This window comes from Meriones unguiculatus, chromosome 17, assembly GCF_030254825.1.
Source record: "Meriones unguiculatus strain TT.TT164.6M chromosome 17, Bangor_MerUng_6.1, whole genome shotgun sequence".
Lineage (NCBI taxonomy): Eukaryota > Metazoa > Chordata > Mammalia > Rodentia > Muridae > Meriones > Meriones unguiculatus.
The window spans coordinates 90521443-90593531 of NC_083364.1; the positions used below are offsets into that span (position 1 = coordinate 90521443).

Genomic DNA, 72089 nt, shown 5'->3' on the forward strand with positions numbered 1-72089 from the left:
AGTCAAATACTGGTGCCTAGGACCTGTCCAGCTAGCATCTGGAATTCCTCTGCATACAAATGAAGCATTTACAGCACCTCAGCCCCAGCCATTGAAGTACACTCACTTGAATACCCTACCTACTTCCCCAAGGTTTATGTAGCCCTTAATCCACCAATGAAGAGGGCTGTATCATTGGAAGAGAGGTAATGGAGGTGGCAACCTCCCTTCCAGCACTCACTGCCAAATCAAGATCCTGCCAACCCAGCTGACTGGCATCGGTAACTGGATGCTCAGAGGGGAAGAATTGAACCCGGATCCTGGAACGACAAAGTATTTTATGGAAAATTGTGTTGAAGTTTTGATGTGAATTGTACTGAATCTGTAGATTGCTTTTGGTAAGCTGTCATTTTTACTGTGTTAATGCTACTGAGCCTTGAGCATGAGACAGCTTTCCATCTTTTGATATCTTCTTCAATTCCTTTCTTCAAAGACTTGGAAGTCTTATCATACGGGCCTTTCACTTGCTTGGTTAGAGTTACACCAAGGTATTTTATATTATTGTGAAAGATGTTGTTTCCCTAATTTCTTTCTGGGCCCATTTACCATTTGTATAAAGGAGGGCTATTGATTTTTTTGTTTTGTTTTGTTTTAGTTAGTTTTGTATCCAGCCACTTTGATTTTATCAGGGTAAACTCTTTTACACTTTTATAAGAGTGAACCAAGCTGGGCCACGGGGGCTCACAGAGACTGAACCACCAACCAGAGAGCACGGGCTGGACCTAGGCCCCCACACACATGTACCAGATGTGCAACTTGCTTTTCTTTTTTTTTTTTTAAATAAAATAAATAAGCTTCCAAGAAAAGTAATTACATAATATATAAAGTAGTTTTCAAGAATCAAAAAATCTTATATGACACTGTAGAAAACATGGGAGATTCTTTTTTTTTTTTCTTTTTTTTATCATTATGTCATTTTATTTTTTTTCTTTTTTATTTTATTTATTTTTTTTTTCAATGCAGTTTATTCAGAAACCTTGAACAATCCTCGGACCCCGGGGAAAGCCAGCCCACAGCTTAAATAGCCTCTGGGTAGCCAACCCAGGCGTGCCACGGGGGCAATGCAGATAGGTCCACCTACATGGAAGCAAGCCAGATCCTCAGCCTTAGCCAAATGTGGAATTGTTCGTGACAGAGAGCACTCACCATCGGGAAGGTGGAAGGCGGAAACCAGCTCCATCTTTAAGGCATAGCATTCCGCAGCTCACTACAGTTCCCCCTTTTTGTTTTAGACGCATCAGGCAAGAGTAGAGGTCTGATCTCTGATATTAGAAATAAATTGGGACTTTGTACCGATGTTCATTTAGGTGTCATCCACCCAAAGAGCATCAGACCCGTCCAATACCTTTTTCTCAGAGGCGGGACCTGGGGTATCAACCCACATGCAATCAGACATGCTCTTCTCTGGGTCCAAAGCGGCTGACCCTGAGTGCAGTGCTTAGCCTCGCATCCTGAGCGTATCATTTTAGCTTTTTATGGTATCCAACCATGCTTGGGGAGAATGTCCTGCTTCAATGGCTGTAAAGGCCTGAATGATCATGGCTGCATCACACTGTTGTGAGACTCTAATCTTGCATATATACCACAGGCAAACCAAGGAGACCAACACCAGAAGGCCTGCTAACACTCCCATGCCCGCCCATTCCTTCAGATGATTCATGGCTGCAGCAATCCATGTTGATAATCCTGTGGCTAGTCCTGCGTCCACTCCGGTAGAATTTACTGTGACAATGGCCACTCTCAGCTGCTCCATCGTAGTATCGAATTCTCCAGTCCAATTACCTAAAATATAGCTCCACAATTGTTTAGACAGATTTGCAGCGCAGGAAAAATTCTCATGTTGTATGCTAGTGACACAAAGTCCAGCATACTTTCATTGACAGCCAGGTTGAGCGATTTGCCATAGGGTATCAATTTGCTCCTGCACGAGGTCAATCCTCTGATTGAACACCATCAAGCTTCCTTTTAGTTGAGCATTAATTCTTTTATGTACAACTAAGGCATGAGCTACATTGGCTAAATGATTATTCAGGGTCTGAGCAGTCTGCCCAGTATGACTCATGGCTAATGCCCTGGTGGTAGCTCCAACAGCTGTCAATGAGATGGTAGTAACAATGGTGGCTGTAGTTCCAAGATCCCTTTTCTGTCTGAAGAGAGTCATAGCGTGAGGGGCAACTTGGTTTTCATGTGGGTTCTGTAATAACTGGAGCAAGGGCTGTCTCTGACACTATTGTCTGTCCATGGATCTCTTTCTCCTAGCTGAGCTGCCTGGTCCGGCCCCAGTGGGAGAGGGTGTGCTTATTCCTGCTGTGACTTGATGTGCCCTGGCAGATTGGTACTGATGGGAGAGCTCCCTTCTTTAAGAAGAAGGAACTTATCTCCTTTCCTCATACTCATCTGTGCCCCTCCTTGGCTGACTGTCCATGAAAGTAGTTCCCTCTATTGCCTTCAGGTCACATGAATTCTAGTCTTCTTCCTTCTGCTTCAAAGACCCACAAATCACACACACACTCACACACACATTGTGTATGCAACTTTAAATCTAGGTTACATTTTTGATAGAAAGCATACAGCTTTTGTCTGAGAATAATTTTGTCTAACACATTCACCTCCAGTTCCATCTATTTTCCTACTACTAATAAACTTTTTTCTTTATGGCTGAATAAAACTCCACCGTGTGTGTATCACATTTCCATTATAATTTCTTTGTCGATGGACACATAGGTTGGCTTCAATTCTGCCATGAGTGGTGCAGTAACAAACAAGAGTGTGCAAGAATCTCTGTTGTGTATGAACTTAAGAGTCCTTTGGGTGCACACCGAAGACCGCTATGGCTGGGTCATATGGTATAAGCCCATTTCTAGTTTGTGAGGAGCCTCCACTCTAATTTCTGGAGTGGTTGCACAGTTTCATACCCATGACAATAGCTTATCAGCCCCTCCTTCCTTCCATTCTCTGCAGCATTTTGTTGTCACTGTTTGCTGTTGACAGCTCTTCTGACCGGGTTAAGATGGACTCCTAAAGAAGCTTTCCTTTGTGATATCTTCAGCCAAGTAGGGGCACAGATGAGTATGAGGAAAGGAGATAAGTCAGAACAAAGTGTAACAACACATATGCTTGAAAACACCGCAATGAATCCCATTCTCTCTCTTCTATCTCTCTGTCTATCTATTTTTTTTTTGAGACAGGGTTTCTCTGTGTAGCCTTGGTTGTTCCAGACTAGCTTTGTAGACCAGGTTGGCCTTGAACTCACATAGATCTGTCTGCCTCTGCCTCCTTGAGTGCTTAGAATTACAGGCATGTGCCACCATGCCTGGCTGAGATTCATTATTTTTGTGTTAAGTGAAAAAAAAGTAATGAAAAGTAGAAGAACTACCTTTGTAAGAGTAGCCAGTCAAAACACAATGCTAAACAAACCCACAAATCTTTGAAGACTTGTGGTAAGCACTTTTAAGAATTGGAATCTGGGGGGGGGGGGGGGGGCGGAGACAAGATGGCGACTAGCACACACAGTTTCTGAGCGGTGGGATACCTGATATTCTGAGTTGGAGAATGGAAGGACCCCCAACCCAGGAAAACCACAGCGAGGCTTTCTGAACACCAGAGAACATCGCAGGAGGTGAAAACTTTGGCCTCTGGTCACCCGGAGACTTGCTTGGGGAAGGAGAGAAACAATCCTTTGTTCTTGCAGCACTCCCTTCCCCCAGACCTCCTTCCTCCTCTGCACAGCGGCACAGCGGACTCATCTTTCTCAGCGCAGACCTAACTGCCTGGGGTATACAGCCGCTGAGACCGAGCCCCAAGCACTTTAGCGGCAGACAAAAGCCAGCAGTACGTGCCCCGGAGTCCCAGATTCGCGCAGCGGCTGCACCATCCTCCCAGGGCGCGAATCTGCTAGACACCATACTAGCTCCGCAGGATAACCATCACTGACGGTACGGCCCACCCAATCCCACAGTGACAGAGAATACGCTATATACTCACCAAAACCAGGCAGAAACGTCATACAACCTGGACACACCAGGCGCTGGGCCTCCCAAGCTTGGAGAGCACAACGAAGAGATCCCAGGACTTCCCAGAAAGCATTGGGACTAGCAACCCAATCTCCAGTTACAGCGGGACCTGGCAGCAGAGCAGCACTGAACTGGCAGGGCAACACAGCCCTCCAGTTTAAGACTAACCAGGGCCAAACCAGAGAACAGAGAACCTGGTTACCCCATCCCTGCTGAAGTGACCACCCTGAAATCTCCAGCTGCAGCAAGACCTCAGAACCTGGCAATGACAGCAGCACAGAACTAGCAGAACACATCAAAGAAGCAGGGCCAAACCAGAGACCAGAGAGCCCCAGATACCAAGATCTCTGCCAAGAGACCTGCCTGTAAGTGAGTGCACCCTTGAGAATCTGCAGTTCCCCAGATCCTGGGTCCTTCTAAATCAGAAGCCAGGCATCGAACCCCCCTCCCACCCACATACCCACTTTGGGAAACAGAGGGGCACTAGGGACATTGAAGTTCCTGCCCTGTGGGCCTGATTGAGGAGCTAAGACAGTTAATGCCAGAAATTGCGCTGCGATCATCATTAGCGCCTGAGACATATACAGTGCAGAGCTCCTCCCACACACTCAAGGGTTCAACATTAGCCATCACTCTGTCCCTCGAGAAACTCATCCACGCACACTTACACACACAGACACACACACGTGCGCACGCACACACGCTTGCATTTGCCCCGTTTGTGCCTGCGTACTTTCCTCCCACAGGTACAGCTAGTCCTCAGCACACGCTGAGAGTGCTCAGCTTCCTGAAGAACTCTCCAGACACCAGAGAGAGACAGCACCAGTCTGATCTGCAGAATCCAAAAACAAACAGGGAGGGTTTCAGATAAGCCAATGGCCAGAGGTAGGCGAAAGAACACTTCCAATATAAATCAGGACATCATGACTTCACCAGCAAACCCCAAAATCGATGGATACACCAATTCAGCAGAAGCACAGGAAAATGATTTTAAAGCCATGCTTGCCCAATTATTTGAGGCTCATAAGGAGGAAATGAACAAGTCTTTCAAAGAGATGGCCAGTCAATTGGAGGCAAAGAAAGAAGAAATAGACAATATCCTTAAAGAAACACAGGCAAACATAGCCAAACAAATAGATATACAAGTAGAGGAAAAATTAGTGGCATATAAGAAGGAAATGAAAAAAGAAATAGAGGCCATCGTAGAGAGACAGGAATCCAAATTCAAACACATGAAAGAAATGGTGCAAGGCATGAAAACAGAATTAGAATCAATAAAGAAAACACAAAATGAGAAAACCCTTGAGCTGGAGAACTTGGAGAAAAGATCAGGAACCACAAAAGTAAGCATCACCAACAGAATACAAGAGATGGAAGAGAGAATCTCTGGAGCTGAAGACACACTTGCAGAAATGGATACTTCTCTCAAAGAAAAAGTAAAATCAGAAAAGTTCCAATCACAAAATATCCAAGAAATCAAGGATGCTATGAAAAGACAAAATCTAAGAATAATAGGAATTCACAAAAAAGAAGACTCCAGACTCCAAGGTCCAGAAAATATTTTCAAGAAAATCATAGAAGAAAATTTTCCCAACTTAAAGAAAGAGATGTCCATAAATATACAAGAGGCCTACAGAACTCCAAATAGACTAGACCAGAAAAGAAACACATCACGTCACATCATAGTCAAAACACTGAATCTACAGAACAAAGAAAAGATATTAAAAGCAGCAAGGGAAAAAGGCCAAGTAACATATGAAGGTAGACCTAACAGAATCACACCGGACTTCTCATCAGAAACTATGAAAGCCAGAAGGGCCTGGGCAAGTATCATGGAGACTCTAAGAGATCACAAATGTCAACCCAGACTACTATACCCTGCAAAGCTTTCAATCAACATAGATGGAGAAAACAAAATATTCCATGACAAAACTAAATTTACACAATATCTACACAGCAAACCATCCCTACAGAAGATACTAGAAGGAAAACTCCAATCCAATGAAAACAAATTCATCCAAGAAAACAGGGCATACAGATAATGTCCCAACAAAAATGAAAAGAAAACAAGCAATGAAACAGGGTTAGATCATCGACTCCATTACAAAAGGAACTAAAATGCATTGGTCACTATTATCTATCAATATCAATGGACTCAACTCACCAATAAAAAGACACAGGCTAACAGAATGGTTAAGGAAACAGGATCCAACATTCTGTTGCATCCAAGAAACACACCTATGCAACAAAGACAAACACTACCTCAGAGTAAAGGGCTGGAAAACTGTTTTTCAAGCAAATGGTTCCAGAAAACAAGCTGGAGTAGCCATCCTAATATCTAATAAAATAGACTTTCAGCCCAAGTTAATCAAAAAAGATAAGGAGGGCCACTATATTCTCATCAAAGGAAAAATCCACCAAGAGGACATCACAATCTTGAATATCTATGCCCCAAATACAAGAGCACTGACATTCGTAAATGAAACATTATTAAAGATTAAATCATACATTGATCCTAATACCTTAATAGTGGGAGACTTCAACACTCCACTCTCACCAAGGGACAGATCAACTAGACAGACACCAAATAGGGAAATAAAAGCACTCACAGAATCCCTAAATCAAATGGACCTAATAGACGTCTACAGATCATTTCACCCAAACTCAAAAGAGTACACCTTCTTTTCAGCACCGCATGGAACCTTTTCCAAAATAGACCATATAGTGGGCCATAAAGCAAGCCTCAACAGATACAAAAGGATTGAAATAATCCCTTGTATACTATCTGACCACCATGGACTAAAGCTAGACATCAACAACAACAGAAACAACAAAAAGCCGACACGCACATGGAAACTGAACAACTTACTACTCAATGACAGCTGAGTTAAGGAAGAAATAAAGAAAGAAATTAAAGACTTCCTAGAATTCAATGAAAAGGAAGGCACAACATACCCAAATTTATGGGACACATTGAAAGCAGTACTCAGAGGAAAACTTATAGCACTAAGTGCCTGCAAGAAGAAATTCGTAACATCACATACAAACAACTTAATGGCCCAACTGAAAACCCTAGAAAAAAAAAAAGCAGATACACCCAAGAGGAGCAGACGGCTGGAAATAATCAAACTAAGGGCTGAAATCAATCAACTAGAAACAAATAAAACTATCCAAAGAATCAATGAAACAAAAAGCTGGTTCTTTGAGAAAATCAACAAGATAGACAAACCCTTAGCCAAACTAACTAAAAAGCAGAGAGAAACTATCCAGATCAGCAAAATCAGAAATGAAAATGGGGACATAACCACAGACATTGAGGAAATCCAAACAATTATTAAGTCATACTACAAAAGCCTATATACCACAAAACTTGAGAATCTAAATGAAATGGATGATTTTCGTGAAAGATTCCATCTACCAAAACTAAGTCAAGACCAGGTAGAAAGACTGAATAGCCCTATATCTCCCAAGGAAATCGAAGCAGTCATTAACAGTCTCCCCTCGAAAAAAAGCCCTGGACCAGATGGCTTCAGCGCAGAATTCTAGAAGACCTTCAAAGAAGTGCTAACTCCAATTCTCCTCAAGCTATTCCACAAAATAGAAACAGAAGGAACACTACCAAACTCATTCTATGAAGCCACAGTCACCTTAATACCTAAACCACACAAAGACCCAACAAAAAAAGAGAACTTCAGGCCTATCTCTCTTATGAACATTGACGCAAAAATACTCAATAAAATACTTGCAAACCGAATCCAAGAACACATCAAAGATATCATCCACCATGACCAAGTAGGCTTCATCCCAGGCATGCAAGGGTGGTTCAACATACGGAAATCCATCAATGTAATTCACTACATAAAAAAACTGAAGGAGAAAAACCACATGATCATCTCCTTAGATGCCGAAAAAGCATTTGACAAAGTCCAACACCCATTCATGTTTAAAGTCTTGGAGAGATCAGGGATACAAGGCACATACCTAAACATAGTAAAGGCAATATATAGCAAGCCTATAGCTAACATCAAACTCAATGGAGAGAAACTTAAATCAATCCCACTGAAATCAGGGACAAGACAAGGCTGTCCATTGTCCCCATATCTCTTCAACATAGTACTTGAAGTCCTAGCCAGAGCAATAAGACAACTAAAGGAGATCAAGGGGATACAAATCGGAAAGGAAGAGGTCAAAGTGTCACTATTTGCAGATGATATGATAGTATACATGAGCGACCCCAAAAATTCAACCAGAGAACTCCTTCAGCTGATAAACACCTTCAGCAAAGTGGCAGGATACAAAATCAACTCAAAAAAATCAGAAGCCCTCCTATATACCAAAGACAAAAAGGCTGAGAAAGAAATTAGGGAAACAACACCCTTCACAATAGCCACTAATAACATAAAGTACCTTGGTGTGACTCTAACCAAGCAAGTGAAAGACCTGTTTGAGAAAAACTTCAAGTCTCTGAAGAAAGAAATCGAAGAAGATATCAGAAGATGGAAAGATCTCCCGTGCTCATGGATTGGTAGGATTAACATTGTGAAAATGGCCATACTGCCAAAAGCAATCTACAGATTCAATGCAATTCCCATCAAAATACCAACTCAATTCTTTACAGACCTTGAAAAAAAGATTCTCAGCTTCATATGGAGAAACAAAAAACCCAGAATCTCCAAAACGATCCTGTATGACAACAGATCATCTGGAGGTATCTCCATTCCTGATCTCAAGCTGTACTACAGGGCAACAGTAATAAAAACTGCATAGTATTGGCATAGAAACAGAAAGGAGGATCAATGGAACCGCATAGAAGACCCATAAATAAATCCACACACCTATGAATACTCGATATTCGACAAAGAAGCCAATTCCATTCAATGGAAAAAAGACAGCATCTTCAACAAATGGTGCTGGACCAACTGGATGTCTACATGCAGAAAAATGAAAATAGATCCATATTTATCACCCTGCACAAAACTAAAGTCAAAGTGGATCAAGGACCTCAACATAAAACCAGATACCCTAAATCAATTGGAAAAAAAAGTGGGGAACAGCCTAGAACTCATTGGCACAGGAGACAACTTCCTGAACAGAACACCAACAGCACAGGCTCTAAGAGCAACAATCAATAAATGGGACCTCATGAAACTGAAAAGTTTCTGTAAAGCAAAGGATACTGTCATCAAAACAAAACGACTGCCTACAGATTGGGAAAGAATCTTCACTAACCCTTTCTCTGACAGAGGACTAATATCCAGTATATACAAAGAACTAAAGAAGCTGAAAAGCAGCAATCCAAGTAATCCAATTAAAAAAATGGGGAACAGAGCTAAACAGAGAATTCTCGACTGAGGAATATCGAATGGCAGAAAAACACTTAAAGAAATGCTCATCCTCATTAACCATCAGGGAAATGCAAATCAAAACAACCCTGAGATATCACCTTACACCCATCAGAATGGCTAAGATGAAAAACTCAAGCGATAACACATGCTGGAGAGGTTGTGGAGAAAGGGGAACCCTTCTCCACTGCTGGTGGGAATGTAAACTGGTACAACCACTCTGGAAAGCTATCTGGTGCTTCCTAAGACAAATAGGAATAGTGCTTCTTCCAGACCCAGCTATACCACTGCTAGGTATATACCCAAAGTTTGTTCAAGTACACAAAAAGGACATTTGCTCAACCATGTTTATAGAGAAGAGGGAGGGCCTGTGATCAGGCTGTAAAGTAAACAATAAAATAATTAATAAGAAAAAAAGAGAGTACTTACCTGGCATGCAGGAAACCCTGGATTCAATCCCCAGAAATGAGCTCAGAAGGTAGAAATCAGAAATTCAAGATCGTCCTCAGTTAAAAACCGATCCTATCTAAAACAAAACAACAACAACAGCAACAAAGATTAACAAAAGGTATGGCTGAATGAATATAACTGCCCTGATTAGAGATTAAAAAAAAAAAGTTCAGCTAGGAAATACTCAGGTAGTATCACTTTAGTTCATTATTTTAAATATTTATTTTCATATCAAATGAAATGTGCAAAGGTGCAAGCATTACTTGCATGTCAAATCTACTCAACAATATTAACAATCTTGAATAAAAATGGAGCCATGTGAACAGAAGGATCAGAAGCATATATTTCTTTCTCTCTCTGCAGTGCTGGAGATCAACCCTAGGGCCTCCTGCCAGGTTAGGTGGGGGCTCCTCTGCTTGCCAGCACTTCTAGCTCTGGAAGACCTAATTACTACACTGTGTCTTTTCCTTGGTGAATTTATATCCCACTGAAAAATCCGCGGTCCTTCAACTCACGGTGTTCCATACAGGGGCTTTTGTTGAGCAGTGCCAAATCAGTATACTTTTGGTTATATTCTTAAAAAGCAGTCGCTTGCTTCAGTCTTCATTCAGTTGGCTCACTACCTTACCTGATGATACAGATTGTGGTAAGCAGGTAGGACAGATTTCTACTTTTCTAATTTGTTGAGATCATTTCCCACTGAATTAAGCGATGGACTTGTCTGTGTCTATGTCATTTTTTGGTGTACATACATAAGTAATGTGTTTTGTTTTTATTACCTTTGATAACCCTGAGTGACATTAATCCTTGATTTCTTCCAAGAAAACGAGGGGGCTGTAACTTCTCCATCTATCTCAAATATTTCTGTTTCCCAACCAATTTACTGTGTCATCTCTAAATAACATAAACATGATCATCGGAAAACTTCTTCACTACAGACATCTCTCATGTGGTTTTCTTAGTGCCATTTACATGTAACGATCAATGCACAAATTTTATTTTCCCTGCTCTTTTATAAAATGCTTAAGGGCAGAAATTAGGGTCTTTTATACTATTTTGTATCTCATAAACTTGAAGAGTGCCTGCCACAGGGTAATCTGTGCACTGAATGAAAAACTGAACTGATAAACTTCTTGCTGTCTAAAACCCAAGTGGTTCAGGCAGATGCTGGCCTGTCCTTCAGTGTGAATGAGCCACTGCAGCCTGTCTCCTGGAGGGACACTTTAGGGAAAAAGCTTTTCTCTTTAGCATGCTGTAAGGAGCATAGTCTCTTCTGTCTCGCAGACATGCTGTCCTGCCAAAAAGAAATATTTTCCCCTTTGGGCTTAAGGACCAGTGAAGAGGCATGCTTAATTGTGAGAAAGAGTTGACTGCTCTGAAGTCCTCTTGACCCTCCGGCCTCTGCTTTTCTCTGTAGAAGATCTTGAGAGATTCAAAGAGAAGTGAAATCAAATGCAAGAAGTCTGAGAACTTTGAGGTCTGTCTTTTTATCTGCTAAGCAGTTATTATTATTAATTTTTTTTGTACTGAGAAAAATAATTTGCTGGCAAGGGTTTGTTTACTCAATCATAAAATTATAATTGTTCTTAATATGTAAGTATTATTATCATTAGGCCCATTCATTCATACACAATGTCCCCCTGTGTTGCTACATAAACATTGGTTCTGTTTGTTGAAGGTGCAAGCATTTCCCCAAGCGAGGAAAGTAGCTGGTTTCTAAGGTTCTCCTCTGCAAGCCTTGGTTCATACTATCTGTGATAAGTACAAAGGATAAATCTACGATATAACAGCTGTCAAACTTAGTAACTTCATTCTTTTCCTGTGTTTCTTATTTTCATTGTTCTTAATTCTAAAGCATGTCGTTTTGTAACAATGACATCTTTGTCTTTTATTGTACATATTCTCATTTAATATATTCTTTTTATAATTATTTTACATCCACAGGAGTTTTGCCTATACCACATAAGTGCAGTGCCCACACAGACTGGAAAAGGACTGTAGATCTCCTGGCACTGAAGTTCCAGATTGTTGCGAAGTGCTGTGGGAGTATAGGAAATCAAAACTGGGTTTTCTGGAAAAGACAGCAAATGCTTTTAACTACTGAGCCATGTTTCCAACTCCATATATTTCAAAGAATTTTTTTAAAGAAAACCAAATCACATTTCTATATAGTCAAATAGAACATTTCAGACTATTTCCTTTTCTTAAATTTTATTTATCTATTACAATTTATTCACTTTGTATCCCCACTGCAAGGCCTTCCTCTTCTCCCCCTATCCCCTTTCCCTAGTCCTCTGATAGGAGAGGATCTCTTCCCTTCTATCTGACCCTAGCCTATCAGATTGCATTAAGGCTGGCTACATCTTTTCAACAAACTTCATGCTTTCAATGAAGTTTGCTTTCAATGCTTTCATGCTTATTTCAATTCCAACTATTAATAAAATCTGAGTAACTGTTTTTCACACAGTTTATTGTTACATGCTAATAATTCTTAACGGCGAGGGGTGTAGTTCAGTGGTATAGCACTTGTCTAAACCCTGGGTTTGATCCCTGACATTAAAAAAAAAGTTGATCATGTTTTATCCATTACTTTATGAGTCTAAAGTTCTCAATATGACTATAATTCATTTTTTTACAGAATCACATACATGTATTGAACCATCATTTGCTCTCTGTTGGGATCATACAGAGGTAGAATATTAAAAACATTTTGCTAATAGTTTTGGCAGTTTTTTAATGATAGCATACCTGTGATTTGTGTGGGAAAGCTTATTATCATGTATAATTCTGATTCCCAAAGCAAGGGATTCTGATAGGTCTAGGGTAGAGTTTAGAAACACATGTCCTTAATTACCATTTTGGGTCATTTCGATGAATAGTATAAAAAAAGAGAAAGATTTTATTCTGAAAAGTCTGATATTTAAATGAATTTTAATTACAGTAATTTTCAATGTTGCCTTTAATTCACATATAAAGCTTTAGAAATCTGGGCTAATGGTAGAAGGAGGTGAATTTATTCATGGAATCTATGACAAACATTATAAAGCATTTCTAGTATTTCTGGCCTTCCTGTAATTATAAACAAAATCCCCTTATGAGACTTAGCAGAGTAAAGGACTCCGTGTAGATATATTGGTGAAAATACATCATTTACAATATTAGCAGTAAATACAGATGAGAATAAGACAAGGCAGAAAAATAAGGTGATGGGTTGAAATTTTAGGTTGCATGCTTGAGAGGCAATTTTCTGCAAAAGTGACCTAATGTCAGCTTTGGAAACAAAATGAGTTTAACATGAAAACAGCAAAGATGGTCAAAACATTTAGTAAAATGTTATGTTTGGAAAAACCCTCATCTTTGGTTAATCAGAGTGAAACTGCCTCTGTTCTCAATTTTCACCATCTTCCTGACAACCTCATCATTCTTCTAGAGTGGAACTCTTCATCCCGTCCATTTTGTTTATTTGTTTGTTTTGTTTTGGTCATAAAGGAAAGGTCCAGATGAAGTCATCTTCAGGTCATTCTCAGCATTAATTGGGAAACTATCTCTCCAGCATATTCATCAGAAACAAACCTAGAACTGGCCAAGTAGGGATGATCTTGTCACTACCTTGACTCCCACAGAAACCCAATTGTGGTTGTCAGAATGTATGAAATGCATCTGGGTCCCTAAAGTCTACAGAAAGTTAATATTAACTGTTTAAGTCTCTCGTTAATTTTTTTTGGCTCTACATGAGGCACAACAAAAAGTACTAGGCAGAATGAATAACTTAACTTCTGTAGAGATGGATCAAAACTGTGCTGAGGTGACACCCTCTCAGAGCGGGGTGCCTCCCAGCTCATCAGACTCCATGCCAACACCCAGTGTAATTTCAGCAAATCACCCCCTTCTTTTTTCTTTCTCTCAGTATGTGTTATAAAAATGTTTTGCTGACAGACTGGAGAAGTCTCATGATGTATCCATGAAATGACTCCATTGAGAATGAATCCCATTGAGAGAGAACCTGTCTTTATGTGAGAAATAAATTTCCTTCTCTCTGACCTTAAGCTGTTAAGCTGTTTCTCTTGATTAAGGAGCATCAGTTGGCTGCCTGCCAAATCATATGATGCATGCCTAATGAAAAGATGCCTTTGAAAAGGGGGAAATTTGGTATTCGTTGACTATTTTAAATAAAATATAAGGGAAATTAGGAATTTTCAAACCATGCACCTTATACTTTTTGTTGATTAGGATATTGTGCTGTGTTTTGTTTAATTGTGTTTCTTGCTTTGCATTCATATTCTGTTCTTAACTACCTCTTCTCTCTCCGCACCCCACTTTGTGTAAAGCCTGCCCTGGATGTCACTAGAGCTTTTGAAATGGGGACATTTGCAGTAGTTGTTGAGAGCATTTTGATAACATTCTTGCTAAAGAATAAGACCTATGCATGGACATTTTCAATTTGAAAACAACAGCTGTTCCTAAAATTTGTATTTCACATGCTGCTTCCAGATTTGGTCTGCTTTCATGGTCCTCTGGATTGTCCATTTGAGAAATGTTCTTCAGTGTAGATCCATCATATGATTATTCCATGTTTGCTTTGTTGGTGCTTTTCTACAAGCCCTTTTATTATTGTTTTATTTAAATGTGGAAAAGATGAATCAAGATACAAATTGCCTTTTTTGAGAGTCATATTAGTGTTTTAAGGGTTAAGAATATTTTATTTATGATTTATTCATGATATTAGATATAAATGTAGTTATGGTTTGATGTGCATATATTTTAACATCATATGCTGCTGCTAGTAACTAATGAAGAGATCTCTTTATTCATACAAATGACTGAGTAGAAATATCTTTAAAAGATGCATGTTGAGTTGACTGATTTTTCCTTCTGCCTCAACAAAGAATTCTCCTCCTCGAAACTGGTGCTTATAACAGGAAATGACTCTTGTGGCAAAATTTGGAGCACTTCTGCATTGACTTTAAGATTCTAAAGAAATTTTTTTCTGGACTTTTTTGTTCTCTTTCTTTTTCTAGGATCTAGAATCTGGGAGAATCTAGGTATTAATGTAAGCACTGAGACAATAAAATTCCCTTCCAATGAATAATTAGAGGTCAGGTGTCCATTCTTTCCTCTGAACATAGTGGGTCATAGTGTCTAAGTTTAAGTTTTCACATTAAAAAAAATCCTAAGATAAGTCTTCTCTTCACTGGAGTTTAAGAACTATTTTCCATTAGTTCTTATTTTGGTATATCTGACAACGCCTAGCCTTCAAACTCAGATGCTTTCTTTCTTTTATGTCTGAGGCATACCCTGAGAGTAACCTTGAATACAAGTGTGTTCATCAGCCCTGCATTATTACCACCAAATCACCATGACAATCAACTTATAAAGAGTAAGGCTTTAATTTGCATCACAGTTTAGAAGATGTTTTTCCATAATTGATTGGTTTCATTGCTTTGAGCATGCAGCAGCTCATAGCATGAGTAACCTAGGAGAGTAAAATCACTCATCTCACAGCCAGAGCCAGAAAGGCAAAAGAGAGGAAAAACAGGGCTCCTTGATCAGCTTCAAGAACAGTACCCCACAGCCCCATTTCTCAAAGGCTTCACTTTCTCATCAACCTATCATGCTAGGGACCAAGCATCCCTCCTACACCCATGATCTTTGTTTTTGGATCTGAAGTATTTGGGATTGAACTTACGGCCTCATGCACCCTAGGCAAGCACTTTATCACTGAGCTACAGGCTGCACAACACCTAAACTACATGAACCCATAACATTGTATAGTTTACAACTGAACAATAATTTTTTTCTGGTATATCCTTCTCTTCCCCTTGTCTCAATGAGGTGTCCATTATATTTTATATCCTGCCTACTAACCTTTCCTCTGGAGGGCTGAGCCAGAACCAATCAATTCTTAACACCTTTCTCTACCTGGGCGCTTAGCTCCTGTATGTCTTTCATTTCTTATTATATTTTCAGCTGTACTTAAGTTCAAGTTAACTTTGTTGTAATAAGGTCCATGAAGATTTAGACAGAATGCTGTATATCACAGAAAGCACCCTTCAGTTTCTTAGGTTGTGCAAGTTGTTCCTGGCCTGAGGAACTAGCTGTTCCATTAAATTCGTCTTCACACACTCCAGCACATTTTCAGGGTGTTTATAATAGATGCCCTCATTGGGCTATGGGTGACTCGGAATCAAGACACCCATATGAATTGAATTACAGTTTAGGATCATAGTAATAATCAAGCACAATATAAATACTTATAGTAATTGGAATTGAGAAAACCATAGCTTCCATCAAGAAAATGGATTTGATACCACATCCACCTGTGTGATCCCTTTCCTCTTAACTCTCTGCTGTTGGATAATAATATATTAGGAATAGAGAAGCCCCAAGAACATTTTGTTCTCTGACTAGACAAAATTTACTTTAATGTTTCAAAGGGCTTTTATTTTCTTTTGACATAATGAAAGTCTATGATTTAAAATAAACTAATTATTGTTGAAGTTCAATTTTCAGTTTTAGCAAAATTAAATGTGTTTTAAAAAATTGTAGTCTTGTCTCTTGGCTAACAATGGAACTCATTTTCTTTTCATTCACCAAATTGCAGAACAATGAAATATTTTGTCCCAGAAATTCATTATTCTAAAATTCTGTATTTGACTTTACCGTAGAAATCATAGAGTCTTAAGAATTGATTGGATCTGGCAGTGGAGTGTGTGAAGACTAATTTAATGGAACATTATATATATATATATATATACAGATATATATATATATCTGTATATATATGACAATTCACAGTTTAATACTGCACTTAACATCTGTGTATACCTGTACATCCTCAAAACAAGATCCTGTAAGAGAGTATAAGCTAACATAACAAAAAGCATATAATTGCAAAAATACATTGAAACTAAATATATTTTAATAGTATATTTGAATCATAGCTGCCTTAAGGAAAGTTCAAAAGGCAATAAATAAATTAAAAAAAAGAAAAGCTTATTGTCTTCTTCTGCTTTCATATCATATTTCAGCCTGAGAAGATATCAAAACACAACTCACTGCTCTTGCAGAAGACCTGGGTTCTGTTCCCAGCACCCATGCTAGGCATCTCACAAGTGACTGCAATACCAGCTCCAGAGAATTGGATGACCTGTTCCAATCTCCTTAGGAACAGACTCTCTTAAACACACACCACCCTCAGGTTCACATATTTACATAATTAAAAAATAAGAAAACTTAAAAATTAATTAAAAAAAAATTAACGGATAGCCTATGATCTAGGTACAGTTTTATGACTAAAACTAATAAATATCTAAATTAACATTTCTTAGTTGACTTTTTATATAGTTATCTTCAAAGGGAAACTGGTGTGGCTTTGGTAGAAAACTTGATAAAATAAATGAAAAAAACTAATTTTTCATATTGGTATAGTTTATTATCTAAAGTTTCATCCTGAAAAGTACTCAAAGACAGGAAAGATATTTGATAAGCACACTGCTTTGAGATTTAATGGTTGAGCAAGATTTTCACTTGATGTAGGGATTGTGAATCTTACTAGAATTTAAAAATATATTTTCTAGGTTGATAAAAAATCGCTATGATTCTCCAAAGTTGACCTTGATAAGTGGTTCTCCTCCCCATTAAGGAAACTTCTCTTCGGAACAAATGGAGATCATTACAAAGAATTATGAACTCTCTTAAACACACACTACATTGCTGAGAAGCCCAGGCCAGCTGACAGGTCTGCACCACAGCTCTGCTCCCAGTCTCAGGGATCACTGGGGAAGAGGAGCAGAAACGTTGTAAGAGCCAGTGGAACAGGGGGTTTGCTGCAAGAGTGTGTTTCCTACTACACCCATGAAGTTGCACCAGTATGGCAGTCTGAAAACAGCCTGGACAAGGATGAGGACAGACACACTATCATGAAAGGGGGAAATCTCAGGAGGCATCAATCCTAAGCAAAAGACAATAGAAGACAAAACAAAACAATAAACTATAAGTGACTGAGGAATGCTGGGAAGGGGATAATGCTGCTTATCCAATATCAAATGATTAGCCCTGAAAACATTTGCATAAACTAATATGTACGCATGGAGGAATTTGTATTCGTGTATGTAGGAATACATACCACACCACAGAGACACAAGCTCATGCACATACACAAATACCTAAAGATATGTAACAAAATTTAAAGAAAAAGAGGCCATAAATTTGAAAGAGAGCAGGGTCGGGGTGAACATGGGAGGGCTGCTAAGGAGGTAAGGGAAATGCTTAAAAACTTTGCAATTAACATTTATTTCTTTGGTTTAATAAAAAGTACGTAATAAAACCTTTAAACTTTATTTGAAAACATAATGAATTAACAGTTTTAAAGACAGTTCACAGAGTTTTTAAGCATGGGTATTCTAAGAACTAAATGTCTATTAATTACCTTGTTAAGTGACAGATCTGGACTGAGTGATTAATCATTTAGACTTAGTAAATCCAGGGACATCATGGAGCAAATCAAAAAAGCTTCCTGATGGACATCAGAAGAAGAAGAAAACAGGAAACAACCTAGGAACCTACCACAGAGGGCCTCTGAAAGCCTCTGCCCTTCAGACTATCAAAGCAGATGCTGAGCCGGATGGGCAACTGTTGGGCAGGTGAACGGAATGTTAGGTAAGAACTGGGAAATAGTAAGAGCTGGAGAGGACAGGGTCTCCACAAGGAGAGCAACAGAACAAGAAAATTTGAACACAGGGAACTTCCCAGAGACTCATACTCCAACCAAGGACTATTCATGGAGATAACCCAGAACCCCTGCACAGATGTAGCCCAGGGCAGTTCAGAGTCCAATTGGGTTACATAGTAATGTGAAGAGGGACTGCCTCTGACATAATCTGATTGGCCTACTCTTTGATCATCTCCCTCTGGGGGGAGCAGCCTTACCAGGCCATAGTAGAGGACAATACAGCCACTTTTGATGTGAACTGACAGACTAAGATCAGAAAGGAGAGGAGAACCTCCCCTATTAGTGGACTTGGGGAGTGGCATGCAAGCAGAGGGAGGAGGGAGGGTGGGATTGGGAGGGGAGGAGGGAGGGGCTTATGGGGGGATGCAGAATGAATAAAGTGTAATTGATGAAAAATTAAAAAAAAAAAAAGCTTCCTGAAACACAAGTCTTGCCCTAATCCCTGTGAAGTGTTTACAAGTATGAAGTAAGATCCTACAGCTCACAGGAACCTCCTTGTCGTATTGGAAAATGATGCCGTGCTTGTCCACACTTCTCTTCAAGAGTAGGTAGAGGGAAGTAAGAAAGATTTTAGCTAACCCACCATTTTAAATGGAAAGCATTTGCTTTCTCTTAGCAACAATGCTTTTTTAATATCAATGTTTATGTCTGTCTGTCTGTCTGCCTATCTGCACAGAAGAGTTACTGAGATGGCTTTTGAAGAGCGAATGCTATCCCAGTTCTGAGAACACAGAAATGGTACTGCAATGTTTTCATACACACTCCTTGATTCCATATGCACTCCTTTAATGAGACTCTTTCTCTGACTGTCGTTCTACCTCCATTTTGCCAGAGGCCACCAGTCAGGTACTCTACTTTCTAGATTTAGCAAAATAAGTCACCCTTTGTACACTCAGTCACTAGTGGAGGTTTAATATGGTAGCTATTGGATTCCTTCTCATCTTTTACACATATATGCAAAGCCAAATTTAAAATGTCTCATGGACTAAAGAATATAAGAAGACAGAATCATATAGATACATCTTCATTTCTTCTGATTTTGAAACGGTGGAACATCCTACATCTGTATTCACTTTGTCTCAGGCCATATATACTAATTCACAAATGCTGGTTCTGTTCAGTCTAGAGCTGCTCTATTCTGTTCTGTGTAGGGACTGTTCTACTCTGTTCTGTCTAGGTGCTGTGCCATTCTGCCACGTTAGGTTTCTGTGCCTGAATCATCCAGGGCAGTAGTTGTTATGTGTGAAATTTCATGTTCCCACCTCTTCTTTAGTAAGATAATATGTTTGTTGGTAGGAGATTCACCCACCCCCGTTGGTCCTGAAGCTTAATAGCTTCTGGTCTTCGTTGTTCATCATGTACTTCTTTTAAGTCCTAGAATCCAGCTGTGAGACTGACTCCCTTTGTTTTCATTTTGCTTGGCTGCTATTAGCAAGGTCCACTTCTGCTTGTAAAGAGCTACAAAAATCCTTGTGGGTACAATGAAGAGAGAGAAGAGAATCACAGCTGTGGTAACTGCATGGCAAAGTAAACTTCTGATGATCCATGTTATATTCATTGTCAAGTGAATATCAGTGTATATCCCTCACTACATGTTTCAACAATGTAGTCAACAATTTTAAAAGTCTTATATTAACAAATATAAAGATAATATTTTTATTAAATATTTAAAGTTGGCTGAGGACAGGTATATTTTCTATTGTCTGCTTTGATTTTCTCATTCTTCCTACAACACTGAGAGAAAATTTTCAGAAAATACTTTGGATTATGGACCTATTTATGCCAAATAAAAGCGATCCTGAGATGAGTTCACATGATTTTTATGAGGAGGAATAGCTAAGTGCTTGCTTGCTCAGTGTGTGAGATGACTGAGCAAGAATTTACACAGATCACGAAAGGAGCAGAGAGTGTGTCTCTTGTTATAAAGGATGACTGTGGGTGCTCACTGGGTTATAGAAGAGAAAGAACAGTGGAGGTCAGAGAAGCAAGGGTTATGAACTCATAGAAAAGCAATGACTCAGAAAACTGCGTTGACCTTGATGTTAGTAAGCAAATCAGAGGTTGGCTCTGAGAATTGAGTATTGAGAATTGCAGTAGCAATGGCAATTCTAGAAATAAGCACAGGGAGAGAAAGCCTGGAACCTGAGAGGGGTATATGTGGTAACACAGGTGTCCTCTGTTGAAGTGATGACAATCACCATTGAAGGTGAAACATCTGTGAAGCAGGGAAATGGAGATATTCTGATGTAGTCAGGAAGAGCAGTAAAGATTTCTATTTTTTTTTCTATTTCTATTTCTGTTTTTATTGTTTCTTAAGCTGTTGGGGTTGACTAAAACCCAGGTTACCTAATAAAACAATAGTGTCATTAGGGAAGTGGAACTGAAAATAACCTTGTGCTTCATGTTTTGCGGAAACAAGTTATATACTAATACATACAAATTTAATTACTTGGACGTTTCCTCTGAGAGTTGTTTAGGTTTAGGATCTGTTTTTTTTTTTTTTTTTTTTTTTTCAGTTTGTCCCTTTTGTATTTAAGAAAGTCTCTTAACTGTGCTTAAAAGTCTAGGCCACCAAAGAAGCTTCTGGAAATAATTGACCAATGATAGAATGCTAAGCCTCCCATGAGTAATTGTTCATCCTGGTGGAATGGTATTCAGGTGACCACTGGGCAAGCATTTCTCAGGAGGAGCATCTCTGGGTCAAGCTGACAGAGATCCACAGTACGTTCTGGTAGCACAGAAGGAGTGGCTCCCTGTTCTGATGCATCTTCAAGTTTCTACCAAGTCCTCATTGAGTAGTCTGCCTCTGTCTTTTCCACTGCTAAAGCAAGTACTTTCCATCTATCTAATTCCCCTTTTTATATTAAACCCTCGAACTAATTTTGTAGGGTCACAAGAAAACATAAAATCATTCTGTTATGTTTTCTAATTATATTTCTTAGGTAATTGAACTCAAAGCCACTCATGTTTTCTAAACATGAAGAACAAGGCCTTCATTAAAAGGACCTCCAGCCTCCTTCTCAGTGTACACATTAATACAAAACCAAATAAGACAGAACCCGTGAGTTTCTCCAGTAGAATTTAGAAAAGTCTCAGGGTGATTGACAGCGTTTATGCTCTCAGACCAAAGCTAGTTCTTTGTAAGTCAAGTGAAATTCACCTAAACGATCTGATCTGTCTAATACCAGATCTGATTTCTCATAGCATTTATAAGTGACCTTTACAAACTTGAGCTTCTCTGACTTCTCTCCTTATGTTTTAACCTAGAAAGTGCTTTCAACCTATCAAGAATGTTATTTGATTTTTGATTGAATTTTCTGTTTAGTATCCTAGAATTAATCCTGCATTTAGCTACATAAATTAAACAATGCTTCCATAATTATTATTAGATTAAAGAAATTTTAGTGTGGATAGCCACATGTCCTTATCACATTTTGTTTTTCAAACCATAATATTCACATAAACTATTTTGAACTGATCAGATTTTTATCAAATAATAATTTGTGTGTGCTTTCTGTCAGAGTCCTTGATCACAATATTAGATATTAGGAGTTTTTTATGGATTCGCAGATATAATCAAATATTCATTTCTTTATCATGTATTCCCTTTATTTGCTTTTAGTAGTTAAAGTAAATACTTGAAAGGTCAGAGTTAAACAGTACTTCATGTGGGAAGCTGGTAACATATTGCTTTATACATACAGGTAATATTTGTATAGTTTTAAATGATTCAGTATAAAGAAAAGATAGTTCAATGCTTCACTTAAGAATCCAGATGTTATAAGTTAAAAAAATAAATAAAAAATAAAAAAGAATCCAGAGGTTTTCTATGTGTGTTTGTGTGTATGTGTGTATGTGTAGACTTTGTCAACATTTCAAGAAAGTGGTTACTTCAAGAGTTACGAGTCACAAGGACCAAATATATCAGGGCACAGGGGTCTTTTGTGAGAATGTTTCTCCAACCAAGGACCATGTATGGATATAACCTAGAACCCCTGCTCAGATGTAGTCCATGGTAGGTCAGTATCCAAGTGGGTCTCCTAGTAAGGGGAACAGGGACTATTTCTGACATGAACTCAATGTCTGGCTCTTTGACCTCCAGCCCATCTCCCTCCCCCCCAGATAGAAGAACAGCCTTGCTAGGCCACAAAGGAGGACAATGCAACCAGTCCTGAAGATACCTGATAAGCTAGGGTCAGATGGAAGGGAAGGAGGACCTCCCCTATCAGTGGACTTGGAAAGGGACAGGGAGGAGATGAGAGAAGGAGGATGGGATTGGGAGAAAATGAGGGAGGGGACTATGGCTGGGATACACAGTAAATAACCTGTAATTAATATAAAAATAAAAATTATTATAAAAAAGAGTTGTTTAAATATCAAAAGTGATCTCTTTCTCTTCTCTCTCTGTCTCTGTCTCTCTCTCTCTCACACACTCAAAGGACACTATAATTAAAAAGGTAATATCACCTGATATGTGATTAGTTATCTGATAATCTTAGTGGAACTCTAACCACAGAGCTTCAAGGTAGAAACATGTTAGCACTTCATTACATATAATTGACTATCGCTCACATTTGCTGTTTAAAAAAAATAGAAAAAACTATTTCAAAATGATTTCCAGCTTCATACCTGTGATGTGAAAACTCTAAAGGGAGGCTATATCAAATTCAGGAACATCTGAGCTGCTCAGGCTGTTTATCATTTTAAAGTTGAAAGTGTGCGTCTTTTGAGGCAGTGGAGTGCTTATGATCACATACTGCAGGTATTGAAAAAACTCAAATGCCAGGGAGTGTTATTTTGATGGAGGTGGATCTGAGGACTCCAGGCTGTGCACTTCTGAAGGTTCAGAAAAAAAGGGATGATTTCTTTTGTGCCTATAATAAAATATCATAACCAACATCCCTACAACAAAATGCAGGAAACAAGAGATCCATAAGAAAATTTTGCTTATAATTAATAATGAATTATATGCAAAGAGTTTTGATGCTTAGTATCAAAGAAATGTGCACAGCCATTGGGAAATGTGATTGGAAAAGTAAAGTATTCTTTAATAGTCATAGACAAGAGTAGGAAATTTTATTAAAGATTGCCGGTTAGATTCATTGATTTATTTAATTTCTGTTCATTGCTTGTAATATTTCTTCCTTCTGGGTATGGGACAGGGAATAATGTGAGAGATGCTGACCAGAACATACTCAGAAAGTCAAAGAAATTACATCACTGATCTTTGCTTTTATTTTGAGGGAGAATATTATGGTTTCTAAGACCTGCCTTGGCCAACAAGAACTCAATTTTTATGGCTTACCTTAAGAGAGAATGAGAGCTGAGAGAGGAGGCAGATCAGGGAGAGAATTTAATTCTGAAAGAATTTTATTTTTGGGTAACATTTCATGAAACCAACACTTCTAAAACAATTTCTTTTTAGATATAGGAGAGTGGGGCAAAACTCCTTGATATAATTGACTTACAACATTTGTGAGTTTCTTGATTGTGTTATGATTATTTTGCATATCTCTTTGTATATTCACAGTCCCAGAGTAGATTTACATAGGACAAGGAAGAGTAAACCTAAGTCGGTCCTACTCCTGCCAGTTTCTTTTTTTTATTTATTTTTTTATTTTTTTTATCAGTTACATTTTATTAACTCTGTATCCCAGCCGTGTCCCGATCCCTCATTCCCTCCCAGTCCCTCCCTCAAGAAGAGGTTTTCAGGGTTTGGACAGTGTCGACCTCACTCTTGTTTCAGTCTAGCTTCCAAGTCACATGGATCCCTGTCACCACAATTCACCTAGACTTTTCAGTTTTCACCTTGATGCCTTATTCCAAATCAATATCACCATCCAAGCTTCATTCTGATCTGTAATTGCAGCCACTGTTATATTTGTTCTCAGTCTTCCAATCACAACTCATTAAGCTGGGTTGAATTGATCTTTCTTCCAGCCATTTCTTTCCTAGTTTCTCCAGCTCTGTTACTGTGAACAGCATCCCGCAGGCACTGATTGTGAAAACCACAATGGATACCACTGTTTTTAACTGTTATCCAAGCCACAATCACATCCATTGTGCTAATTGCATCTGTACAATTTGACTCTTCATGCACTCCTGTCTTGCTTTTGCTCAAGTCCCCACTGTAATAAATTCACAAGTGAAAACTTCGAAGCCTTCCTAACCTTAACATTCCTCAAGCCAAATCATCATGATCTACTTCATTTTCAGAATGTCATGTTTGTCAAGCTGCCTCTTTGATTGGGATCCTCATTCCCTATTGGATGATTCAGCTAGCACCAGGGCGCAGCCTCTTTCCATTTTACTCAGCTTTTGACCTCATTCCAATCCACATTGTCTCCACATGACACATGAATCATACCCATCCTCATTATAAGCCATCAAAACAGTTTTTCTCTCTTGGACTCACTCCACTATCTCCAGTCTTGCATATTCTTTAGCATATACTTAGAAAGCCCCAATAAGATGAACATACACTGTTTCTCATTGATTTAGTTATTAACAATTTCGGTTAAATTTAGTTCTTCATTGTCTGCATTTTCTACAACAATATTCCACTTTAGTTCTTGTTACTTTAAAAAGTAATGTATGAAAAATAATACTTCACGTACTTCTCTTACTACCTGAAACATTTTATATAATAACACAGTTATTGAACCATATAGCTATGAAGGGTTGCATATAGTTAGTCAGGCTTATTTGTTAAGAATTACACAAAATAAAATAATTGATTACCATAGTGTCAGAATATTGAACTTTAGAACTTGATAGACTATACAGATACACATCTGTGTGTTGAAAGGTAATTAGGACATGACAAAAACTAAGTGCTTCAATGTGACCTTTGGTGACACAGATCAAACCCACCACCACACCCACACACATATACACAGTGTAAAATAATATGCACATGAATAGAAGTATTTGAAGTGAAATATTTTCTTCCCATGTTAGAAAACTGAAAGCTATAGAATGAACATTATTATTGTTACACAAAAGACACGCAAAGATGGTACAATGGTATGAAGCATTTGAAAGAGTCAATTCATCTGGTGCTTTTCCAGTTGAAATAACAGCTTAAGAAAGATCCAGGTGATTCTGGAATGATACAGATACTTTCTAGGTGAAATCAGTGTTTAGTTCTTACTTTATACTTACAAATTCTATTCCTTGTCAATCCTGAAACACAGTCATTTGATTTTAGAATAAAGAATATTTCATTCACATTGCAGTGTAGCTTCATGTACTATGAAAGTTAGTAGGACCTGAAACAATTTTGGAAACTTTCACATAAACGTAAGTTAATTCAGAAACTTACAGACTTTAAAAATAGCCCAGGCTTAGCATTCAGAATTCGTCACTCATATTTTGTAATGATTTTGCACTTATGGCTATGTGGGAATTGGAATGCAGACATGTATTCTGGTGCAGTTAGTCTTAAGAAGGCACAGCTATGGAGAATGTGCTGTGTCCCCTACTGCTCCAAACAGTCCTAGTTAGATTCTCTCTTCCCATCAATCAGAAATCCTCACATGTGTCCCTGGAACACACACCGATTACAATTTTCCAGTTAATTGTGTTTCATTGTTAATATATCACCTCAAGAAAGTTCATGGCCACAGGAGTATTATGGAGTAAAACATGGTTCTCTCTATCATTTATGTTCTTGCGTTGAAGTCCTAATCCCTGAGTGCTTTGGAAAGTGTTTGGGTTTTTGTTAAGATTTTTAAAGAGGCAAATAAGGTTTAAAAGATGTTATTTGTGGCATATGCTAAGCCAATATGATCATAAGAAAAGGAGACTAGGTCAAAACACATGGAGAAAAAAGGCGCAGAGAGATAGTAGACATCTCAAAGAAAAGGGAAAAAAAAAGCTTCAGAAGATATCAAATCTTCTCACACCTTGACATATTTTTAGACTCTAAAATTAAGAGAAATAAAGTTTATCATTTAAACTATAGTTTGCTAGCTTAGCCACAACACATCTAGCAAACTGATAAAGCCTCTCCTGATATATTTCTATTTGTAAGTTTGCAAATTCATGTAATGCTCCAGTGGCTTCAACAAACAAATTTGACTAGGATTCAATTAATGAACTTGCCACTTACTCTTAATTTTCAGAGTGAGAAATAACTAAAGCGTATGGCCATCTCTTTGTATAAAAACAACAAAACTAATGCCTTAATTTACTGAGTACATTTCTACATGTCATGCTTCTAAGACAGAAGTTATTATTTATATATAGATCTGTTATTGTGTGCAGCTATTACCATTATTTTAAACTTACATTGTTATTAGTTAGTTTGCAGATAGCTGAGGCAGAGAGAAGATAAGTGGCACAAAGATAAGATGGAGTTAAAGACTGGACTCACCACCACTGTTATCAAGAAGCCAACAGTGTTCCCAAATAATGCCAGAGTGGGAGGCTGTGCTTAACAGTGAATAGCAGGACAGTGTTGGTACATGCGTTTAATCACAGCACAGTCAGTCGGGTCTACTGAGCTAGTTCCAGGATATCCAGGGAAACCCCGGCTCAAAGAACTGGAAGAGAGAGAGAGTATGCGTTTAGTTAAAAATCTTAACAATACTTTCAAGTGAGTCAAGAGACAAAGTATTTGTTTAAGAAGCACAGCTGTCTTATATCTTAATTAGAATGATGAGTATAAGCTTGGCCCCTACACAAAGATGATGTGTAAACTTGGGAAGGTTTCCATATCAAAAAGTGAAAGGGGGTAAACAGAGAATATCTGACTTTTAATGCAGATGTTTTATTTGGCATACAACTAGAAACAATAGAAGAAATTCAAGAGAAATAATACAGGTAGTGAATAGGCATTATATTTGAAGATGTCTATGAAAGATGTGAGTACAGAGAGTTCTCAACTTCCCAAAGAGAATGTTTGTATATATTTAAAGGAAATAATACATATAATAGGATGTTAGTGAAGTTGGAAGGATTTAAAACAGACATGGAGGGAGAAGATCTGTCTCCTCCTGTACCTAAATTAACAACCCCTTTTGGGACTCTTGTATATATTTTGGCATCTAAAATACTGTACATCTGTAATTGCCTTTGCATCATGCAAACTCAAGCATCTGTCTGCCCTGGATCCCAGCCAAGCTATGAAAATATGCTTTTGTCTGTGCCATCCACATGATGTTTCCTTTACTTCTGTTATACCCCTCAGGAACAGAAACTCTCTTTCATCAAATTAAGTATATACTTTCCTTCATTTTATTATAGTTACAATATTATTCATAGGAAGCTGCTATGTACGGTCAATGGTTTTTATCAAAATCACCAAAGCCTTTCTTCTCAGCAAAACCAACTCTTGATGCTGATTTACTTTTCAAAACATCCTTCTCTCCAGCATTATGGATCCATGCTTTACTTGCCATTTTTTCTTAAGCTCCTTGCTAGCATGTTCTGCTCTCTCACTTATTCTACAATACAGTTAATTACTCCAGAGACTTCACCTGCCATTGGTGCAGTTGTAATTCTGAGTAATGGCTCTGACCTTCAAAAGAGGTTCTTGATTCCTCAGAACCTGAAAACTCAATGTATGTATTACTAAGGTCACCTGGTTCATAAACCTCCAGAAGTGCTCTTCGTACATTGCTATGAATGCCAGTGAAAGCCACTCTCTACTCAATTAAGCAATCCAGAAGATGTGTGATTATTACTACTATTCTTGTTTCTCCTCTCTCTCTTTATTCTCCCTTCCCATCCATTACCACATCTTTTATATTGGCATACATCTGTTGTCATTGCATTTGTTCAGCATTGTCAGTTATTCCAACATTGATGCGCACACACCCATATCTGATGTGTCTATGCTGGTTTGGTCTTCCATGTCTATCTTCTTACATTTCTCTCCTTAGGCACACTTACGATATGAGTCATGTTGTGTTATTCACCTGGATAAAGTACTTCCAGTGGATTACTATTTAACTAAAATGTAACAACACCTTAGAAAACTAAAAGCATGTACAATCAATGACAAGAAAATAAATATGACTGAAAACCAAGATAGGAAGAAAAAAATAATATGACATATTTCTAGAAAGAGCTGTATAAGTCCACCATGAAGGACTTGTGAGCAATAAAACCTATTTAATAATGCTTAATATTCTTTATATATAAACATAATATATACATATATAAACATATTCATCTGGGGATGTCATTCAGTCTTAACATGTCTAATACTACTTTTTTAACTTAAATATTATTTTGTGTATATGATGGGGAGCGGCAAGGCCGTTAAAGCTTGTGTAAAGGTCAGGAGACAGCTTGACAACTTTGCAGGAATCTGTCCTCTCCTTCAGTTATGTGATTACCAGGGACTGACATCAGGTCATCATTCTTATCTGTGGGCATATGTACCTGCTGAACCTTCTAGCTGGCCCTGAGGTTACTTCTTTTTAAGTAACAAATAACTATGTGGCAGATACTGCATCAATTGTCAATTAGGATAGCCCTTTATATTATCTATCATCTATGTGTCTATCTATCATTTATATCTATCTGTCTGTCTACCATGTGTCTATCTATCATCAATGTATCTATCATATATATCATCTATCAACTACCTATTATATCATATCTATCTACCTATCTATCTATCCATCCATCTATGTATGTATGTATGTATGTATGTATCTATCTATCTATCTATCTATCTATCTATCTATCTATCTATCTGTCATTTGGAGAGGGAGTTGTGTCAAGGTCTCGCATAGCACAAGCTGGCCTTGAACTGGTTATGTGTGAAATGAACCTTAACTTCTGATCCTCCTATCCTCACCTCCTTAGTTCTGGAATTATATACCCAGCTTATGCTATGCTGGGAATCAAACCCAAGGCCTCGTGAATCCTTGCCAATCATTCTTCCAAATGAGGTATACCTACAGTCATATGCATGTTGTTCGGACATATCTCTAAGAACAACTTTGTTTTATTGCCTCTCATGTCCTCCATGGTAGACTTGCACAAATCTTCCTTAGAAAAACATCTCTTCAGGAACTCTTCAGCTTTGGCTGCACTAATCTCTTGCTATCACTGGGCAAGTTCATTCTCACAGATATGCTGCTTTTGTCACTTTTTAAAAGTCAACCACCATCCTTGCACATCCATTTCTTGGCTATTTCTTACTGAAATTTTTAATTTTAACTTATTCCAGGAAAATACTGCTAAGCACACCACCAACTCTGCTTGGCACACAAAGGCTTTCTATGCTATCCCACAACTGCTTCTTGTAGGTGTTCTTTGCTGTATTAACCTGCCTACCCCAATGGAAGGCAAACGCCCTGAGGTCATCATCTTCATTCTAGTGCCACAGTGTGACAAGCTAACAACTGCATCTAGCAAAAGAGTGCCAGGGCAGGAAATGCTCAGTGTCTAATTGTTGAATGAGTAAGTGAATGATTTAGATGCAGACCATCAGGAAGTCAGTCTCTTGCTTGGAAGCCTAGGCAGAAGCATTGTGAATTTGAGGCCAACTTGTGTTACACAGCAAGACGTCTTACAAAAAAAGTAAAAAACAACAGTTAAGGTAGGTATGTGCTTAATGGAAATATGAGGTAAGAGTAGCTTCTAAAACGAAGGCTTGTCTATAAGGAAAACAAAGCATCAGGAGTGAAACTGAAAATCTGTAGTGCTTTTGATGAATACTGAGAACTACGGTTGTTGGGAAGTTCAGAGGTCATTTCAAAGACCAAATGATTTCTAAATGTTTGTGTCTGCACATGTTCATGTGTGCGAGTATGAGTATGTGCATGTGTGTGTGTTTTAAGGCAGATGCTAATGTTTGTGAATAGGATATACATTACAGATGAAGATGGCTGTACAGTTAACACTCGTACAATTAGACTTACAATTTGGACTAATAAATTCCCATTTTTTTGGAAAAAATGAGGTGATCAGCATGTACTGAAGGTCTGGAGTGAGGGAAGCCTAAAGGTATAGATGAAGGCACAGTAAATATAGTGAAGAAATCCTGGAGAAGATACAGTACATAGGATAAAATATACTAATAGTTTATTAGTTGATTATATGGCTTCTAATGACAGAAATCTTTCCCACACATAAATGTTCTTTTTGTCAAAATCAGAACTCATTTGATAGTATACTGTTCATTAGCAAAACTATAATCAAGGCAGTGATATAGTGATTAGAATGTCTTCATTGAAATTTCTTCAAAAGAAATCACGAAGACTGGGGGCTTTCTTACTACTGAGGAGTCTTTTCATTTAAATCAGTGCAGAACACTAACATGCCTAGTCTCCTTGTGATGACCGGGTAAGTCACCTACTGTCCTCATTTGCAGATGAATCAATCTGCTTCCAAGAGTTTATTAACCCTGACTGTGTGCACAGTATGATCCTAAGTGCTGAAAGTAAAAAAGGATCTGCAAGCACTCTGTCTGAATAGCTTATCTTTCCTTCTGCAGTGTTCCTCTCTCTCAGCTCATCTGTCCTGGTTTCAGCTCCTTTATTTTATGTTGATGGTGGTACTCATGACACATTAACCTTTTGGATAATTTCTGTTATTTGTTCTTATGTAATTCTGAATTGGACTATGTATTATCTTTGATTTTGTATGTGATTTTTTTCTAGGTGAAATAATTTGTTAAAAATGAAAATGCTAATCCATCATAATTTTCTAAGTGGCAGCAAGATTTTAAAGTCATTGATATCAATCAATGACTTTATGCTGTAATTTGAGGACAAACTTGAAATGTAGTATTCCTGGAAATTGTAATTTTACCTCCATGGGCTTTTATTTTATTAATGTTTCAATAATTAGAATATTTTTAATCACTTAACCCAATTTTTTTCTGAAAGTAATGCATTTGCATTAATACTAGTTATTAGTCTGTAAATTTACTCCTTATGTAATGATTTTCTTTTGTCTCCTGTACTACAGTCATGATTTAGACACATTTTATTTCAAATAGTATTTGAATTTTCCTACTTTATTGTAGAACAACCTTACTTAAAGGATCCATTTTAATGACTTCTGATAAACCCATTTTAATCTACTATCTCATAAGTAAGCACATTATAACCACAGCTTGATGTTGTTTTTACTTATGATCTGAGATTTGTTTTACTTACTCTAAACTAAGAAGTACAAACTTCCATAACTATTATTGATATCTATGTGAAATATTTAATTCAAGTCTTGAATCATCTCTTTACCACACACCACAGAACATAAATGGAAAGTATATTTGTTGCAAGATATGAAAAATCAAAATACACCAGATTTTAAAAAAATCAGTAACTTCTGGATTGGAAATATCTTTCATTTCTGTTCTAACAGATAACAAACACACCACCATATTTTCTAATAATCCACCTCTAATCCCTGTGGCTGTTTCACCTTGCATCAAAGCAATGATCAGTTCTAGAAATATTTTGAAACACTAGAATTATTTGCTGAAGAGCTAATGGTATTCATTCTGGAAACATTTTGCAAATATGCCAGTAACACATTTGTGAAGAAAGCCAGTGGACCTCAAATGAGTTAGTAGCCTCTGAAAATTCTAACAGAATGAATTGCGAGTTTCAAATCTAAGTACTATATTTTTTCTTTTCTTTCGTATTCTGTTTTGATGGTAAGGTAAGAGGGTTGCTCATGTGGCTATTTGTGAATACACAATAGAAAAGTCTCTATGTATTCCATCCAGAATTTTGAAACACGAAAACTGACAAATATAATAATCCAGAGAGCGTGGAACATAACCACAGTCATTGGAACATTCTCTCAGGACCTTTCTGAAATGTCACTTTTCACAGCCAGAGCCTGTGACAGCTATATTCCTGGAAACATTCCAAAAAGTCTTGTGAGGCAGAATGTTCAGGCTAAATAATATGGAGAGGTATGCCATGGACCTGCAGATGGGAGCACAGCCATTCCCATCCCCCTTACAGAGGCAGGGAGGCAGGATGCTTGTTTATGTGTATGGTAGCATGTGTAAATTGTAGAGTGAGTGCTTTGCTTGGTTTATTCCCACACTACTCTTGTTTCCCTCTCACCTTTTTTGAAGTTGGTGTTGCACAGGTTAGTCTTTATGGGTATGTATGCAAGGCCCCACAAAACAGCAAAACCAAGTGGAGATCATAAATCAACATAGCTATCCCAAGCTGGAGACTTTTAAAATCATATTTATTTATTCAATGGATTCTTCTCACATTTAACTTGTGTTTTGCTGTTCCTGTCTTTTAAGGAAACGTATGCAAGTATTCACAGAAATTAAGTGCTTATTTAGAGTCTGATTGTTTTATTTTTTCTTAGACACTGTCTGAATATTTCATATAATCCTTTTAATGAATAAACATTGCTTATCAATGTGTCAGTCAAAGAATCTCTGAGTAGATGAAAATGCTAATTTGATCATCAATTATCATCTTTGACAAGAAATTTTGTAGTTTGGTGTCCAGCATCAAAAAGACAGAAATTAAGAACTGAGCTCTGATACATGGGTTAATGAATGCTAGTGCAATTGTTCACAAAGAAAACATATGAAAGGATTTCTAATAGTGTTTTTTAAATAGAAATTGTATTTTTCTACCAAGCACTGTAGCAATCTTCATTTCCAATATGATATTTGAATTCCAGTATAGCATCCAAAACATGGTTACTGGTCTGTGAAAATCACTCAGTAAAGTAAAATACCGTAAATATTATACACTTTATGAACACCAACCAGATAAAACACCGTAAACATTATTCATTTTATGAACACCAACCAAAAGTATGATTTTTTTTCGTTTTTAGAAGTTATTATTGGGGGGTCCCCTATGCTGTGGAACAAATGTGAAGGTCAGAGGATAACTTTGTGGAGATGGTTCCCTCTTACACCTTTGAGTGGTTTTGGGAATGGACTGACGGTTCACACAGCAAAGCACCTTGACCTGCTGGGGCACTTTGCTAGGCCAGCTGGAGAAATGTCTTAGTGAGAAATTATGGTCTGTGAGTACTGAATGAAATATCACACAGCAAAACAACTGCTTCTCATATGAAATATCCACCTTGTTTTGTTCCATGTTGCTAACATTCTTTGCTTTATGTTAGTTCTTTTAGGTATAGGTTACTAAACTATTAGCATATCACTTTATTGGAGTATAGTCACATCTATAATTTAGATTCAATTTAGAATAGTATATAAGATAGAGTTTCTTGGAGGTAGTAACAATAGGTTTGGAATTTAAATTTTTAATTCATATGTGTGTTTTATTTTAAATATAGCAATTTAATTATACATATATGCATACATTATTTAAGTTCTGCATATCAATGTAAAAGTATTAGAAAGCAATTGCTCTTTTCTATCTTTAGATATGTGTGTGTATTGTACATGTGTGTGCAGGCTTAAGTTTGTGAGTGCAGGCATGTGTGTGTGTTCCACAGCACCTGTGTGAAGATAAAAGGACAGTTCTGGGCTCCTCTCCTTCCTTGAGTGAAACGAGGTCTCTTGTTTACAAATCCATGTTCCAGGCCTGCTGGTCCATGAGCTGTGGGGCATTTTCTCACATCTGTTTCCTGCCTGGCAGGACTCTCCCAGCCATGCCCTGGTGTGACAGATAGGCACTACTGCTCCCCACTTTTACAAGGGTCTGAGGATCCTGTCCCGGTTCCTTTTGTTTACTCATCAAGTACTGTACTGACTGAAACATACCTTCTGTTAATAAAGTGGCTCTTCTCGTGGTAAGTGTCTTGTTAAGTCTCAGCATCCAACCAAGCAAGTTGCAATGCTGATTCATTGTCACGTGAACTATTATTTATTAAATAAATATTAGACACCAACTAATGCATAGGTCTTCCATGAATTTATCTCACATCAATTTTTATACTCCTGGGTGAGGACAGTTGCATTGTTATAAGAAGATAAAACATAATAATATGTTGCAACTTGGTATGTAGCAATAAAGACTCTGATCTCTGAGTTTTGGAACCTTGAATTCCCCAGGTTTTAAAAGCTTTCATTTCAAACATGGAATTTTATGGTTAGCTTAGGTTTAGGAAACTTTGGTTTAAACCTGGTAAGTTTCTTATTTCAATAATTCTTTGTGATTCCCAAAAGCTAATCATTACTTTGAGTCATAACAAGAAAATAAATAAACACAACACAAATTCCCAAAAGTAATTTCAGCAAATAATCATTTCAAATGTTAGTTCTTCAGAGTGTTTTTGATTGGAATATGTTTTGAGAAATGATTAAATTAATGATCTCAGTAGAAAATTGTAAAATACATTTGAATGATACAATATGTGTTGACATATTCCATGAATATGATTGAATTCTAACTTTTTACTTAAATTTAAAATGTATAGTGTTTGCTGTTTTTAAGCTTAAGATATAATTAAAAATAATCAGTTCTACTTCTTAGATAAGTCACCGCACAAAAGTTATAAATTCATTGCATTTCCTTACACATTAAAGAAAAAAAATACCTATGATTTCAATTCTGTGATTCAATTTATATTTTAAAAAAAAATGGTATAGAGTAGACAATGACCAGATATTGTGTGTAATCCATTTTTCCTTAAATCATTCTGTGTTGCAGTTATGGTCTCAGTGTATAAATTCATAAGCACACAATTTTGTATTCTACTCAAATTCCTTGCTTAGATTTCAGGAAAAAGAACATCTCAGATACCTTAGTTGGTATGTGAATTACAGTACCTCAAGAACCTTTTCCATCATCTCTTTATTTCAAACATTATATCCTTTCTTCCTGTCAACAGCTTAAAACACACACACAAGGCAACATCAAAATAGGCTAGTTTTATGGTTTGTGATACACTCCTAAAGTTGATTTAAAAAAAATTGAGGTATGAGTCTCAGTATCTCCTTCAATACCCTGGTGGGTAGAGTCCTTCAGAGGTCCTCTGTGGAAGGCTCCTGTCCTGTTCTTTGTCTTCTCCTACTTTTAATGTCTATCCTGTTTGCCCTTTTGAATGAGGATTAAGCATCTTCCCTAGGGTCCCCCTTGTTGTTTAGTGTCTTTGGGGCTATAGATTTTAATATGTTTATCCTATATTATATGGCTAATATTCACTTATAGGTGAGTCTATACCATACGTGTCTTTCTGCTTCTGTGTTACCTCACTCAGGATTATCTTTTCTAGTTCCCACCATTTGCTTGCCAATTTAATGATTTCATTTGGTTAGAGTGCAGGAATCCTTATGGAAGAAGATAGAGATAGAAAGAACTGGAGGGGACAGGAACTCCACAAGGAGAACAACAGAAACAAATTACCTGGACCCAGGAGGACCTGTAGAGACCAATACTCCAACTAAGGACCATGCATAGAGAGGACCTAAACCTCCTGTTCAAAGGAAGCCCATTGGTGCTCAGTTTCCAAGTGGGTTCCTTAGTAAGGGGTACAGGAGCTGTCTCCGACATGAACTCAGTGGCCAGCTCTTTGATCACCTCCCCCTGGGGATGCAGCTTTGCCAGGCATTAGAGGAAGATGGTGCAGCCAGCCTTGATGAGACCTGATAACCTAGGGTCAGATAGAAGGGGAAGAGGTCCTCCCATATCAGAGGACTAGGGAAAGGGCATAGGGGGAGAAGAGGGGCTAAGAGGGGGGGACTGGGAGGAGACAAGGGAGAGGGCTGCAGCAGGGATACAAACTGAATAAATTATAATAAATAAATATATAAATGAAATCAAATTTAAAAATAAAAAATGTGTGTATGCCACAAATAGACGACCACAGAGGGTTTATAATTCTTGTTATAAACAGCAAGAGTGATTTTACTTACCAGACCCTGGAGATCCATAATAAGCTCTCATTTTCTTCTGCTTCCCTTGTGTTGGACATCAACATGATCTTTCCCTGTGTCATTGTTTTTATACTCTTCCAACTATGCTTCTATGTGGGCAGGTCCTATCTTCATTCCCATTGTTGTATATGGTTTCCAAACCTTCATACATCCAAAGAAAAAAGATCTAATGTAGCAGACATATGTCTTCCAGGTTTCTTTCTGATAAAATTCTCCCTAGAGAATGGAATGAGCATAGTAGAACTGGTAAGAACAAGGGACATAAATGAGGAATACACGCTCTATTTTTCACAGAGCTATTCTCATTGGGCAAAGACCAATATAGATATTACTTCATTGATGCAAAGTCCCCCTCTGCGGTACACCTTGCTGACTGCCATCTGGTAGACCTGAAGGACCCACTCTCCAGAAGTGTCAGGATGTGCTCTCATCAAAACATAGCATCAAAAATAATAGGATTCAACCCTGAAATACTGGGTGGAACCATGCGTCAGCAACATACTACTTCTGCTTCTCTCTCAGCTACCACAGCAATGGTGACATGTACTGCATTTACCTAGTGTCACTTCAAGCTGAGAAAAATTGGTGTAAAATAAGTATGTAATTCCTACTCTAAAAATGAAAACCGAATAAGTAATAAACTAAATTTTCTCTCCAGTACTACCTCTCTAAGCATGAATTCAGATTTGAATAAACCTTGACTTAAATTAACTTACATATAGAATTAAGTGTCAGAATACACACTTAGGTCAATGTTCTCGCACGTGAACCAATGTTTTCTATCCTCTCATTTTACTAGATCACAGTTTTAATGCCAACTTCCTTAAGCCAAGGGACTGCCACTACTACAGGTTTTCAACAAAAGAAAACACAATTATTAACCCCATGTTGGTTTCAAGCTCAGATTGCCCTGTGGGGGCTGAGGAGCTGGGCATGTTTGGCCAACTTACATATAATTGATTAATAACTCATGTTCAGAGTATCAACAAATGTAAAGGAAGCTTAGGACAGAGATGATGGGGAAGGAATTAAGAGAGGGTTTGGCATTTTGTTCAGAGATTTGAGTCTTATGTGACTCACTGAATAGAACAAGGAAGGGAGAGGCTAATTAAATAGAAAGGGAAATGATTCAGTTTGGTGTTGCAGAAAAAAAGGATTAAAGAATAAATACAGGAAATCAGAAGAAATTGTAAATTAAATTCAGATACTATTTCAATATGATTTGGGACTATTTTATGAAGTTATGAAGGTTATGCACATTTACAAAAATGTCAAATTGATGAATAAAATTTTCCCCTACTCTCACTGTCATTCAAACAACTTATTTCACACACACATGCATACATAAATATATGTACATGCATGTTTTTATTATGCCAGGAACTGAGCCACATGACACATGAGAAAACCAAATAAACAAAACAAGCTAAGTCGAAGATCTTATTTCATATTCCTTAAAGTCAAAAGAAAGTAAAACTTCGCATGTCTAGAACCACTCACTATGTAATCCTGGGACAGGAGAGAATCTTTTCATCAATCAATAATCCTAAATGGCATCTGTAAAATATATTTTATAGGTGCTGCCTTAAAATATCAAAGAAAGTTATCTGAAAATTTAGTCTCAAGGATAATTTAGTTTTCCCACACTAACCAATTAATACCTGTGATTTAGTGTCTATATTCAGATGACTATTACATTTAGTAAAATGATTAATGTCACTTAGACATTAAAAAATACATGGCTTAGAACTCTTAAAACTTAGAAATTAAACAACTGTGAAAATCCTCATAATAATTCAAGTGCTTGGAGTTTCATCCAGCAAAACAGAGCAAAAGAAATACAAATCATCACAAAAAATAAACAGAATCATTGCATTATTTCAAAAATATTCAGTTTATCAATAAGGCATGGTATGTGTGGACATCTATTGACAAAGTATCAGAATGAATGCAATGAAAATGAGTGCAAACGGATCCACAATATACTCCAGCATTCCAGCACTCCCTTCTCAATGATTGGTACAATAAGTACTTTCAAAATTTGTATTAATATAGAAATCTTAGATACTAGGATAAGCACACTTGGTCTGATTGAATGCTTTCATTTATGCCCCATCATGCATAAATGAACATGTAAGTACAAACATGCACTTATCTCTAGATAAGAGATGCATCGACATGCATCAACATGCATCAACATGCATCAACATGCATCGACATGCATCGACATGCATCAACATGCATCAACATGCATCAACATGCATCAACATGCATCGACATGCATCAACATGCATCAACATGCATCAACATGCATCAACATGCATTTCTTACAAAGTTATAAAGCACTGTGATAACTATCCACCTTTCTTGTTCAGTAGCTTGTGGGTGTCTCAGGCTGTGAAATCATTTAGCCAACAGGTCACCATGAGGAAAACACTTGTGCAGAAAGAGCACACAGTGCCTTCACCTTCTGCTTCTGAGCTCTCCACTTCCGCTTTCCTCTAATGAATTCTGCATTCCATCTACTTTCCTTGCAGTTCCCAAATGTCTACTTGTTATTGCAAGATGCAGGTTAAATTTTAGTTCATTTTCTCAAATGTCTCCATCCTCCTGCTTACAGTAAGCTTTGTAAGCACATGCACACCAGATATTATTACCTAACAATTCCCTTCTTCTTTATCATATTTCTTCAACTGGATTAACATCTTTGTATGAGACAATGTCAGACTATAGACTTCATAGGAATGCTTGCCCAATATATTACTCAACAATGGCTTGATGAACAAGTGTTGTGATGGTACAATGAATGCTACCCTTTGTGGTTTAAAGGCCTTAACTCACTGGTGCAGACATATTTTCAAGGCAGTTTACCCACATATTTATAAATACATTTAAGCTAGTAAAAAGTGACTATACACTTTAGATGGCTATAGCTTGAGTGAGAGCTAAATTTATGTTTCTAAAGAACATGTAACAAATAAATACATAGGATTGTAAAATTCACATCTTCACACTGTTATGAGTCTTCTATAAAATAGTTTCACTTAATGTCAGTTGACATGACTTTTCACTCTATATTTTCATCTAAGTTTATAACCAGAACTTTAAAAGTTTATAACAAAAAACTTACCCAAAGTGGTGTTGAATCTGTAGCTTTTGGGGAACACAAAAAAATCTCACTTTAGACTCCAACCCAGATCTCAAATACTTACTAAAATAAAAATGCACTTTGCCCCAGAGTTTACAAGTTAACTTACAACCTAGTAAACAAATTGTGAGGTTTTGTTTTCTTTAAAGCAAATATTTATCCAGGAGAAAAAAAATAACACGTGTTTTCCCTCTAGAAAATATTTGTTAATAGTAGAATGTGCGTTGAGAATACAATGTTAATATTTTTATTTTTTTTCTTTTTTCTTTGTATACAGAGGAGATATTTCACTCCTCTAGTCTTCCACCTTTCACATCTAGACATTTTTGATTGGGTATTTACTCCTGATGACATTACGTGGTACAGGAGTATATTTATCTTTTTTGACCTCAGTCCAGCTAGGATTGAAATCTGTATTTCTTTGACCATTCCAAGAGAAAAGCAGAATATACTCCAGTGACACAGCTTTCTCAAGGGGACACAATATTTGTTAATTTATCTTTCCTGATGCATAGCTTGACAGGATGTTGCTATTCAGTGTTTCTTAATAAACAAGAGTGTTGGTAGTGTTTTCTACCTGTTCCGTTAATGTTAATTGTGTCAATTTCTTGAAGGATATACTGTATGACATTTTTAAATTTAAGCATCCAGTCAAATGTTTATTGATTTTCCTGTTAAAATGGGTTGCCTTAAGGGGACTATTTATTTTATTGATCAATCAGAATAACTATTATATTGATGGAACATTTTGACATTTTATTGACACAACCTTAGTAAGTTATCAGTCTCATAAACTAAACAAAATAGTGTGTTTAGACTGACTCTACTTCTATGTTAGAACTCTTTTCATGTTTATCAAGTTGTTGACATTTTCATTACTATTCATTTTATACCACTTTATTCCCACACATTGAAATGAGTTTGTTCTAACACATTTATTTCTACTGTTAAGTTCAGGAGCAAATGAGTTTGCCACAAGGCTCAGTATTCTGCTATAAAATGCTGTAACCATATTAGTTTATACAGTAGGAAAAATGATTTAAGAATTCTGGTTAAGATTTCATTCTCATTAGAACCAAAGCTAATAGACATACACATATACAGTACATGTACATAAAATTTTCAATTTGTGTACCTATGTGCCTATCTGAATTGGAAGTTGAATATCAAGTATAGAAGGCCAAAGGTTCATCTTTATAGCAGAAAGTAAATCATTACCACTCACTTAGTCTGTACTATTTCCACCTGTACTCAGAAACATAAAGCTATTTGATAGGATGTAAAACAGATAAAAATACAATCTTTGAGTGATTACTAGTTCAGTAATGATAGGTGATGCATGCATGTAATGGATAATGTTCCTGTTTTATGAACTGTCTTATATAAATACACTTAGTTGTAACCCCATTTCAGTGAGTATGTACAATAAACTGTATATTTTTGCCTGGAAAATAAAATGGGATTAACAGCACACTCTACTTTGCTAAGAGTTAAGAAGGAAGGTTAATGGCCTCAGCTCCTGAAAAACTTTCTGGAAATAGAGGTTTGCATAGTGCTCTGGAATTGTTAAAGAAAGCAATATTTTCTTTAAACATCAATGGACTTTTCGTAAGTATTTTTTAAATCCTATTTTAGAGTTGGATTGAGAGCTGACTAGATGTTTCCATTCATGGCTTTTCACATATGTTCATGTGACACTATGTAAATTCAAATCAATACTTATTAATATAAAATGATCCCATGTCTTCTGAAAATGCTAATCACATGTAAGCTTTAAATGTTTCATTTTTAAGATTTATTAATTTTATTTTATGTGTGTGGGTAGGTGTTCCTGTATTTTATGTATGTGCCACATGCTTACATGGTTACCTGCAAGACTGAAGAGGAGGGTGGCTGGTCGGTTGGCAATGAACCCAGGTCCACAGAAAGAGAAAGAGCTATTTATCTCTGACCCATCCCTTCAGCCTTGCTTTATTTATGTTTTGAAAGGAGCTGTGTTGACATTTCTTAAAGTTCTACTTATTATCTTACATATAACGGTGTCTTTCAAGGGGCTCTCATTTATCACCAAGGTTAAATCATACCAGGTACCAGTACTCCTAAATGTCTACGTGAAATAACAGATGCCAGTAGGCCAATGAAAATGTAAACATAGAGACAAAAGTCCTTGGCCCACAGAAAATAACCAAGAAATAAAATCTCAGAAAGAAATAACAACAACAGCAAAAATAGCTGAAAAGATGAAAAGTGAAAATCACATTGGAAAACACTAGACTTTCTAACATTTGTATAGTAATGGAAATAATTTGTCAAAGAAAATAAAGATGGTGAGAGGAAAACAGAAGGATCTTTCTTTCTTTTTTTAATTTTTTTTTATTTTTCATCAATTACACTTTATTCATTCTGCATCCCCCCATAAGCCTCTCCCTCCTCCCCTCCCAATCCCACCCTCCTTCCTCCCTCTGCATGCATGCCACTCCCCAAGTCCACTGATAGGGGAGGTTCTCCTCTCCTTTCTGATCTTAGTCTATCAGTTCACATCAAAAGTGGCTGCATTGTCCTCTACTATGGCCTGGTAAGGCTGCTCCCCCCCAGGGGGAGGTGATCAAAGAGCAGGCCAATCAGATTATGTCAGAGGCAGTCCCTCTTCACATTACTATGTAACCCAATTGGACTCTGAACTGCCCTGGGCTACATCTGTGCAGGGGTTCTGGGTTATCTCTATGAATAGTCCTTGGTTGGAGTATGAGTCTCTGTTGGGCAGAGTGAAGGGAATTTTATGTAAGAACTGGGAAATAGTAAGAGCTGGGGAGGACAGGGTCTCCACAAGGAGAGCAACAGAACCAGAAAATTTGAACACAGGGAACTTCCCAGAGACTCATACTCCAACTAAGGATATTTCTTTCTTTAGACAGGGGTTTTCTGTGTATCCTTGTCTTTTCTGGACTCAATTTGTACTTCAGGCTATCCTCAAACTCACAAAGATCTGCCTGCCTCTGATTCCCAGAGTGCTAGGATTACAGGTGTGTGCCACCACACCTGGGTCAGAAGAATATTTCTTAAGTGATTTGTTTAATTAAGCAAGTAGATTACAAACTACTGCTGAAACAAAGACTCTTAGGTACCCAGGAACATTGAGCGTGCATATCCACGCACAGGAGGATGATCACTGTCAGAGGAAACCTCATGGTCATGATTTTCTTCTCTGCCAGGTGGTGTGTAGTACATCAGGGAGATTAAGGGTACAAAAGAAAATTTAAAAATTAGGAAACATCAAAAACAGGGTGGATAATTATCTAGGAGAGTAAAATAAAACCTGGATTTGAGGACTGTCTCAAGGTTTCTCACAGAAGTAAGAATCATAAACAATTTAACTGGAGAGATGGCTCAGTGGTTCAGGACACATACTGACTGTCCTTTCAGAAGACCTGAATTTGGAACCTAACACCTTGCAGATGGCTGACAACTACGTCTAACTGCAATTCCAGGAGCATTTGACAACTTTTGGGCTCTGCAGTTCTTACAGTCATGTATACACCCCGCCACACACACACATAATTAAAATACTGAGGAATAAAATCTTAGAAGTGAGTCAGGTTTAATTGGATTTGACTTTCCCATTGTTTACAATGAAGCCAGGGAGGAACAAGTCACTTTAAGGTGTGTGTCATAATGTAAATTACAGAGCTGGGTTGGGATAAGCAAACTAGTGTAAAAGTAAAGAGGATGAGTTTCATGAGAACAGGGTGGAACTCACTGATTATTCTTGCATAGCTGTATAAGATTTCAGAATTAGAATAGAAAATTTAACTGGCATATCAGAAGTGGACAGGTGTATCAAAATTTTAAAATTTTGCAATATGAAAAATATGCCACGAATGTTAAAATTACGCTGCTATTAGGGAAAAGTTTCTTTCCAAAGTACTAGGGTCTAGATTATAAGATTAGTCTTTAGATCTTAGAAACTAAAGAATATTTATCATCTATAGAGCAACACCAAATGTCCTCAGTAGGTTGTGTGTTTGTGTGACAATAATAACTGAAGAAAAAGAAGTCACGAGTTTGAGAAGAATTTGAGGATAACTGGGAAACAGAGAAAAAGAGAAACTAGCAGATGATGTAAATACAGGATTTGTGATAGAAATTCATAAACAATAAAAACATTTCATTAAAAAAGAAATATTAATTTGCCTGTTATGTATGAAGGATTTAAAAGAAAAAAAAAAGACCTACAAGCAATGAAAGCAATTGACAGGAAAGTGTAATCCTACCTGTGACAGATTATTAAAACACACCTGAAAGTGGAAATGAAACTAGAGATGGAAACAGATTTAGTTGTTTTAGAATGAAGACATGGCAACCAAGGACTACTGACCAATGGAACTGAAAATAATGGAGAGCAGAAATCAAGGAGGTGGTCACTTCTGTCTTGTAGATGGTGCTGTCACACATCAAGTTAGAGAACACAGTAAGAAAGTAAAGATGAAGGGCAGGGACTATTGTTAAATGTAGTCGAAGCTGAGGGTGCATTTGAGATCTTAAGGTCATTGGTATAAACTAAATGCCTATAGGTAAGAAGTAGAAAGAAAATAGCAGTGGAGCAAAAATTCTTATTGAATACAAATTAATACAAATATTAAATTAAGGAGATGTGAAACAAAAAGTATAATTGAAGGGGGTCAGGAAATAACTGAGGAAGATATGGAAAATAATCAAAGGGGTTTTAAAAATAAGTCACTATGGTAGTCATCTCCAATGCATAATTGTAAAAAAAAGATTGAAAAGTCTTCTTTGAATTTGGCAAATTTCCATCAGTAGTTTTTTAGGGACCAGAATAACATGGAATGTTGAAGCCAATTTTAAAAAAAAAAAACAATTTGTAAGTCAAATGGATTTACTGATGAATGAAGCCTGTATAAAGCTGAGAGACAATGGCTCAGGAGATTAGATACCATGACCACTGAGATCTTTTTTCTCCGGAGCCAAGTGAAAAATAAGTGAAGATACAGACAAACTATTGTTAGAGAGAGAAATTCAGGATTGAGCTGTGAATGAGGAAGGAACAGGCACATGACTGTCTAAGGAGACCAAGTGAGGGTAGGACAAAGAAAGTAAGACGCAGAAAAACAAGGTTATTGCAGCTTTTCTTCTCACCTAACGTCTGACATTGGGTGAAGTCATTGTACTTGTGATTGACAATAGCATCTATCCAAATAAGACCTTTACCTCTTTCTCTGGGGACCTTTGTATCCTCCTGATCAGTGAAGTTAAAAAATAAAACTCATCATAAATTCAAAATAAATTATTGTCTGGCATGAAAAATCCTTTCAGTGGAAGACATGATTAAGACAGCCAAGCAATGGGAGTATGTGGTCAGACAATCAAACACTGAAGTTCTGGGATGGAAAGACTGTGTACCTGCTCCCATTAACTATGCAAACATGAGAGAGCGATGAGGTTGGAGATTACCAGAGCAGGGAACATCAAAGGAAAGGTCAAATGTAAAGGTCCTATGATGAATTATGACAGGAATGACCACAGCTGAGACAAAATATTGCAAACATCATAGACCTCTCAAACATGGGTGTACCTGTCTAAACATATTATGTTTTGAAAATAGTAAAAAACAATTGAACAAAGGCAGACTTATAGGGATCGCTCCAGAACAGAGTGACCCAGGCAGTGCATGCTTACAGATAAAGCAAGTGGAAGAAGCACAGGAGAATGTTAGCGTGTTCTCTAAGGCCAAGAAGGATTGTTGTCAAGATAAAAGACAGTCAGTTGTACTAACCGTCTCCCAGTTTTAATCATCAAAATGAAATTTATTGAAATGAAGATCCACATGGGAAGTATTACAGGCTTGAAAGAAATAGGAGCATAGGAAAAAGAGAACTCATGACTGGAGGTTTGGCCTTTGCTGGAGGCTGAGGATTGCAGGGTGTTAGGATGAGGTAAACTGGCCTCAGAATTCTGAATATTCCAAAGTGCAGTATTGCTTCCATCTGCTCTCGGCTCATTCCATATACAGAATAAATCATGAATATGGTAAGGTCCCAAACAGGACTCTGTGTTAAGTCTCAAATAGAATCCTACGTGCTTCTCAAAATTCCTACCTTCCCATTGTTTGAAGGATTCATGGTCTCACAGCCATGATGCAATAAGTTGAGGAGTCTTTAAAATTATGAAACATTATTCTTGAAGTCTTTTTGACTGAATACTACAGGGAAAGCCCCAGAATTGAAAACATCTCTCTTCTTCAATTAGTGCTCACACCAATTATTTGCCAATATTTGCAAAAGAATCTCTATATTTTAAGATTTACATTACTTGGTTGTATCGGAAATTTTAGGACAATAATTAACAAAAGCAGATTTTATGTTTTTTTGTAATGTTAAACATAAATTGAGTGTATAACTTGTCACTTTCAAATTGAAAATATAATTTTTTTTGTAAAGGAAAATGCAATATTCTTATAGTGCTATTACTATGAGGTTTTATATCATCTTTTTCTATATAATTTCAGGTAATGCTGACAATCTAAACTACTTTGGTAAAACTTTAGTAACATTAAATATTTACAAAAAAATAATTAAATATTGTGGATTTTTTTTTCAATACATTTAAAACTATCACTGCCAGTGTTGCTTGAATCCAGGCTCAGGACCCTTGGGGGAGAGGGTGACCTGGCAAAGAGTCAAAGACAAAGACTGCTGCAGTCAAGCAAGTGGTGAAAGCAGACTCATTTATTTCAAGAAGAGGATGCCCCTTTATAACCTCAGCTCAGCGCTCCATTGGTTCCCTACTGCGGGCTTTTGCTGTGGCTCTTCCTCATTGGCTCCTGTCTCATTACCTGTGTGGCATCATCAGTTTCCTGGCAAGTCTGGGCAGGTCTCAGGCGCCCTGTGGAAGACCAGCCACTCATGTGCTCTGTTTAGCAGCAGGCTTTATTCCTAATCAATGGTGGGCCTTATTCCTCCTGCAGCCAGTGTCCTGGGAAGATGATATATGTGTATGAGTATGTGTATCTACAATTGTGCATTTATAGCACAGATTTTGGCAGATGAGAGCTGACATCATCCAGACATTTTCATGCAATAAGTAAATTCTCCGAGAATGCTTTAAAAACAAGTGGGTGAGGGAACTTCTACTCTTTGGCTTTGGCAGTTCCCGGGAAGTCAATTAACTATTGAGTCATTTCCGTTTCCTGGGTTATTCAGGAAACCAAAATTGCCAGAGGGATGGCTTATGTCACACACACTAGAAAGTTTCGACTGGAGCCAGCCACGCAATTAAGACATTCCAGTGCAGCCAGTATCCTTTGCTCAGGCTAGTCATACTGGCACAAACATTTGTCAGGCAGAAGAAAGCGGGACTCAGGTTTAAACACAGAATTAATAGTTTCATAATTCATGGATTAACATCTGGCTTTCTTTAATTTAGTTTATGTTTTAAACTAGTTCTGCCCAGTTCATGAACCCCAAAAGACCAGGAATAAACAGACTCCGCTATAAATACATGAGGTTCTTTTTATTGTAAATTACAAGCTGCAGCTTGGGCCCACACCCCCCACCACCGAAGCGGTGAGAGCCAAGCACCCAGTGCTCAGGTTAGTTGGGTGATTTAAAAATTCTGGTCTCTCCCAGCATGCCCAAGGCAGGGGCGATTCCTGCTTGGCAAGCATCTATTTGTCAAAATGCTACATTTTGAATTCATTGGCTATAGGAAGGTCTCCAGACCATTAATGACCTGGTGTCCCTCCGTAAGGGAATGGGCCAGTTTCCTAGCAACTGTATCTCTAGTGGGTGGGGAAAGAATGCAGTAAAGCAGTTCTTCCCCTTAGGGCATTCCTGGACTTCTCCATCCACCTAGTTCAGACCTTAAATAATAGCTGCTAATTTTTAATCTTTTGGTCTCTCATTTCCCATGATCATTTGAAGACCCGTTCTTGGGTCTTACAGATACGACCCCTCGTATTCTATAGATTTACCTTTTTACAATGGGATCTGAGCACCATTAGCTATATTGCTCTCAAGCATTTCTTTATGAAAGCCATTAAGCAACTGAAAATACAAGGCCCAAAGATAAAAATCAAAATGAGTAGGGGGTCCCTTTACGGTGGAGATAGGGGTAGTAAGCCAAGGAGAACTATTATTCTTTTTCTCTAGTGTCTCTCTAGACTTTTAGCCCAGTTGCTGCAATATTAGTTCCCATTTCAGCTATGCAGATGTCCAAGATAATAGCTAATGTCAGGGAGCCAGCCCCTTTTGACTTAGCATTTCAGCCTGCTAGGTGGGATTTGGGCAAAGATCCATCTTCTGGAGCTTCTTCAGTTCTGACCATTGGACCACTGGCATCAGGGGCTAGGGAGGCTGAAATGCTAGTCAAAGGCTGGGCAATGGGGCAGTCCCAAGCATCTGATTAGTTGATCCACCCGAAGAGACAGGGAGCAACCATGTCAGTTTCAGGAAGCCCAGATTTCAGCTTGCAGTCCATAGCTGATCCTAGAACAGAGTCAAACAGGTGAAAATCTGCTGAGACAGAGAAATTCAGACTGGAGGCAGAAGTTAAAGCTTGTCTATTAAATGGGAAAGATCAGGGAAAATCTCACGTGCAATCCTATTGAGCTATGCCAGATCCAGGTCACATCCTGAAACTCATATGAATTTTTGGTACACAAAAGGAAATATAATATTAAAAAGCTCAGAAAATTAACATATCAGCAAATCTAATACAACAACATTCTGAGAGTAACAGGTAAAACTGTATTCCACTGAATAAGTATCAGTTAGCTGTTTGTTTTATAACCTTTATAAACAGCTTAAGTGTGTCCATGTCAGTAACCCTAATACTTCTTCTGTGGGCACAGCTGTTGGTAATCACCCACCAATAGAGCTTGGCCATTTTTCATACACTCAGCATGTACTTTTAGCCCCCATGTCCATGTTCACACTGGAAAGTTAGGCAAAAATACATTACTGGCTTTAGTGCTAAATCCTGGATGCTTGGACTTTCCTTGACAAAGCCACTAGAAAGAATAGATTTAAGATATTCTTATATCCTGTCTACCACAGAAGTAGCAGATATTAAGAATACTATAGTAAAGGCTATGACTTTTGGGTCAGATATACACATTAAACAAATGTTTTCAACATGACAAGAAGCACCTTTAAGTCTATCTCCAGAAGCCAACCAAAGGAAATTAAAATCTTAAGCTGGTGACAGAATAATAAACAGTCAGTGCTCCCTTAACTTATCAGAACCTTACTGATCAATGCCAAAACTCTGAACTTCTGAAATCTTATAAGCACAAACAGTAGCAAGGAAGCGGGGGGAATCTAAAGTATCTCCCATTTTTAATAAGCTTTAAATTATTTTTTGTATCTTTATAACTCATAGTTATATACCTTAAAACACCCATTTAGACTCTCTAATCTTTTGCATTTATCAACCCTGAAACATTTTCCAGACCAAATAAAACCCCAGATTTTTATAATCTAAACTCCTATATTTTCAGACCCTATGTAAGCTCCATACTTTTTAACCATTTATTTATCTTAAGACACAGGCAACTAACATGAATCCTGTGAGCAAGGCAAACCTGTTTTTCATTCTAAATAAGAGAGCTAGTACCTAGTAGTTCTAACTAACTAATGAACTGGCCAATGAGCTAACAGTGGATCTAATTGTCTGTTCTTTAGCTGCAAAACTACCATTAGCTTAGCATAGCCATCAAGTTGATCAGAGACCTGAGAAGGATAAATTATAAGCTAAATAAATATACCAATCCACGTACTAATCAAAATGACAGAGATGACTAGTTAGTCCATCACCTAGGCAGTGTCCCTGGCTCCTGTGGTTTTTTGGCATCATGAGCAGAGGCCGTCCAGCTAGGCACAGATGAGAGACTGCTTCTGTGGAAGGAGGAACATGAGAGATTGACCTCACCTTGCCTCTCGCAATGTGAAACAATGACTCTCCAGGTGTCCATAGCTTTGTCCACAGTTTAGGTTGGGCCCTAGCAGTGGGCCAGTTGAGGCAGTATTTCCCAGTGGTTAGCATACCACAATACTGAGTCACAGTCATCTGTTGTTGTGCCCAAATCTTCTCGGAGACCTTGGGGGAGCTACTGCCAGGATTTTGGGACTCTGTCACAATAAGCTTACACATGTTAAAATGCCATATTCATCAGATCTCTGACAAGCTTGAGGGCCAGCATATGTGAGTTACCTAGTTCAGGCCTTAAATAATAGCTGCTAATTTTTAATCTTTTGGTCTCTCAAACTATCCATTTCTCTGAGTGTTTTGAGTGTCTTTAAAAATATGGGATAACGACAAATCTGTGTTTCACAACCAACATTTTTGTAAAATTTAAACACCTGAGGAAGTAATAATTATACCTTCGTGTTTACTACAATTATTCCACACTCATGGATTTCTCCATATATTTAAACTATAACCAAAACCCTGTTTTATATTGTTTCTCCAGTAGCTTGGTTGTTTTAATAATAAGATCTCTAATTTTTATCACAATATATCATGAGAAAAATAGTAAAATCACAGTTAAACCTTCAGAAGCTGGTGCCTGTACAGGTTATTTTCAGGAGATGCTCTAAAGTACTGGAGTTAAGAAGACTTTCACAGAGACTGGAGCAGCAGAAATGTCACCTGGACAAGTTCATGGGAGTCTCTGCTGGAGATACTTCAGGGACTTTTTGTGACAACAGATCTGATCAGCATTCTCTGCACTTGAGGTAATGTTATAATTCAGAGCAGTGCATCTTAATTACAAAACCTTCTAGTCAGATTCATTCTGTCATGCTTGTTTAAAACTACTCAGGGAACTGAAGAGTGACTAAACATCTTATGATAGAATTATATCCTTCTGAAGCAAAGAAAACTTTACGATGCAAGATATATTAATAAGAAAAATAAATATTCAGTTTTTCAATATAGTTAACTTCAACACATTGAGTATAACTTTTATAGCTACATGAATTAAGATGGCGAGAAAATTTATAAACGAAGAAAGAAAAGGTTGAAAGATTAAAGTGTATGGTGGATTAAAGTAAGGAATAGTTTTGACTATTAGATATTTTTCACAACTTTTAATACTCTATATTTTGTGAGAGAAGAATATATATCAAAGAGGATTGTAATTTTCTTGTCATTCCCTAGGTCACAGTCACTGGTCCTGGAGTTGGTAACTGAGCAAGTAACACTGATTCGTTCTGATTCACAGAGCTCCAGATGTGAATATTCCTTTCATTGGAGCTACCAGACTGGCAAGATGAGAAGTCACTTCATGTTGCAAACACTTGAAAAAGCAGAGACATTACAGATGTGAGCAGCAAAAATTTCCAAAATCTGAAAGTCCAACTCAGTCCTTGAGGCTTATTCCAAAGCTCTTATTTGATTTCTGCCTGGTCCATCTAAAGCTTTATTAGCTAACAGAAGCCAATAAAAGAACAGGTGCATGCATAGCAGATGTGCATAATTCTTACATGTTTTTATACATGAATAATGACATTAATTAAATCATGTAAGGCTGTTATCTAGGATTGAAGACTCCCTTTATATCTGGATTTCTAGACCACCTGTTGTAGAAAAATGTTGACTGTTTATTCAATACATCTGCAGAATCATGGAGTTAGATCTCACTTGTCTGTCATCATGTTATTGCAGACCTTTATGAATATTCTACAGTTAGAAGTAAGTGGATATCTGTTGACCCATTAGTCATATGCCACTCATGGTTTTTCCAGCCAGAGTACTTTTTGTTCAAATGTGTTATGAATTTTTGACTTATACTGATTTGGAATGTATTGCTTTGAAATTTCTTGCTATCTTTAAACCTAGAATCCATGGAGTTAGACTCTTTCCTGACACACAGAAGATTGAAATAGTTGCAAGTACACATATTGTTCTCAACTTACCTCTTATCCAAAACAAATATCCACAAAATTTCGCAAACACTTTTAAAATTAACAGACCCTTGAACCATGCTTGAGGTATCTCTTCAGTGGAAAATGTGCCACAGACAATTGAACTCTTCATTACTAGCCCCTTCTCCCAGAAATGTTGAGAAACTTGAATCTTTGGACATGAAAAATACTGATTGAACATTATAATGATTGAAGTTAAAGAATCAGCTTCTTGGTTAAGTTAAAGACTCATCAGAGAAAGCTTTGAAAATCAAAAGAAGCATCCAGAAAGGCAATATTTAGTAAATAAACCATATATCCACCACAGGGATAAATCAGAAATTACAGTCCAAACTTCCATCCTAATGCTGAGTTCTAGTTCAGTGTAGGCCCTTTCATCCTTAAAATGCAGCACCACCACAGGCAAAACATTTTTAAAGGGGTATGCCTACTACTTCTTCCTTCTTCCTACCTACTTGATGTCCTTATTTTTCTTTTTAGCTCATTTATGTATCCCATTGTTTACAGGATACTGGGTCTCTTTGTGGCGATGCTGTAATGCAGGCATGCAACGCATAAAATAGGACTGTTTGATACTTGTCTTAATTACATGCACCACCTTACAGCAAACCCAACTAGCTTCCAGCAGCTGGTACTATAATACTGTTCCTGTGGGCCAGGAACCTGGGAGGAGCCAGGACAGCACTGCAAGCTGCTAGTTCAGTTTCCTCAAAAGGTGAACTCATGGAGCTTCTACAAGGAAGCGAGGACACATCAAAATCCCCACAATGGCTAAATAAAATTTTACAGCTCTCCCAAGTGTTATTTTTAGATTTAGCCCCCCTGCTGCTATTGGCCAAAGAGCACTCTGTTGGCATGTGGGCTTCTCCATAGCTGCTCACAAAGTGATACTTGTACCCTCCACATTGCCTGAAATGAAAGTCAAAAGCTTTCACAGAAATGTAAGAAAAGTCATGCTACCATTCTGTCTCGACTGATCACACACACTGGCTGAACATCTAAACAGGACTACCTAAGAAGCTAAAGATTGGGCAGCAGGAGGCAGCAATCTCTGTGCTGGTCTTGGAAACTGAGTATTGAATTAATTAACATGTAAGAGTATTTCATTTCTGAAAACTGAATCACTTGAAATCCAGTAATGTAAAACTTGAATCTTCAAAAGCACAAATTGCTTAGGCTTTGTTAGCAACTGATACATGTTTGTTGATATTCTCAAGTTAGGAAAGGTGAATTTATTGCTATGCTAGGTGCTTGCTATGCTAGGCTTCTCACAGTGGAACATTATTTCCTTTAATCTTCCCCACACATGGCAGAAGCCAAGTCAGTGTCTACAAGGAAGCAGCTTACATTGCTTTGTGCCACGAAAATGGTGAAAAGACTAAGGCTTACTGAATTTTAAGTCATTGTCAAGACATGTTTTTGCACTTCCAGTTCCAGTTGACAGAGGACATGATCATACTTCAATATTAGGGCCAAAATTATACTATTTACCTTTTTAGTTAAAATAATGTTGTATTTTATGAGATTAGCTGTTCTTTTGGTTTGTCTGTTTGTTTGTTTTACTGGTTGGTTCTAAATTTGATAACACTATTTTAGTTTATTTTTTTCCTGTGTCTATGATAAAACACTCATCAAAAGCAAATGAAAGAAAAAAAATTCTTTAAAATTTGAGGGTAGTGTTCATCCTGGCAGCGAAGTCAAGACAGCATAATCTTGCAGCAGCTTGAAGAACATCAGATCCACAGGAATAGGGAAGAAAGAATATATACTGCTGCTCAGCTCCATCTTGCCACTTCTGCAGTCCAGGATCTCATCCAGGGAATGATGCCACACCAGTTTATGGGTCTTCCTACTTCAATCCATGCCCTTAAGCATTTCCAATAGCATGTCCAACCAACATCTTTTCTCCCTGGTGATTCTAGGTTCTCTCATATTGACAATCAACACTATCATGTATATAATTTAAATTCTCATAATAGGATACTTGGTGCAAAAATAATGGCATGATAAACAAATGAATATTTGATCTATGTAGAAGAAAAAAAAACAACAAGGAGAGTATGGTCAGTGCTATTTGTTAAGTCTGCTAATATTTTGGGATGTTCTGTTGTTGTTCCCACCGAGCTTCACTTTAGAACATACAAAGTTGTTGTTCTCAGTGAGTTTGAGCTCCACATTCAATAGAGATCTTAGATTCAGTCACAGTGTAAAAGCACAAAAAAGCTACAAACATCATGTTAGACAATAGAGTGACCCTATCTGGTAAACTAAAAAGAGTAATATTGGAAGATAGTTGTGTTTGAGGATAGTTGTGAAAGCTAACGGATCCCCGTGTTTCTTGCCTTAAGAGCAGTGGGGAGAAGCACACTTTGAAGAAACACCTGGCAAAGATGGAAGGTAGTGTGCTGTATTCAAACAACTGAAAACAGTGGAGCTATATGTAAATAACGAAAGAAAGTAACAATAGAAATGTGATTAGGAAAGTAAAGTAGTAGAGTCCATAGGTCAAAGTGTTTAAAATAATAATTATTATTAACCAATTTTTAGTTAATACTTAATAGTTCATTAATAACTCATTAATGTAATTATTATAATTATTATTTTATTTTGTACAAGGAAAAAAAAGCCTTATCCCATATGTTGTGGAGAGAAGAAGCCAGAAAGAAAGCTTTGGTAGTGTCATTTATATCATTCAGGAAGGCAGTGGAGAGGATTCTTGACTCATATGGGAAATCCAGGAAATGCCAGAAAGGAAATCTTTGCCTTGAACACTGAGTGATGAAGTTTGTTGAGGAGAGGCAGGGACAGCAGAGGTAAAAAGCATGCACAGAGAGCATAAAGTGTTGGAATCATGAGCTCCTCTGAGGCCAATTTCAAGAATTGCCAGTATGTCAGCATGGCTGAAAGTTCAGGGTGTGCTTATGAACACCCGGAGGTGGCATTAAAAATAGGTGGGGTGATCTCATTAGGAGCCTCAATGTTGAGGTTTAGAAGTCAAGCTGTTCTCTGCAAAGGATTAAAGAGAAAACACCAATGAAGAGTTAAAAATAAGGACCTGGTAAGGCTTCATTCATAGAGAGTGGTTATGACAAATACACCATGGTGACTAGCAAGGGGTCACTACTATGAGAGAAAAAGAATTGGAAGAAAATACAAGCACTATTTGTCCTGTTAGATAAAAGGAATATGAGGGTCTGATCTTTGTGAAGTTGAACTGAGAGTGGGTAGATCAGTGGTAGAGACTACGCTGTGTCCTGTCTTCATCCCAGCTCCACAGAACAACACAAACAGTAAGAATACCAAACTCTTTTCAGTTACAAGCCTGCTGTCACTGGAGAGAAAGGATGAAGGGAATCATCATGAATCGAAAGCCAACTTCTTGGTATTAGCCAACTCAAGAGAAAAGAAGAGAGCCTTGGAAGCCCCAGAGAGCACTTCTCAGCAATGTGGGTTGAATGTCAAGGATTACAGGTAGGAACAGAAATGGGGTTCAGAAATTTCAGCTGTGTCAGGACAACTTCTATAATTAAGTGGGTAATGTTACTGTTTTTAAATGTTTTTATTAAATTTAGTATGTGTGTGGGTGTGTAGGTCAGAGAAGATGACTTGCAGGACTCATTTTTCTCCTCCTACCACGTGTGTCATAGAGTTGGGGCTCAGGCTGCCAGGCTTGGCAGTGCGTGCCTTTACAAACTGAGACATCTCTCCGGCCCTAACAGACATTTTAAAAAACTTATTCATGCTTTTGTTATCCTAACCCTCAATATCAGACTTCTATTTGCACATAGAGATTTTACTGTGAGTGATCAATATGAAAATGAGGGATTAAGTAAAATGAATGTAGCCTAAAACTAATTAAGAGAAAACAGAAGATAATCACCCACAAGGTGAGATGGATGATCCAAAATTACAGGTAACCAATTAAAATCACAATTACAAGCATCTAGTGGAGAATGATTTCTCCAAAAACACACACAGATTATGATTTTTTATTAGATCTAATCCTCATCAACTAAACTAGTTTCAGTTGGTATGTCAGACGCGCATTTGAGATGTTTCCCTGGGAAAGTTGATTATGCTTGTTTGAAGTTACAGTGAGTGATGAGTTTAGGGGTAAATATGACAGGGTTCTTGCCCAGTAAAACAGCCTCAAACTGGCATCTAAAGTGCAAGTAATGTTCCAACTCTATGGAAAGTGAGACTCCGTCAAGCTAGCGAAGAATGCAGTCCTGTTCAGTCTTAAGTCCAGGGAGATCACTGCAGTCCACTTTGAAGCCCCTGCATGTTTAAGTCCCTCCTGTAAATCAGACTTCCATGGAAAACCATAATTACCACAGAAATGAAGCAATGGTGGGCTTTAGGAACACACCTACTTCCTGTTGGCTGCTGTAACTGGGTTCAGAGGACATTATCCATAGTCCAAAATGTGATACTGTGTTTGAAATAAGAGGAAACCCACCAAAAGCACAGTTATTGATAACAAAATCCTTAAAATTCAGAGTATAACATAAAATTGCTGGAGTGGAAGTTAGATGAATACCTTTGATAACACCTAACAGAACTGTTCTGTTTGCAAAGATGATTGATGCTGAGCCTTTATCATACACATGGCTTACAAATACTATTTCACATTTCATAGATTACCTTCTCTCTCTCTCTTTTTTTTTTTTTGACTACTTTCTCTACTGAACAGGAGGCATTTCTGGATTATGTAGTTACTGAAGTTATATTTCTATGTTCCTTGATTTGAGCTCAGCTTCAAATAATAAAGGCACGCTAATGTGTTAATGGTAGACATTAACATACTAGTGGCTTTGAGGAGCTTAGTGATTGATGAGGAATAGAAGATACCTTTCAAATATTTGCATATCTAAGATAAAAATATGGGGTATGGAGTCAATTACAATGCTGGAGAAAAAAGCTTTAGTGCACCAGTGAGGACACAGTTTTGTTGAACGAATTCGTCCAGCATTCTGTTCAGCGTGTTCCTTGAACACTTAACACATCTCAAACTGATCCGTTTTGTAGAGTCTTGCCTCGATTTACTCAAAGGGCTTAAGTATTTGTATATTCACTTCTGCCTTTTAATTTTTAATTTTTAAGATTCTGATATAATCACATAATTTTCCCCTTCCTTTTCCTTTCTCAAAACACTTCCATATCCATACCTATTCGTACCCTCACTGTTTTTCAAATCCATGGTCTCATTTTCCATTAATTATTGTGAAACACACACACATGCACACACACCAAAATACATAACTGCAACCTGCCCCATCTGCATGTTACTTTTGTGGGTTTTGTTTGTTTTTTTCTTTGCTTCTTGTTTTTCTTTTGTTTCTGGAGCTTGCCATTTGGCATTAGATAACCAGTTGGTATGTACCTTCTTTCCAGCCTTTGACTTCCTTCCAGTCAACTTTGCTTGACTGCTGTTCTTTCAGCAAGCAATGCCCCAACCATGTTTACTCAGGCACCAGCCCCTGCATTCCGAGCACTTTGATCTCCTATCATAAATTGTCTCATGTCACCTTGCTTTTTTTGTTTCCTCTTTGTTTATAAGTCTTTTGTTTATAAGTTTTGACTTTATCCCCAAAGAATAAGAGTTTTCAGTTGTACATAGGAAATGCAATATAGAAGTAACAAAAAAATAAGTTGTTTATGACTTATAAAAGCATATTGAAGTGGTACGTTTCTTTATATAAATGTGGAAGTACCTATTTTTTAAGGATGATACAGAGAGATAGGAAAACTATTTGGCTATGGTTGTGTAGTCCATCAGGATTCTCAAAGATATTTTGCACATGAAAACACATAGAGTAGAAAAGAAATGAAAGAAAAGAAATTGTATTGCCACTGATATATAGTTGTACTAAGAGACCGACAAAATCAAGTCTAGTCAGCACCATTTCTTCAACCAGAGCTTGAGGAAACAGTGATTCAAGTGCAAGTGTGCTAGAACAACTGTAGGCTATGTTTGATAGCGCTTAGAGTTCATTTGTATGTCGGAGACTTCAGCTGGAATGACTGGGGTAGATTAAAACACCAAGAAGCCCCACCATCACCACTCATACCCATCATGTGGAGACACTGAGAGAGACGAAGCATCTGTGTAAATGGCTACCTAATTTTTTTAAACTTCAGAAAAACAAGGGTTAAACCAGGATGAAAAATCACTCCAAATCTTTAAAAACTAAGTAAATTTGTGACTCTTAAAGGTAAAATTGTTGAAACAGAAATCGTGAAAAACATAATGAATATTGTGTCCAACAGGACATTCAAGTGAAATGCTTTATGGATGGAGAAAGAAAGAGACATATAAAGAGCTTAAGGCTTACACTGCTTGGAGATAATAACAGTAATTATACATTACATTGACATACTGTGTTGTGATTAAAATGCTTTCACAGTCACTGCCTCACTTTATCCTCACAGTGGACCTACAAGCAGAGGGAGTGATTATTATTATTATTATTATTATTATCATCCTCCTTATTGGGAGAGGAAGGGAGCTATACATGTTTCTGAGACAGTGGAGGAACAATGTCCTCACAGTGTGTCCTTAGAAAGGTGAAATAATCTCCTTCAGTATTGATTTCTTTCTGTAACTGTCAATTACACAATAGAATAAATATTCTGCCAATTTTTTTCCATATGTAAAGTTTACTTTAAATATAGTTCAATTTAGATATAGTTCATACAGACATTATATGTGTATGTATGTCACTGTTCCAACAAAAAGAAGATTGAACCTCAGTTTGGCTGGAGGAAGCACACAATGAACTCTAACCTCCTAGGCCAGTGTTTGGTCTACCAAGACTTTTGGCCTGTGCTGGCAGGTGAAATCATGGGACAAAGTGTGCTTTCAATAAGTAAGTATATGTGAACAGAAAGCAAAGCAGTGTGCTTTTCCAAAGTGTATAGACAAGTGTCAATAATAATTTAAAAAAGGAATTAAATTGTGAAAGATGTAACTTAAAATGAGATTATTGACAAGCATTGAGGATCTTAATGAATTAGATATTTTAGGGATAATGAGGATGAAAGCCATTGCAAGGGCACAAAATGCAATGTGATGGAAAATCAAAGGTAGAAGGAGGTAAGGCAGAGTTTCTAATGTGGATTTTGGGCCAGGAATAGTAATAGATACCAGAGAGTGTGAGGAAATAGTTGAAGGGCAAGTTTTTCTTAGGCAGGTTAGGTCTCAGAATCACTGCAGGAATGCAGTATGGCATGAGTCAGGGATCTTGACCGAAGAGGATGTGTCCAGAGACACTCTTGAGACAGAAGTCGGAGAGTTTCATCAAGTTGGCAGTCCTGGGTGGGAAGACAGGAGAAGAGGGATATTTAAAATGGCCCTGGGGTTCTCAATACCTCTGAGAACATCCATCACCATGTAAATGTCAGCGCTCCTAGTGTTTCTCTTCAAGATGAAACTGGGCATTCCCTTTTGTTTTCTGTCCCTTCTCATCTCTTATGGCCTCTTTTCCCCTGCCCTACTTCCTTCTTTACTCTTTATAGTTTGTGGAGGCTCCCAAGGTCATGTTTCCACTGGCTAATGATACAATTTCAGGATGCTGTAGAACCTTAAGGTGGTGGGAAAGAGCTGGTGAAAGCAGATCTCTAGGGACCTATCCTACAGTTAGAGCTTGGACCTGTGATTCTTCCCTTGTTCTCTGTGCCTTGATCTGCTGTGATGTGGAAAGATTTTCACATGTCCCCTTATCATCACTCCTTTCCTACCAGGATGGACTGAAAATCCTCTGAAACACTGAACAAAAATAAATCTTCCTTCCCTGGTTCTCTGTGTTCACAGTAAGTATATGTGAACAGTAAGTATATGGTTCACACAGAGAACCAGGGCATCACAATGATGCCCTGCTATCCAATCTAACCTATGCTTTGATCTTTCCTTGGATATATGATTGCTTCTTCTAATCTAGTTGACACATTTCTGCCACATATTCCCAGAGTTAACTTTGTTATTCATGGTGGGTGTTGACAATTAATCCTCAATGAGAGAATTCTTTGCTCTATCAGGTGTGTAGAGTCTGCACTCATAGTCAGCATGTACCCCAGGATGCATCGGCTCCAAACACAAAATTGCAATCTTAACTTAAAACATTACAAAATTGATTTTTGTGACTTGACTGTACAATTCTCAAGCATATGATGTTACTATGTCAAAAGGTCAGATGAATCTGAAAATGTCAAACACACCTTTATCATATAAAAAATATCAGTGATAATTGTTGCAGCCTGATCTACTTTTTAATCTTTGAAGTACTTATTTAAGTCATCATTTTTGCTAGAAACTTCAGGGCTTGTCTAAGTCACAATCTCAGTTGAGACCACAGCTTTGCTCCATTTTAAAGTCTGTTTTTTGCATGTTATTTGTCTTGAATTGTTCCTTAGTGAATAATATCTACCCATTAAATAAATAATTTCTTGGAAATCCTCTTTTAAAACAACATTAAAAGTGCAAGACTACTAAGGGCTCTGATTTCCCCTAGGTGCCATATCTTATTATATGCTGATTAAATTTTTCTTCATTAATTCATGAAATATTCATTATCTCTGTAAATTGTTGCCAGCTCCCAAGTGCCAGGTGTTTTGGCATACACATATAACTCTTTTAAAGAGTTGTGCTTTGTTAAAGTAAGTTATTTAATGACAATTTCTTTCAGTTCTCTGGGTTTGGGGTGTGGCAGGTATTTGATTGCAGACTCAAAACCCACATGGAAAAGTGGTTCCAGCTGGCACCAGACTAGATTCTTTACTCATATTGTCTGGTGTCCCTGGTACCAGAAAAGTTTATGGTATTCTGCCTGCTACCAGATGAGCGAGGTAAACAGGAACCTAGCCACAAGCCTTGAAATCTACAATGGTGATCTGCCTGCATGATGTGCTGCTGCAGTAGCAGCACAAACATTGTAGGGGTGACCAACAACTATCTTAATGAATTTAAGGCCCTCTACACAAGATGGAACCATGCTGGACACTGCTCCAGCAGACAGGAACCTGGGACTAGACAGGCCATGGACTGGTGGGAAAACCAAATACTGTTGTTCTGCTAAAGGAACATCAATAAAATAAGTCCTAACAACATTCTGCTCTTCTCAGTATTCTCACAGACCGTTGCTCCACTCAGCCATTATCAGAGAAACTTTCTATGTTGAAATGGGAACTAATACAGAAACCCACAAATGGACAATGTTCTGAGAATGACGAACTTTAAAACACTCAGTCCTAAATGAGATATCTCCATCAGATCCCTTCCCCCAGGGCTCAGGAAGCTATGCAGAGGAAGAGCTCAAAAGATTGTAAGAACCAGAAGGGATGGGTCACACCAAGAAAAGAGTGTCTTCCAGACACAACAGGACTGACAAACACATGAAATCATAGAGACAGAGCCAGCATACATATGGCATGAACAAATTTGAGTCAGACAGAGCCCTGGTGCTAAGAGGGTTAAGTAAACGTGACCTCTCATCCTTAACCAAAAGCTATCCCAACTAACAATTTGCAAAGTAAACAAACAAACAAACAAAACACTCAGTTTTTTTCCGAAGGGTATATGTGACCACCAGTAGATGGCCAACACAAAAACAGCTCAAGGATAGTTTGTTAGATATTTCGATGCTGTTGTTTTCTATCACTTTGTTTGGGCATTGAGAAAGTCAGGCCATTTTTCCTTTTTTTCTTTAAGCAACAGTTTTTATATCTGGCATTATTTAGAAAAGTAACCAATTAAAGATGATACAGAAAAGAGCCGGCATTTAGATAGTTTTAATATTTATATCTTTAAAACAATTCTTATTTTTACAAATGTTAATGTAGTTATATCATCCCCCCCATGGTTTCTATTCTCCAACCCCTCCATGCTTTGTAATTTGTTGTAGGTGATGTCCCTCAACCAAGGATGACAGTTGAACTCCATGGGGCAAAGGTGAAGGGACTGATCTTGGCAGAAAGACAAGGATACAAAGGACTGCTCTGAGGACAAATGACTGTGTGCTACTACTGACTCAGCCTCAGCATCAGAAAAGACTGTCACACTTGCAGGCATGTGTGCCTGTGCGTGCGTGAGTGCATGTGTGCATGCATGCCTGTGTGTGTGTGTGTGTGTGTGTGTGTGTTAAGGGGGTGATATTCTTCACTCGCGTGGTGGTCTAGTTCTGGCAATCTAGGAAAGATTTTCTACCTGTCAAATTAAACAAATCACGCTAATGTTTCTTACCTCTTTATTTCCCTATATCCTACATGGATTGTTAAAACACAGCCATGCTCCCTGTCATGTAAATCAGGGACATAGCTCTATATGTCCTTGGGTTTTTGAATCAGCTTGAGAGTTCATCGTTTTCCTAAGTCCTGACTTCAAGTATTGGGATATATATATATATATATATTAGAGAGAGAGAGAGAAAGAGAGAGAGAGCCCTGCACCTAAGTGCTCTAGAGACAATGATACTTAGTGTCTCTTAATTCTGCTCTTCTGCTTTAATTTTTTATAAAATCACTCCATAATCGTAAATTTGAGGAAAAATAGCTTCACTGATCCAAGCTGCACTTTACTCACAGCTGCCTCAGAATGCACACACTCAGACTGAAGAATAACAATCACTTTTATAATTTGTGAATTCTTTTGTTTTATCTCTGTTCTAGAGGAGGAATGGACCCATACTGGTTAAAACTGCAACTATTGTAAGTCTATACATTGTTTATGCATCCTCAGATATTTATTTTGTCTAGACCTAGTAATCATATTTGCATATTAGAAATGTTATAAATTCTGCATTGGTTTCATGAACTTGATAATACAAAGTTGAATGCCACAAAGTTGAATTTCAGTCAAATCTTAGAAAATGGAGATATGTTTTTTTTGTATAAGCTGGGTTTGTGATAAGTAATTTGCATATATCATGTGTCTTGAAGTTAACTGAAAATTTGTAAGTGTGTTTTGTTGTATTAGAGAAAATATCTCAGCCCACTGTAAGATAAAAAATTAACATTTCAAAAGTATGCCTTAATTAATGGAAAGGCAGGCAACGAATCTGTTAATGAGTTTTGCAGAATATTCAGTATCTAACACTATCTCATGACTCCACCCAGAATGAAACCTTTTACTCTCTGATTCACTGGCCAGAAGAAAGATATACTTCATTTAGGATTAAGGGCCCATTCTTGTAAAGCTAATTATTTCTAGGTGAATCAAAAGGTAAGACAAATGACTACCTGACAACCTTTAAGCACATGTCTTCATTCTCTTGATGGCTTACCTCCTCAACTGCGTAAGATAAATGGCTCCTTCTCAGAACAACAATATTAGGTTTTTACAGGTAAAAGAACATAGTCAGAAAACCTCGCTGACATGACTTTTTAATTTTTTTATTGCTTTTATTTGAAAATATTTGCAGTTATGTTCCATGTCAACTTTAGCATTCCTAATGTTTCAAATGTAATTTTGTTTTTGTAAAAGGCTTGAATTATTGAAGATTTGGTTCATTTGTAGAATAGAGGAAGAGTTTCATACAGGACCTAGCTTTGGGTTATTGCTAAATTAATGTTCCAGTTAATAGGTTAACTCTTAAGGATAGATATGCATTCTCCATCTAATCTTGTAACTAAATAAATCAACATCATTGGAATACATAGCTATTTTATTAGCTTATTATATTATGATAACATGAATAAAAATCATTTGGTGAACAAATTAAAACTTTTATGAAGTTACATATGGAATATTAATTATTTTATTTTAAATAAATATATTGCTTAAGGATTAATATTGAATGTGTAAACACTAGCATAGCAAAGCTATTAGAAGCTACCTACAAGAGAAGATTTCCTTACTAACAGTTTATATCCATATCCTTCTCTCGTGCCCAATACCATTTTTAAGAACACATGGTATGCAAGAACTGAGAAAATATGTTTCAAGCAAAGCAAAATGCATCAACATTACTGCTTGTCTATTAGAGAATATAAAAAGTAGGAACTATTTTAGCTCAACTAATTATCTGAATAACTACCTTAGCTCTTTATTTCTCTTTGCATGTTTAGACCTGTACACTGATTAAACAGGACCAGGAACTGGAGCCATTCCTTCAGTGCTTCAGCCTGTGGATCCCTTCAACAAGAATTTTAATTGTCTTCATTTATCTCTTTGCCTAATCCAGATGAACAATTCTGTTTGTTTGAATGTACAAATCATAAACCTTGAGAGTGCATTATTTTAATTTATAAATTATTTTCTTTGAATGGCTGGGTCCAAGAAAAATTAACATACATAAATTGGAGACTTTGAAAATCATTTTACATAGAAAAACCAGAACCCCTTTATCCTTAAGAATGTTGAATTTTTCATGTTTCCCAGAAAAAAATTAATTATTATTAGTCATTTACATCCTTTGAAGAGTTCAACCAAAATTATTTAATCTATAAGTTTTTCAGGACTACTTTTCTACAATTATCACTTAGCATTTACTGTGTATGTAATAAAAAATGGAGTGAAAAATAACACGTTACCTTTAAAAATATGTGTATGCTTTATTGATAGGGATTATCATTTGAAATTTTACTTTCTTATTAGAATATATGACAAGCAAAAATGAGAAGAGCATTACCTCATGTCCATAACTGAGAATATACTTGATATTTTACTATTTAAGTGGGAATAAATACTGAGTTCAACAAGAGTGAGCACAGATAATACATAGGGAATCACAATGTCCAAATAAGTCATTTATATTCCTACCTGAGGGTTAAAAAGAAATCAAAACTGTTTTCTCAATTTAAATTTGCTATGAAGTTCTCCTGCCTGATGTACTCACAGTTTCTGGGACGACTTTCTAAAACACATGAGCATAAGCCACGGGCTGACGTTGGAAGCGAGCCTTAGACATAGCTGGTGGAAGTTTTGCGAGGCACTGTCACCCCCCTTTGGTTATCTTTTTGTGGCACACGGCATGTGGAAGCTGGGTATCTGTGCCACTGTTTCTTTCTGTTGCAGCAGCAGTAACCACAGAGCAGCCCTCCTCCAATGAAGAGGACAGCAGCGGTCGCCCAGCCAAGGAAAAGAGCTCCTCCAAGCTCTCGCTTCTGCCCAGCATGGACGGTTGGGTCGTAGAAATCCCTGATGATGATATTGGCAGTCCAGGACACTGGAATCAGAACGAAGATACCGGTCAGAAGGAAGAGTACTCCTGAGGTTCCCAGCAAGTAAGCTTTGACCCTCTCACTGGAGCTGGTGCACTGAATCTGTTTCATGCCACAGATGCCGGTAATGAGAGCAATCAAGGAAAGAGCTCCAGCCACACACATGAGCGCGCGCGCGGCTTCCAGGACTGGTGGGAGAGCCAGTATGGAGTTGTAGAATTTGCACTGCAGCGTGACCATGGCTTGCTGGATGCAGTTCATCCAAAGCCCTTCCCAGATCCTCTCAAAGATGATAATGTTGCTGCCGATGAACGCCGATACTCTCCATTGAGGCAGAAGTGTTGTGCCAACCGTCCCAAGCAAACCAAAGAACCCAAGAACCAGTCCAGCAATCTGAAGAGGATAAAAAGCCATTGTGTTTTCTTTGCAGACTAGTCCAGCCTGGAAGGCTGGAAGATGCTCAAGATGCAGAATGGGAAACTCTTCCAGGCTAGAGGAGTGCCTGGTCTTCTCCACTCCTGTTTCCCATGATTAGTACGAATCAGCAGCAGCGGCTGGACTTGGCCTAACTTGAAGTACCTGTTGTAAATTCATGTGTGCTGTTCCCGCACACACCTTCATTTCTGTTTGGTTTATTCACTAAGCATATATAATTCTGTCCCAGCCAATAAGAATGTAGGCAGAGGTGTGTCAAGAAATACTGCCTTCAACTTTAGAGATGCTGTTTTAGAGATGTTGTAATTAAGTACCAAAACATCCATTGTGCATTGCTAATTACAGAGATGAAAACATTCATCTAAAAAGCATTCTGATATGAAAGTATATGTGGTTAAGTCAGAATTTGAAGATGCCAAAACTCTGGCAGTTTTTCTGAGATAAAACAAAAACCGTTCTGGGCTTTGGCTACCAGTTTCTTCTTGTGCGAAGTCTCTTTTCCAAAGGTTGTTCATCAACTCTGGATTCACTATTATTTATGACTAGAGAGAAATGTTTACCTATATGACATCAGGACATCTAATAAGACTAGGAATACTTAGATTTAGGAAGAATCCTTAGCAAGGGATTGAAATTTCACAATTACTCTTCTGATCCTGAAAGGAGGGAACAAGAAGATTATTACTTGTAATTGTTTGAATATATTAGCAATTATCCTACTAGCTGCTTTATGGCACCTCTTCCCCTGCTGAAAGACAGGGGTACACAAACTGTCATTAGGTAGTTCTTCAATGACAGCTTGAAATTCATTTTGGAAGCTGAAAGTTGACATTCCAGTTTTTTGAAAAATATAAAGTTGCCATTTGAGCTGCAATATCACTCAAAATTCTCATGCACATCTCTTCATAGCAAGAAGGTATCTTTGCAGTTTAAAAGCTACATCTTTTACTAGATGAAGAAGATGAGTTCTACAGTGTTCAGGGGTGATATCTGCTCAGAGGAAAGCTTTGAACTCAATCCTTGCATTTCCTCCCTATATTTAGTCTGCTACAAGAGCAGAATAGGGAGAAGCATTTGTCGAATACTTTCATATGAATCTGACATTTGGCACTACCTTTTCCCTATTTGTCTCAAATTGTTTTGAAGCAAAATTCAACTGGGCTTCCTTTGAACATTGTGTATAACTTCTGCATTCTGGAATGTGCTTTCCCTGAGACTCTCAGTAGGGAGCATGGACCTTTTTAACTCTTTAGTATATCTCAAGGGAATCAATTTAATCAAATGTAAACAAGTCATTCAGTCTTTCCTTGGAAGATATCACAGTGTGCAGATGATCTTCTATTCTGGTGAGATACAGAGCAAAGAATTAATGGACAAGCCAGCACTCGCAGACTTCTGGAGTCTACGTGTTCTTAGGATGGATGCTCCAGGAACTCCCTGTCTTCAGCGTGTGACTCACTGAGGAAACAGATGATCTGAGTAGTTGACATCTTCCTGTCAGCAGACAGAAGGAAGGGCTTTAGGACCCTTTGTTCTGAGTTCTGAAGTTCAGCCTTTCCCACCCTGCCAGGATTGGGAAACAGAGCTCTGATTTTGCAACCTTCCACTCTTCTTCCTTGTTCCCCGTGCTTTTCCTCATTCCAACCCAATGTCAGCCCTAACTTCACTTTGTTGTGGAAATTTCCAGACTGCTGTTCTTTTCCAGCTGTTTGGTTTCCCCCTCAGTGAGACCGTTTGGCTCCTCTTAGAAGTAAACCCAAGTGAGAGTGTGTTGACTTAGAACACAGTGCTGTGTGCTGCATATAAGACTAATCTCAGAATCATAAATAGTTGAAGAGCCTTTGGCTTTCGTGCTTAAAAGTCACACCTAATTCTCACACTGCCTTCAATTCTTTGTGCTGAGGAGAAAACATTGCTTTTCCCTCAATATTGCTGAGACCCTCATCACCTGCAACCTGCTTTGGGGACCTTTCCAGTCCTCCTTTTTCTCTTTGCACCTGAACCTTTTTTTGTTCTTTGAATTGTCCTTTAGAAAATAGCCATATACAAAGATCTTCCACCTATTTTTTTCTTCTGAAAAAAAATATAGTTTTAACACAGAATTCTCCCCATTTTCTTTCTTCCCTCCAACTCTGCCCATGTCTCCCAACACTATTACATTGATAGTTTCTTTTTCTTTGATTATGATTATTACACACACACACACACACACACAGACACACACTTATATGAATTCACAAGTATGCAAATTATCATGCTGACTCCTTTTTGTTCTTTTTATCTATATTGTTTCAGGCCTGACTAATAAAGGGACTCATCTCTATGTGAGACTAATTCTTCCTCTTTCAACAATCATCACTTTCTAGTAATTCCTTTTCTACAAGTGGGAACCCTTGAAGTCCATCACCCCCTTCCACGTTAAGATGTCTACTGAGATTGCCATTGTTGCAATCTTGTTTATGCACCCATTTCCAGAAGGGACTGTTTCACAGCATAATTCCTGGTATTCTGGCTCTCAAAATCTTTCTGCCTCCTCTTCCGTGAGGGTCTCTGAGTTAGAGATTCAGGAGCAGTGATGGATATGTCCACTGGGGCTGGGCTTCTCATGATCTGTTGGCCTACTCACCATGGCCAGTTGTGTCTCCATTTGCTATAACAAAAAGTTTCTTTGATGAGGGATGGTAACTATATTCATCTGTGGTTGTAAAAATAGGATTTAGAATTTAGTTCAGAATTATGACGGTCTAGCAAAATGGTGGTAGTAGATTCTTTACTGTTCCATGACCTCATTAGTCCCCAGAAGTAGGATATGATTTTAACAGCAGTCATGATTTCCCTCCTACTGAGGAGAGTAGTCCATAAGATCGCTACCAGTTATCATTAATATGTAAGTGTCACTTATGTACGTTTTTGGGTATCATGTCACACTTGTCATTGTTGTGGTCCATAGATGTAGCTGAGTGAGGAGGGCCATTGTTTCTTTCCTTTGGCAGGCTGCATAGTATTTTCTTGTACCATGGAAGCTAAATCAAAGGAAGGAGGTTTTCAGAGAAGATCCAGCTTGAATCACCCAATTTCTGGGTTCTAAATGTGCAGTGTCTTCAGCAATAGGAGTTTCCCTTCAACCTCTGAGAGGCAACCATGGGATAAATATTCTATAATATTCTATAAATATTCAATATTCTATGTTGTAATGGGAGTCACTTGGACTCCTTTGAGACCATGTAAAAGGAAGTTTCTCCAGCATGATACTGGGGATTTTGTTAGTCTATGATTCTGTGGAGAACATTGTCAACCCAAGTCTCTTAGCTTTCTTTAATATATCTTTGTTTTTGTCTGTGTCTGTATCTGTATCAATGATCTCTAAATTCTGAACCTACATTTCTTGTCGTATATGAATATACATATTTTGTTTCACTTGCACTTTTGTCTTCTACCTAACATCACTGATGCTCCAGGATACAGTAAATGTGACAGACAATCCAGACATCCTATCTACTATCACTAATGAATCCTTCCCTAAGTTTGCTTTCTGGGTCTTTCTGTAAAGATGATTATCAATCAACATCTGTTTATGAAAGAGTAAAGAATAAATGTTTGAGGAAGAAATTCAGTCTTTTGATATTTTGGCTATCCATCTTGAGTGGACTTTTGAATCTCTTCAAATAGACATTTCTAGTTCTAGGAGAAAACATAATGACAATGTGGCTGACTTCATGGGGCTTCTTTGAAGATTACATAATGTGTGCAAAGTATCTGGCCTCTAATAAACTCACAAAAATGTTTGCTATTAGGATTCACTTTATTTGCTCTTCTTATGTTATCAGGCTTGCTACCTCTTTAACCTTTTCTCATTCTTTGCTTCTTCATTTGAGAGGTGTAGTTAATCTGTTTTCTTTCAGAGCTTCATATATACCTTAATACACCTGTCAATCATATACTCTTTCTCGGGAATATCATGTGTGTCCAGGGTGTCTGCTATTTTCAGATGGGGTGTAACTTCTGAATTTTTTATGTCTAGCCTGCCCTCTTTCTCATAACTCTCATTCCTTTTTATTATCTTTTTCTTCTCAGCTCTTGAGTGAGTGGGAATTTACGGGTGATTCTGTGATATTATACCCAAATGTTCCTTCTAGTGGCTAAGAGGGTTGTAACAAGACATTCTAAGTGGTCAGACTCCTTCAGATGCTGCCTAAGGACAAATGTACACCCAAGTCATTCTTTTTTATGCAGGAAGCTCATATCTAGTGATGACTCAATCAGGGAATGTAAAGGGCCAGCCTGACAGCCCCAACCAGGGATTTAAAGCAAGTGGGTATTCAAGCTCTGGAGTCCCCTGTGTAGTCAGCTGAAGCCTTTATGGTATGTGTGCCACACTGGACTGCTCTTCTGTTCAAGTCTCTTCCCTCTTGTCCTTGCTCAGGCATTGATCTACAGGAAACAGGATATATTAATCTTTGCAGTTTAGTCAGGGCCCTAGGAACATAGTCATTGATTGACACCTTATTCAAATTTATTAATTGTGCTTCCTGATATGATGTTTCTCTGGCTTAATTTAGCCAGATATTCCATTTTTGATATTTTTGATATTCCATTCTGAATCATATTAGTAAGGTTTATTTAGTCATTTTTTTCCTATGGTCTAACTTATTTTGTCTGTATGTCATGGAAAAATTATGAACACCATGCTAAACTAAAACTGGACTATATTTTCATCTTAATTCCAAGTTTCCAGTGGTTCTTCACAGCTCCAGAGGATAAATTCAAATTCTTTGACATGACAATATGCTTGAATTTGGCCCCTGTACAAATCTAAAACCTGGTTTATGATAATCATTCATTATTAAATCAAATGTCCTCACAGATTTTACATTTTAGTAACATAGTATGTATTAAACAAGTAACTACACTAATGCATACCATTAAATGTGTATTTATGGATAAAATAATGAATGGATAGAAAATAAATAGAATGCATCTCAATTATAAATAGATGAGAAGACTTTGGATAGGAAATAGATAATTAGACCAATAGAGATAAAGGCAGGAGAATCAGAATAAAGTGAATTACTGAGACCAATAGTAGATTGCTAAAAGAAGGCCTTGACCAAGGCATGCAAGGTCATATGACCATTTTAATTATGTAGGATTAGTGCAAAACCAGTTAAAGATTCTAAACATACAACAGACACTATCAAGTTTAAACCCACATTAAAATTACAAAAGAAAATCGCCAGTCACCAAGACAATATAGCTACTTCAAGGGAGGGAGACACATCAAAATGAACAGGAAGAAACCATGTAGTTTACTTGAATAACCCAGGCGAGAAATAATGAAAGCTGCTAAGTGATAGCAGGGAATTGCAAATGGATCTATCTTATGCATAGGAGGTACAAATGCTGAAGATAAGAGATTTAAGGTCATGCCAGGCATGGTGACTCATACTGGTAATCCCAGCACCTGGAGAGGCAGAGGCAGACAGATCTCTGTGAGTTCAAGGCCAACTTGGTCTACAAAGCAAGACCAGGACAGCCAACGCTACACAGAGAAACTCTGTCTTGAAAATTCATGAGAGAGACAGAGAGTGCAAGAGTGAGAGAGAGAGAAAGAGAGAGGAGAGAGAGAGCTTTAAGGTGGAAAGAGGTGTCAGAGAGGACTCCCATATAAACAGTATAGCCTGTATGCCCACATGGGTATACTTATTGGAGAGTGTGTATTCTCATATGCTGAAGTACAATTACCATTTTAGAAAAAAGGTCAATCAAACTGAACTTTTCTCAGATTTAAAATCTGTGTTGTCTGCCAGTCGTCCTAGTAAAGAGTACTTGGAATTGGATGTTTTGGAGCTTGTGGGCAGTCTAGTCTATATTCTTAAAAGAGTACTTCCTGCTCACTGATATTTCTTGTTAGGGTGGTCTGTGTGAGGAATCTGACAATAGATGGCTGACTTACTCTATAATTTTGCTACCATGAGATTCTTCTTTTTTAATTAAATTTGTATTGTTTTATACTAATTACAGTTTATTCACTTTGTATCCCCTTCTTCAGTCCCTCCCAACCCACTCTGCCTCCCTTATCTCCTCCCATGCCTCTTTCCAAGTCCAAAGATAGGGGAGGTCCTTCTCCCCTTCCATCTGACCCTAGCTTATCAGGTCTCATCAATACTGACTGCATTGTCTTCCTCAGTGGCCTGGCAAGGCTGCTCCTCCCTCAGGGGATGGGGGTTGATCAAAGAGCCAGCCACTGAGTCCATGTCAGAGACATTCCCTGTTCCTCTTACTAGTGAACCCACTTGGATACTGAGCTGCCATGGGCTACATCTGAGCAGGGATTCTAGGTTATCTCCATGAATGGACCTTGATTGAAGTATCAGTCTCAGAAAAGACCCCTCTGTCCAGATATTTTGGTTCTGTTGCTCTCCTTGTGGAGCTCCTGACTTCTCAACAGAAACTATGAAAGCCAGAAGGGCCCGGGCAGATGTTATGCAGACTTTAAGGGACCACAGATGCCAACCCAGACTATTCTACCCAGCAAAGCTTTCAATCAACAGAGATGGCGAAAGCAAAATATTCCATGACAAAATTAAATTTAAACAATATCTACACAGCAACCCAGCCCTACAGAAGATACTAGAAGGAAAACTCCAATCCAACAAAAATAACTACACCCAAGAAAACATATGATACAGATGACTTTCACAACAAAAATTAAAAGTAAACAAGTAATAAATCATAGTAACGCCACCAACTCCACAATAAAAGGAACTAACATTCATTGGTCACTATTATCTAGCAACATCAATGGATTCAACTCTCCAATAAAAAGACACAGACTACCGTGAGATTTTTAATGAATTCCTAAATAATCTGATTTACTTTGAAGACATTTTAACTTTTCTTTGTGTAGATGTGTCAGTTTTTTGCTCAGCATCTGATTCAAGTGAATAGGACCAAAGGTATATCATATACAGGAAAATTAGACCACTGAAATATCATATTTAACTCATCAAAATCTGTTTACTTATCCA

General features: G+C 37.7%; 1 protein-coding gene and 2 long non-coding RNA genes across 3 annotated transcripts in view; all 3 read right to left on the reverse strand.

The window, feature by feature from the left end:
• Positions 1–2165: 2165 nt before the first annotated feature.
• On the reverse strand, positions 2166–39589 carry LOC132648798 (uncharacterized). Its single transcript, XR_009587207.1, has 5 exons — positions 39512–39589; positions 36361–36597; positions 26953–27121; positions 9824–9920; positions 2166–3082 (listed from the first exon to the last, which is right to left on the reverse strand). It is a non-coding gene; the product is annotated as an uncharacterized LOC132648798 (long non-coding RNA).
• An 18612-nt stretch (positions 39590–58201) lies between these two features.
• Positions 58202–72089, reverse strand: part of LOC132648599 (uncharacterized) — a 25875-nt gene continuing 11987 nt past the window's right edge. The window contains exon 3 of the long non-coding RNA XR_009587031.1: positions 58202–58785. This is a non-coding gene — a long non-coding RNA (uncharacterized LOC132648599). The remainder of the gene's footprint in view (positions 58786–72089) is intronic.
• Cldn17 (claudin 17) lies at positions 63997–66683 on the reverse strand. Its single transcript, XM_021629413.2, has one exon. It carries the CDS (start codon positions 65038–65040, stop codon positions 64366–64368), a length of 675 nt encoding a protein of 224 aa, XP_021485088.2. The 5' UTR covers positions 65041–66683; the 3' UTR covers positions 63997–64365.

Excerpts from the sequence above, each read along its gene's own strand:
- Cldn17 (XM_021629413.2), bottom strand. The coding sequence starts at position 65,040 with ATGGCTTTTTATCCTCTTCAGATTGCTGGACTGGTTCTTGGGTTCTTT.